The sequence below is a fragment of the Pimephales promelas genome, chromosome 19, assembly GCF_988280905.1.
Source record: "Pimephales promelas chromosome 19, fPimPro1.hap1.1, whole genome shotgun sequence".
NCBI classification, from domain to species: domain Eukaryota; kingdom Metazoa; phylum Chordata; class Actinopteri; order Cypriniformes; family Leuciscidae; genus Pimephales; species Pimephales promelas.
The window spans coordinates 4116167-4188255 of NC_142787.1; the positions used below are offsets into that span (position 1 = coordinate 4116167).

Here is a 72089-nt window from a genome sequence, read left to right on the forward strand (position 1 = left end):
GTTTTTTTTTTGGGGGCGAAAAATTAAGTTTCTCCAATCTTCCCAAATTCTGATAGAGGGCCATGAGACTTAGACCTGAGTGCAAAAATGGAGGCTCTAGCCCCTTCCAGAGCTGAGATATCGAAACTCAAAAATTCGGCCCGAAAAAAAAACGACAGTGGTACCCCTTACGTTTTTTTTTGGGGGGCGAAAAATTAAGTTTCTCCAATCTTCCCAAATTCTGATAGAGGGCCATGAGACTTAGACCTGAGTGCAAAAATGGAGGCTCTAGCCCCTTCCAGAGCTGAGATATCGAAACTCAAAAATTCGGCCCGAAAAAAAAACGACAGTGGTACCCCTTACGTTTTTTTTTTGGGGCGAAAAATTAAGTTTCTCCAATCTTCCCAAATTCTGATAGAGGGCCATGAGACTTAGACCTGAGTGCACAAATGGAGGCTCTAGCCCCTTCCAGAGCTGAGATATCGAAACTCAAAAATTCGGCCTGAAAAAAAAAACGACAGTGGTACCCCTTACGTTTTTTTTTTTTGGCAAAAAATTAAGTTTCTCCAATCTTCCCAAATTCTGATAGAGGGCCATGAGACTTAGACCTGAGTGCAAAAATGGAGGCTCTAGCCCCTTCCAGAGCTGAGATATCAAAACTCAAAAATTCGGCCCGAAAAAAAACGACAGTGGTACCCCTTACGTTTTTTTTTTGGGCGAAAAATTAAGTTTCTCCAATCTTCCCAAATTCTGATAGAGGGCCATGAGACTTAGACCTGAGTGCAAAAATGGAGGCTCTAGCCCCTTCCAGAGCTGAGATATCGAAACTCAAAAATTCGGCCTGAAAAAAAAACGACAGTGGTACCCCTTAGGTTTTTTTTTTTGGGCGAAAAATTAAGTTTCTCCAATCTTCCCAAATTCTGATAGAGGGCCATGAGACTTAGACCTGAGTGCAAAAATGGAGGCTCTAGCCCCTTCCAGAGCTGAGATATCGAAACTCAAAAATTCGGCCTGAAAAAAAAACGACAGTGGTACCCCTTAGGTTTTTTTTTTTGGGCGAAAAATTAAGTTTCTCCAATCTTCCCAAATTCTGATAGAGGGCCATGAGACTTAGACCTAAGTGCAAAAATGGAGGCTCTAGACCCTTCCAGAGCTGAGATATCGAAACTCAAAAATTCGGCCCGAAAAAAAAAAACGACAGTGGTACCCCTTACGTTTTTTTTTGGGGGGCGAAAAATTAAGTTTCTCCAATCTTCCCAAATTCTGATAGAGGGCCATGAGACTTAGACCTGAGTGCAAAAATGGAGGCTCTAGCCCCTTCCAGAGCTGAGATATCGAAACTCAAAAAATCGGCCCGAAAAAAAAACGACAGTGGTACCCCTTACGTTTTTTTTTTGGGGCGAAAAATTAAGTTTCTCCAATCTTCCCAAATTCTGATAGAGGGCCATGAGACTTAGACCTGAGTGCACAAATGGAGGCTCTAGCCCCTTCCAGAGCTGAGATATCGAAACTCAAAAATTCGGCCTGAAAAAAAACGACAGTGGTACCCCTTACGGTTTTTTTTTGGCAAAAAATTAAGTTTCTCCAATCTTCCCAAATTCTGATAGAGGGCCATGAGACTTAGACCTGAGTGCAAAAATGGAGGCTCTAGCCCCTTCCAGAGCTGAGATATCAAAACTCAAAAATTCGGCCCGAAAAAAAACGACAGTGGTACCCCTTACGTTTTTTTTTTGGGCGAAAAATTAAGTTTCTCCAATCTTCCCAAATTCTGATAGAGGGCCATGAGACTTAGACCTGAGTGCAAAAATGGAGGCTCTAGCCCCTTCCAGAGCTGAGATATCGAAACTCAAAAATTCGGCCTGAAAAAAAAACGACAGTGGTACCCCTTAGGTTTTTTTTTTTGGGCGAAAAATTAAGTTTCTCCAATCTTCCCAAATTCTGATAGAGGGCCATGAGACTTAGACCTGAGTGCAAAAATGGAGGCTCTAGCCCCTTCCAGAGCTGAGATATCGAAACTCAAAAATTCGGCCTGAAAAAAAAACGACAGTGGTACCCCTTAGGTTTTTTTTTTTGGGCGAAAAATTAAGTTTCTCCAATCTTCCCAAATTCTGATAGAGGGCCATGAGACTTAGACCTAAGTGCAAAAATGGAGGCTCTAGACCCTTCCAGAGCTGAGATATCGAAACTCAAAAATTCGGCCCGAAAAAAAAAAACGACAGTGGTACCCCTTACGTTTTTTTTTTGGGGGCGAAAAATTAAGTTTCTCCAATCTTCCCAAATTCTGATAGAGGGCCATGAGACTTAGACCTGAGTGCAAAAATGGAGGCTCTAGCCCCTTCCAGAGCTGAGATATCGAAACTCAAAAATTCGGCCCGAAAAAAAAACGACAGTGGTACCCCTTACGTTTTTTTTTTTGGGGCGAAAAATTAAGTTTCTCCAATCTTCCCAAAACTCTGGATTCTGATAGAGGGCCATGAGACTTAGACCTGAGTGCAAAAATGGAGGCTCTAGCCCCTTCCAGAGCTGATATATCGAAACTCAAAAATTCGGCCCGAAAAAAAAACGACAGTGGTACCCCTTACGTTTTTTTTTGGGGGGCGAAAAATTAAGTTTCTCCAATCTTCCCAAAACTCTGGATTCTGATAGAGGGCCATGAGCCTTAGACCTGAGTGCAAAAATGGAGGCTCTAGCCCCTTCCAGAGCTGAGATATCGAAACTCAAAAATTCGGCCCGAAAAAAAAACGACAGTGGTACCCCTTAAGTTTTTTTTTTTTGGGGTGAAAAATTAAGTTTCTCCAATCTTCCCAAATTCTGATAAAGGGCCATGAGACTTAGACCTGAGTGCAAAAATGGAGGCTCTAGCCCCTTCCAGAGCTGAGATATCGAAACTCAAAAATTCGGCCCGAAAAAAAAAACGACAGTTGTACCCCTTACTTTTTTTTTGGGGGGGGCGAAAAATTAAGTTTCTCCAATCTTCCCAAAACTCTGGATTCTGATAGAGGGCCATGAGACTTAGACCTGAGTGCAAAAATGGAGGCTCTAGCCCCTTCCAGAGCTGAGATATCGAAACTCAAAAATTCGGCCCGAAAAAAAAACGACAGTGGTACCCCTTACGTTTTTTTTTTGGGCGAAAAATTAAGTTTCTCCAATCTTCCCAAATTCTGGTATTGGGCCATGAGACTTAGACCTGAGTGCAAAAATGGAGGCTCTAGCCCCTTCCAGAGCTGAGATATCGAAACTCAAAAATTCGGCCCGAAAAAAAAAACGACAGTGGTACCCCTTACGTTTTTTTTTTGGGCGAAAAATTAAGTTTCTCCAATCTTCCCAAATTCTGATAGAGGGCCATGAGACTTAGACCTGAGTGCAAACATGGAGGCTCTAGCCCCTTCCAGAGCTGAGATATCGAAACTCAAAAATTCGGCCCGAAAAAAAAACGACAGTGGTACCCCTTAAGTTTTTTTTTTTGGGGTGAAAAATTAAGTTTCTCCAATCTTCCCAAATTCTGATAAAGGGCCATGAGACTTAGACCTGAGTGCAAAAATGGAGGCTCTAGCCCCTTCCAGAGCTGAGATATCGAAACTCAAAAATTCGGCTCGAAAAAAAAAACGACAGTGGTACCCCTTTACGTTTTTTTTGGGGCGAAAAATTAAGTTTCTCCAATCTTCCCAAATTCTGATAGAGGGCCATGAGACTTAGACCTGAGTGCAAAAATGGAGGCTCTAGCCCCTTCCAGAGCTGAGATATCGAAACTCAAAAATTCAGCCCGAAAAAAAAACTACAGTGGTACCCCTTACATTTTTTTTTTGGGCGAAAACTTAAGTTTCTCCAATCTTCCCAAATTCTGATAGAGGGCCATGAGACTTAGACCTGAGTGCAAAAATGGAGGCTCTAGTCCCTTCCAGAGCTGAGATATCGAAACTCAAAAATTCGGCCCGAAAAAAAAACGACAGTGGTATCCCTTACGTTTTTTTTGGGGGCGAAAAATTAAGTTTCTCCAATCTTCCCAAATTCTGATAGAGGGCCATGAGACTTAGACCTGAGTGCAAAAATGGAGGCTCTAGCCCCTTCCAGAGCTGAGATATCGAAACTCAAAAATTCGGCCCGAAAAAAAACGACAGTGGTACCCCTTACGTTTTTTTTTTGGGCGAAAAATTAAGTTTCTCCAATCTTCCTAAATTCTGATAGAGGGCCATGAGACTTAGAACTGAGTGCACAAATGGAGGCTCTAGCCCCTTCCAGAGCTGAGATATCGAAACTCAAAAATTCGGCCTGAAAAAAAACGACAGTGGTACCCCTTACGTTTTTTTTTTTTGGGCGAAAAATTAAGTTTCTCCAATCTTCCCAAATTCTGATAGAGGGCCATGAGACTTAGACCTGAGTGCAAAAATGGAGGCTCTAGCCTCTTCCAGAGCTGAGATATCGAAACTCAAAAATTCGGCCCGAAAAAAACGACAGTGGTACCCCTTACGTTTTTTTTTTGGGCGAAAAATTAAGTTTCTCCAATCTTCCCAAATTCTGATAGAGGGCCATGAGACTTAGACCTGAGTGCAAAAATGGAGGCTCTAGCCCCTTCCAGAGCTGAGATATCGAAACTCAAAAATTCGGCCTGAAAAAAAACGACAGTGGTACCCCTTAGGTTTTTTTTTTGGGCGAAAAATTAAGTTTCTCCAATCTTCCCAAATTCTGATAGAGGGCCATGAGACTTAGACCTGAGTGCAAAAATGGAGGCTCTAGCCCCTTCCAGAGCTGAGATATCAAAACTCAAAAATTCGGCCCGAAAAAAAAACGACAGTGGTACCCCTTACGTTTTTTTTTTGGGCGAAAAATTAAGTTTCTCCAATCTTCCCAAATTCTGATAGAGGGCCATGAGACTTAGACCTGAGTGCAAAAATGGAGGCTCTAGCCCCTTCCAGAGCTGAGATATCGAAACTCAAAAATTCGGCCTGAAAAAAAAACGACAGTGGTACCCCTTAGGTTTTTTTTTTTGGGCGAAAAATTAAGTTTCTCCAATCTTCCCAAATTCTGATAGAGGGCCATGAGACTTAGACCTAAGTGCAAAAATGGAGGCTCTAGACCCTTCCAGAGCTGAGATATCGAAACTCAAAAATTCGGCCCGAAAAAAAAAAACGACAGTGGTACCCCTTACGTTTTTTTTTTGGGGGCGAAAAATTAAGTTTCTCCAATCTTCCCAAATTCTGATAGAGGGCCATGAGACTTAGACCTGAGTGCAAAAATGGAGGCTCTAGCCCCTTCCAGAGCTGAGATATCGAAACTCAAAAATTCGGCCCGAAAAAAAAAACGACAGTGGTACCCCTTACGTTTTTTTTTTGGGGGCGAAAAATTAAGTTTCTCCAATCTTCCCAAAACTCTGGATTCTGATAGAGGGCCATGAGACTTAGACCTGAGTGCAAAAATGGAGGCTCTAGCCCCTTCCAGAGCTGAGATATCGAAACTCAAAAATTCGGCCCGAAAAAAAAACGACAGTGGTACCCCTTACGTTTTTTTTTGGGGGGCGAAAAATTAAGTTTCTCCAATCTTCCCAAAACTCTGGATTCTGATAGAGGGCCATGAGCCTTAGACCTGAGTGCAAAAATGGAGGCTCTAGCCCCTTCCAGAGCTGAGATATCGAAACTCAAAAATTCGGCCCGAAAAAAAAAACGACAGTGGTACCCCTTAAGTTTTTTTTTTTGGGGTGAAAAATTAAGTTTCTCCAATCTTCCCAAATTCTGATAAAGGGCCATGAGACTTAGACCTGAGTGCAAAAATGGAGGCTCTAGCCCCTTCCAGAGCTGAGATATCGAAACTCAAAAATTCGGCCCGAAAAAAAAAAACGACAGTTGTACCCCTTACTTTTTTTTTTTGGGGGGGCGAAAAATTAAGTTTCTCCAATCTTCCCAAAACTCTGGATTCTGATAGAGGGCCATGAGACTTAGACCTGAGTGCAAAAATGGAGGCTCTAGCCCCTTCCAGAGCTGAGATATCGAAACTCAAAAATTCGGCCCGAAAAAAAAACGACAGTGGTACCCCTTACGTTTTTTTTTTTGGGCGAAAAATTAAGTTTCTCCAATCTTCCCAAATTCTGGTATTGGGCCATGAGACTTAGACCTGAGTGCAAAAATGGAGGCTCTAGCCCCTTCCAGAGCTGAGATATCGAAACTCAAAAATTCGGCCCGAAAAAAAAAACGACAGTGGTACCCCTTACGTTTTTTTTTTTTGGGCGAAAAATTAAGTTTCTCCAATCTTCCCAAATTCTGATAGAGGGCCATGAGACTTAGACCTGAGTGCAAAAATGGAGGCTCTAGCCCCTTCCAGAGCTGAGATATCGAAACTCAAAAATTCGGCCCGAAAAAAAAACGACAGTGGTACCCCTTAAGTTTTTTTTTTTGGGGTGAAAAATTAAGTTTCTCCAATCTTCCCAAATTCTGATAAAGGGCCATGAGACTTAGACCTGAGTGCAAAAATGGAGGCTCTAGCCCCTTCCAGAGCTGAGATATCGAAACTCAAAAATTCGGCCCGAAAAAAAAAACGACAGTGGTACCCCTTACGTTTTTTTTTTTGGGGTGAAAAATTAAGTTTCTCCAATCTTCCCAAATTCTGATAAAGGGCCATGAGACTTAGACCTGAGTGCAAAAATGGAGGCTCTAGCCCCTTCCAGAGCTGAGATATCGAAACTCAAAAATTCGGCCCGAAAAAAAAACGACAGTGGTACCCCTTAAGTTTTTTTTTTTGGGGTGAAAAATTAAGTTTCTCCAATCTTCCCAAATTCTGATAAAGGGCCATGAGACTTAGACCTACGTGCAAAAATGGAGGCTCTAGACCCTTCCAGAGCTGAGATATCGAAACTCAAAAATTCGGCCCGAAAAAAAAACGACAGTGGTACCCCTTAAGTTTTTTTTTTTGGGGTGAAAAATTAAGTTTCTCCAATCTTCCCAAATTCTGATAAAGGGCCATGAGACTTAGACCTGAGTGCAAAAATGGAGGCTCTAGCCCCTTCCAGAGCTGAGATATCGAAACTCAAAAATTCGGCCCGAAAAAAAAACGACAGTGGTACCCCTTAAGTTTTTTTTTTTGGGGTGAAAAATTAAGTTTCTCCAATCTTCCCAAATTCTGATAAAGGGCCATGAGACTTAGACCTGAGTGCAAAAATGGAGGCTCTAGCCCCTTCCAGAGCTGAGATATCGAAACTCAAAAATTCGGCCCGAAAAAAAAAAACGACAGTGGTACCCCTTACGTTTTTTTTTTGGGCGAAAAATTAAGTTTCTCCAATCTTCCCAAATTCTGATAGAGGGCCATGAGACTTAGACCTGAGTGCAAAAATGGAGGCTCTAGCCCCTTCCAGAGCTGAGATATCGAAACTCAAAAATTCGGCCCGAAAAAAAACGACAGTGGTACCCCTTACGTTTTTTTTTTTGGGCGAAAAATTAAGTTTCTCCAATCTTCCCAAATTCTGATAGAGGGCCATGAGACTTAGACCTGAGTGCAAAAATGGAGGCTCTAGCCCCTTCCAGAGCTGAGATATCGAAACTCAAAAATTCGGCCTGAAAAAAAAACGACAGTGGTACCCCTTAGGTTTTTTTTTTTGGGCGAAAAATTAAGTTTCTCCAATCTTCCCAAATTCTGATAGAGGGCCATGAGACTTAGACCTAAGTGCAAAAATGGAGGCTCTAGACCCTTCCAGAGCTGAGATATCGAAACTCAAAAATTCGGCCCGAAAAAAAAAACGACAGTGGTACCCCTTACGGTTTTTTTTTGGGGGCGAAAAATTAAGTTTCTCCAATCTTCCCAAATTCTGATAGAGGGCCATGAGACTTAGACCTGAGTGCAAAAATGGAGGCTCTAGCCCCTTCCAGAGCTGAGATATCGAAACTCAAAAATTCGGCCCGAAAAAAAAACGACAGTGGTACCCCTTACGTTTTTTTTTGGGGGGCGAAAAATTAAGTTTCTCCAATCTTCCCAAAACTCTGGATTCTGATAGAGGGCCATGAGACTTAGACCTGAGTGCAAAAATGGAGGCTCTAGCCCCTTCCAGAGCTGAGATATCGAAACTCAAAAATTCGGCCCGAAAAAAAAACGACAGTGGTACCCCTTACGTTTTTTTTGGGGGCGAAAAATTAGGTTTCTCCAATCTTCCCAAATTCTGATAGAGGGCCATGAGACTTAGAACTGAGTGCACAAATGGAGGATCTAGCCCCTTCCAGAGCTGAGATATCGAAACTCAAAAATTCGGCCTGAAAAAAAACGACAGTGGTACCCCTTACGTTTTTTTTTTTTGGCAAAAAATTAAGTTTCTCCAATCTTCCCAAATTCTGATAGAGGGCCATGAGACTTAGACCTGAGTGCAAAAATGGAGGCTCTAGCCTCTTCCAGAGCTGAGATATCGAAACTCAAAAATTCGGCCCGAAAAAAACGACAGTGGTACCCCTTACGTTTTTTTTTTGGGCGAAAAATTAAGTTTCTCCAATCTTCCCAAATTCTGATAGAGGGCCATGAGACTTAGACCTGAGTGCAAAAATGGAGGCTCTAGCCCCTTCCAGAGCTGAGATATCGAAACTCAAAAATTCGGCCTGAAAAAAAAATGACAGTGGTACCCCTTAGGTTTTTTTTTTGGGCGAAAAATTAAGTTTCTCCAATCTTCCCAAATTCTGATAGAGGGCCATGAGACTTAGACCTGAGTGCAAAAATGGAGGCTCTAGCCCCTTCCAGAGCTGAGATATCGAAACTCAAAAATTCGGCCCGAAAAAAAACGACAGTGGTACCCCTTACGTTTTTTTTTGGGGCGAAAAATTAAGTTTCTCCAATCTTCCCAAATTCTGATAGAGGGCCATGAGACTTAGACCTGAGTGCAAAAATGGAGGCTCTAGCCCCTTCCAGAGCTGAGATATCGAAACTCAAAAATTCGGCCCGAAAAAAAAACGACAGTGGTACCCCTTAAGTTTTTTTTTTTGGGGTGAAAAATTAAGTTTCTCCAATCTTCCCAAATTCTGATAGAGGGCCATGAGACTTAGACCTGAGTGCAAAAATGGAGGCTCTAGCCCCTTCCAGAGCTGAGATATCGAAACTCAAAAATTCGGCCCGAAAAAAAAACTACAGTGGTACCCCTTACGTTTTTTTTTTGGGCGAAAAATTAAGTTTCTCCAATCTTCCCAAATTCTGATAGAGGGCCATGAGACTTAGACCTGAGTGCAAAAATGGAGGCTCTAGTCCCTTCCAGAGCTGAGATATCGAAACTCAAAAATTCGGCCCGAAAAAAAAACGACAGTGGTATCCCTTACGTTTTTTTGGGGGGCGAAAAATTAAGTTTCTCCAATCTTCCCAAATTCTGATAGAGGGCCATGAGACTTAGACCTGAGTGCAAAAATGGAGGCTCTAGCCCCTTCCAGAGCTGAGATATCGAAACTCAAAAATTCGGCCCGAAAAAAAACGACAGTGGTACCCCTTACGTTTTTTTTTTGGGCGAAAAATTAAGTTTCTCCAATCTTCCCAAATTCTGATAGAGGGCCATGAGACTTAGACCTGAGTGCAAAAATGGAGGCTCTAGCCCCTTCCAGAGCTGAGATATCGAAACTCAAAAATTCGGCTTGAAAAAAAAAACGACAGTGGTACCCCTTAGGTTTTTTTTTTGGGCGAAAAATTAAGTTTCTCCAATCTTCCCAAATTCTGATAGAGGGCCATGAGACTTAGACCTAAGTGCAAAAATGGAGGCTCTAGACCCTTCCAGAGCTGAGATATCGAAACTCAAAAATTCGGCCCGAAAAAAAAAATGACAGTGGTACCCCTTACGTTTTTTTTGGGGGGGCGAAAAATTAAGTTTCTCCAATCTTCCCAAATTCTGATAGAGGGCCATGAGACTTAGACCTGAGTGCAAAAATGGAGGCTCTAGCCCCTTCCAGAGCTGAGATATCGAAACTCAAAAATTTGGCCTGAAAAAAAAACGACAATGGTACCCCTTACGTTTTTTTTTTGGGGGCGAAAAATTAAGTTTCTCCAATCTTCCCAAAACTCTGGATTCTGATAGAGGGCCATGAGACTTAGACCTGAGTGCAAAAATGGAGGCTCTAGCCCCTTCCAGAGCTGAGATATCGAAACTCAAAAATTCGGCCCGAAAAAAAAACGACAGTGGTACCCCTTAAGTTTTTTTTTTTGGGGTGAAAAATTAAGTTTCTCCAATCTTCCCAAATTCTGATAGAGGGCCATGAGACTTAGACCTGAGTGCAAAAATGGAGGCTCTAGCCCCTTCCAGAGCTGAGATATCGAAACTCAAAAATTCGGCCCGAAAAAAAAAACGACAGTGGTACCCCTTACGTTTTTTTTTGGGGGGGCGAAAAATTAAGTTTCTCCAATCTTCCCAAAACTCTGGATTCTGATAGAGGGCCATGAGACTTAGACCTGAGTGCAAAAATGGAGGCTCTAGCCCCTTCCAGAGCTGAGATATCGAAACTCAAAAATTCGGCCCGAAAAAAAAACGACAGTGGTACCCCTTACGTTTTTTTTTTGGGCGAAAAATTAAGTTTCTCCAATCTTCCCAAATTCTGGTATGGGGCCATGAGACTTAGACCTGAGTGCAAAAATGGAGGCTCTAGCCCCTTCCAGAGCTGAGATATCGAAACTCAAAAATTCGGCCCGAAAAAAAAAACGACAGTGGTACCCCTTACGTTTTTTTTTTGGGCAAAAAATTAAGTTTCTCCAATCTTCCCAAATTCTGATAGAGGGCCATGAGACTTAGACCTGAGTGCAAAAATGGAGGCTCTAGCCCCTTCCAGAGCTGAGATATAGAAACTCAAAAATTCGGCCCGAAAAAAAAAACGACAGTGGTACCCCTTAAGTTTTTTTTTTGGGGGGTGAAAAATTAAGTTTCTCCAATCTTCCCAAATTCTGATAAAGGGCCATGAGACTTAGACCTGAGTGCAAAAATGGAGGCTCTAGCCCCTTCCAGAGCTGAGATATCGAAACTCAAAAATTTGGCTCGAAAAAAAAAACGACAGTGGTACCCCTTACGTTTTTTTTGGGGCGAAAAATTAAGTTTCTCCAATCTTCCCAAATTCTGATAGAGGGCCATGAGACTTAGACCTGAGTGCAAAAATGGAGGCTCTAGCCCCTTCCAGAGCTGAGATATCGAAACTCAAAAATTCGGCCCGAAAAAAAAAAACGACAGTGGTACCCCTTACGTTTTTTTTTTGGGCGAAAAATTAAGTTTCTCCAATCTTCCCAAATTCTGATAGAGGGCCATGAGACTTAGACCTGAGTGCAAAAATGGAGGCTCTAGCCCCTTCCAGAGCTGAGATATCGAAACTCAAAAATTCGGCCCGAAAAAAAACGACAGTGGTACCCCTTACTTTTTTTTTTTGGGCGAAAAATTAAGTTTCTCCAATCTTCCCAAATTCTGATAGAGGGCCATGAGACTTAGACCTGAGTGCAAAAATGGAGGCTCTAGCCCCTTCCAGAGCTGAGATATCGAAACTCAAAAATTCGGCCTGAAAAAAAAACTACAGTGGTACCCCTTAGGTTTTTTTTTGGGCGAAAAATTAAGTTTCTCCAATCTTCCCAAATTCTGATAGAGGGCCATGAGACTTAGACCTGAGTGCAAAAATGGAGGCTCTAGCCCCTTCCAGAGCTGAGATATCGAAACTCAAAAATTCGGCCCGAAAAAAAAAACGACAGTGGTACCCCTTACGTTTTTTTTTTGGGCAAAAAATTAAGTTTCTCCAATCTTCCCAAATTCTGATAGAGGGCCATGAGACTTAGACCTGAGTGCAAAAATGGAGGCTCTAGCCCCTTCCAGAGCTGAGATATAGAAACTCAAAAATTCGGCCCGAAAAAAAAAACGACAGTGGTACCCCTTAAGTTTTTTTTTTTGGGGGTGAAAAATTAAGTTTCTCCAATCTTCCCAAATTCTGATAAAGGGCCATGAGACTTAGACCTGAGTGCAAAAATGGAGGCTCTAGCCCCTTCCAGAGCTGAGATATCGAAACTCAAAAATTTGGCTCGAAAAAAAAAACGACAGTGGTACCCCTTACGTTTTTTTTGGGGCGAAAAATTAAGTTTCTCCAATCTTCCCAAATTCTGATAGAGGGCCATGAGACTTAGACCTGAGTGCAAAAATGGAGGCTCTAGCCCCTTCCAGAGCTGAGATATCGAAACTCAAAAATTCGGCCCGAAAAAAAAAAACGACAGTGGTACCCCTTACGTTTTTTTTTTGGGCGAAAAATTAAGTTTCTCCAATCTTCCCAAATTCTGATAGAGGGCCATGAGACTTAGACCTGAGTGCAAAAATGGAGGCTCTAGCCCCTTCCAGAGCTGAGATATCGAAACTCAAAAATTCGGCCCGAAAAAAAACGACAGTGGTACCCCTTACGTTTTTTTTTTTGGGCGAAAAATTAAGTTTCTCCAATCTTCCCAAATTCTGATAGAGGGCCATGAGACTTAGACCTGAGTGCAAAAATGGAGGCTCTAGCCCCTTCCAGAGCTGAGATATCGAAACTCAAAAATTCGGCCTGAAAAAAAAACTACAGTGGTACCCCTTAGGTTTTTTTTTGGGCGAAAAATTAAGTTTCTCCAATCTTCCCAAATTCTGATAGAGGGCCATGAGACTTAGACCTAAGTGCAAAAATGGAGGCTCTAGACCCTTCCAGAGCTGAGATATCGAAACTCAAAAATTCGGCCCGAAAAAAAAAACTACAGTGGTAACCCTTACGTTTTTTTTGGGGGGGCGAAAAATTAAGTTTCTCCTATCTTCCCAAATTCTGATAGAGGGCCATGAGACTTAGACCTGAGTGCAAAAATGGAGGCTCTAGCCCCTTCCAGAGCTGAGATATCGAAACTCAAAAATTCGGCCCGAAAAAAAAACGACAGTGGTACCCCTTACGTTTTTTTTGGGGGGGCGAAAAATTAAGTTTCTCCAATCTTCCCAAAACTCTGGATTCTGATAGAGGGCCATGAGACTTAGACCTGAGTGCAAAAATGGAGGCTCTAGCCCCTTCCAGAGCTGAGATATCGAAACTCAAAAATTCGGCCCGAAAAAAAACGACAGTGGTACCCCTTACGTTTTTTTTTTTGGGCGAAAAATTAAGTTTCTCCAATCTTCCCAAATTCTGATAGAGGGCCATGAGACTTAGACCTGAGTGCAAAAATGGAGGCTCTAGCCCCTTCCAGAGCTGAGATATCGAAACTCAAAAATTCGGCCTGAAAAAAAAAACGACAGTGGTACCCCTTAGGTTTTTTTTTTGGGCGAAAAATTAAGTTTCTCCAATCTTCCCAAATTCTGATAGAGGGCCATGAGACTTAGACCTAAGTGCAAAAATGGAGGCTCTAGCCCCTTCCAGAGCTGAGATATCGAAACTCAAAAATTCGGCCCGAAAAAAAAAACGACAGTGGTAACCCTTACGTTTTTTTTTGGGGGGCGAAAAATTAAGTTTCTCCAATCTTCCCAAATTCTGATAGAGGGCCATGAGACTTAGACCTGAGTGCAAAAATGGAGGCTCTAGCCCCTTCCAGAGCTGAGATATCGAAACTCAAAAATTCGGCCCGAAGAAAAAACGACAGTGGTACCCCTTACGTTTTTTTTTGGGGGGCGAAAAATTAAGTTTCTCCAATCTTCCCAAAACTCTGGATTCTGATAGAGGGCCATGAGACTTAGACCTGAGTGCAAAAATGGAGGCTCTAGCCCCTTCCAGAGCTGAGATATCGAAACTCAAAAATTCGGCCCGAAAAAAAAACGACAGTGGTACCCCTTACGTTTTTTTTTGGGGTGAAAAATTAAGTTTCTCCAATCTTCCCAAATTCTGATAGAGGGCCATGAGACTTAGACCTGAGTGCACAAATGGAGGCTCTAGCCCCTTCCAGAGCTGAGATATCGAAACTCAAAAATTCGGCCTGAAAAAAAACGACAGTGGTACCCCTTACGTTTTTTTTTTTTGGCAAAAAATTAAGTTTCTCCAATCTTTCCAAATTCTGATAGAGGGCCATGAGACTTAGACCTGAGTGCAAAAATGGAGGCTCTAGCCCCTTCCAGAGCTGAGATATCGAAACTCAAAAATTCGGCCCGAAAAAAAACGACAGTGGTACCCCTTACGTTTTTTTTTTGGGCGAAAAATTAAGTTTCTCCAATCTTCCCAAATTCTGATAGAGGGCCATGAGACTTAGACCTGAGTGCAAAAATGGAGGCTCTAGCCCCTTCCAGAGCTGAGATATCGAAACTCAAAAATTCGGCCTGAAAAAAAAACGACAGTGGTACCCCTTAGGTTTTTTTTTTGGGCGAAAAATTAAGTTTCTCCAATCTTCCCAAATTCTGATAGAGGGCCATGAGACTTAGACCTAAGTGCAAAAATGGAGGCTCTAGACCCTTCCAGAGCTGAGATATCGAAACTCAAAAATTCGGCCCGAAAAAAAAAACGACAGTGGTACCCCTTACGTTTTTTTTGGGGGGGCGAAAAATTAAGTTTCTCCAATCTTCCCAAATTCTGATAGAGGGCCATGAGACTTAGACCTGAGTGCAAAAATGGAGGCTCTAGCCCCTTCCAGAGCTGAGATATCGAAACTCAAAAATTCGGCCCGAAAAAAAAAACGACAGTGGTACCCCTTACGTTTTTTTTTTTGGGGCGAAAAATTAAGTTTCTCCAATCTTCCCAAAACTCTGGATTCTGATAGAGGGCCATGAGACTTAGACCTGAGTGCAAAAATGGAGGCTCTAGCCCCTTCCAGAGCTGAGATATCGAAACTCAAAAATTCGGCCCGAAAAAAAAAAGACAGTGGTACCCCTTACGTTTTTTTTTGGGGCGAAAAATTAAGTTTCTCCAATCTTCCCAAATTCTGGTATTGGGCCATGAGACTTAGACCTGAGTGCAAAAATGGAGGCTCTAGCCCCTTCCAGAGCTGAGATATCGAAACTCAAAAATTCGGCCCGAAAAAAAACGACAGTGGTACCCCTTACGTTTTTTTTTTGGGCGAAAAATTAAGTTTCTCCAATCTTCCCAAATTCTGATAGAGGGCCATGAGACTTAGACCTGAGTGCAAAAATGGAGGCTCTAGCCCCTTCCAGAGCTGAGATATCGAAACTCAAAAATTCGGCCTGAAAAAAAAACGACAGTGGTACCCCTTAGGTTTTTTTTTTGGGCGAAAAATTAAGTTTCTCCAATCTTCCCAAATTCTGATAGAGGGCCATGAGACTTAGACCTAAGTGCAAAAATGGAGGCTCTAGACCCTTCCAGAGCTGAGATATCGAAACTCAAAAATTCGGCCCGAAAAAAAAAACGACAGTGGTACCCCTTACGTTTTTTTGGGGGGGGCGAAAAATTAAGTTTCTCCAATCTTCCCAAATTCTGATAGAGGGCCATGAGACTTAGACCTGAGTGCAAAAATTGAGGCTCTAGCCCCTTCCAGAGCTGAGATATCGAAACTCAAAAATTCGGCCCGAAAAAAAAAACGACAGTGGTACCCCTTACGTTTTTTTTTTTGGGGCGAAAAATTAAGTTTCTCCAATCTTCCCAAAACTCTGGATTCTGATAGAGGGCCATGAGACTTAGACCTGAGTGCAAAAATGGAGGCTCTAGCCCCTTCCAGAGCTGAGATATCGAAACTCAAAAATTCGGCCCGAAAAAAAAAACGACAGTGGTACCCCTTACGTTTTTTTTTGGGGCGAAAAATTAAGTTTCTCCAATCTTCCCAAATTCTGGTATTGGGCCATGAGACTTAGACCTGAGTGCAAAAATGGAGGCTCTAGCCCCTTCCAGAGCTGAGATATCGAAACTCAAAAATTCGGCCCGAAAAAAAAAACGACAGTGGTACCCCTTACGTTTTTTTTTGGGCGAAAAATTAAGTTTCTCCAATCTTCCCAAATTCTGATAGAGGGCCATGAGACTTAGACCTGAGTGCAAAAATGGAGGCTCTAGCCCCTTCCAGAGCTGAGATATCGAAACTCAAAAATTCGGCCCGAAAAAAAAACGACAGTGGTACCCCTTAAAGGTGCCCTCTGGGATTTAAAATCAAATCATACAACATGTTCCATACCAGATGGGGGCAGTATACCTCCAGAAATACCTCCACGGCCACGCGCTCTCTCATGTCTTCAAACAATATGGGCGAGTGCTGTGTTGCTCTGTCTCCCTCGTGCATATTAATCAAATCAATTGACACGATAGTAAAAGGTTGGAAGACCGCAGTTTCACGTGGAGCATTTGGAGATTTTCAGAGATTAGAGACTAAATGAACAACATCTCAATACTAAATTATAAGGGCCGTCTCATAGACAAGTCGGTGCATTTCGACGATATGGGAAAATTAAAGCCCAGGCTATTATTTCTAGTTTTATGATATTCGATTTGTTCATATTACATTTTTTATCATTAGTTTGAATTAATTTGACAGACAGCATTCCCTGATGTGGACCACGCTAGCGTCTTTCAGAGCTGCCAACTCTCACAACACTTTTCACACACTCTCACGCCACACATCAATTTTGTCATGCACAGAAAAGGACACGGAGACCGATCTCAGCTCTCAGATTCTGTTCATTTTATTATGCAATTCAAACAATAAATACAGTATTGGCGCTTTACACGACAGATCCCTAGCACACGTGAACCGATCATCTCTACTAGCTAATGGTAAAAGAACACGAACACTGTTAAAAGATAAAGTATGCTACAACTTACCAAAATGTATTCCTCATGCATAATATCGACCAATTATTGTTTTTTAACTCTTCCCTGAACTGAAATGTAGTAGTGGGCTGTATTTTCCACACGACTGACGTCAGGTTCAAGTAAACACAAGCTGGCGCGAGCGCGACTCACTCGTGTACTGCAGTTTGGCTGGTGCTAACGTTGCCCGCCCGCATACCGCCTCCCATGGTCGAAACTGGTATTACGACACCTGCCGGGCCGGGGCTAGTAATTTAGCATGCTAATTCAGATTAATATCTCGGCAGCACTATAACGTGTCAGTTTTTTAATGACATCATCAACCTTATTTCTTCTCAATCTTTTGATGCGTGTAGCTCATTTTTGGGATATTTTAACCTCAATTTTTACAGATGGCACCTTTAAGTTTTTTTTTTTGGGGTGAAAAATTAAGTTTCTCCAATCTTCCCAAATTCTGATAAAGGGCCATGAGACTTAGACCTGAGTGCAAAAATGGAGGCTCTAGCCCCTTCCAGAGCTGAGATATCGAAACTCAAAAATTCGGCCCGAAAAAAAAAACGACAGTGGTACCCCTTACGTTTTTTTTGGGGCGAAAAATTAAGTTTCTCCAATCTTCCCAAATTCTGATAGAGGGCCATGAGACTTAGACCTGAGTGCAAAAATGGAGGCTCTAGCCCCTTCCAGAGCTGAGATATCGAAACTCAAAAATTCGGCCCGAAAAAAAAAAAACGACAGTGGTACCCCTTACGTTTTTTTTTTGGGCGAAAAATTAAGTTTCTCCAATCTTCCCAAATTCTGATAGAGGGCCATGAGACTTAGACCTGAGTGCAAAAATGGAGGCTCTATCCCCTTCCAGAGCTGAGATATCGAAACTCTATTTTAAATGTATAACATTACAAATGCAGCGAACACACTAATGTCTCCTAATCTGTAAGCACTAAGGTGCTAACGGCACTGAAGTTACAGGAGTTTCTTCCCGTTGCTAAGCAACGGTAGGTTGAGTATTTAAAAGGTTATGGTTAACATGGTTAACGTGGTTTAACGTCGATGTAATTCGTTGCGAACCTTTTGCTTAAACGAGGAGCTGTACTGGGGGACGACAGAAAAATAGACGTTTTACTCATTTGGCTACCTCATTAAAACGTGACATTTTGACGTTTTTTTCGGCGTGGATCAAGGCAAATGAATCCTTTTCATCTTGAAAATAATACTTTTTTTGCATATTAATTAATAGAACATTTCTCAGTGATCGTCAATAAAACAAAATTCCATTTTTTCTCGGTTTAATGAAAACCAATAGGTCGTTATGGCAGAGCGTGTAGAATAGGTCAAACGTGTAAGTTTCACGTTTGAGGGGGTTAAACCGTGACATCTACACGTTTTCCAAAGTGGACCAACGTGATTATTTCACGTCTTGTCGTGATACCGGGTTGCATATCCGGTAGAAATATAAAAATTTTGCTGCGCATCGATGTAAGTTTATCATTTAAACGCGTTTTTAAACATTGTGGTTTGGATACAAATTATTTCAAACTGCTCAGGCACAGTGAGCAGCGGGAGAGAATTCATTTTGTAAATGCTGGTTTTGAGACCATATGGTGAACTTGAGACGGTTTTGCACTGCGCACTTGAATCCGACTCTGAGGTCTCAAAGTGACAGACGCTGCTAATAAAGATGCTGTCGCCATGTGTGTCAATACTGTTAATCAAACATCAGAAAGAAAGTAATTTAACGTTACTGTATTTGACTGAATTACTTTTGCAAAATTAACAAGAATGAATGTTGAATTTACAGTGAAAACCATGTAGGCTATTGTATATTTGATTACTTTATATAATATAATATTATTCAGTGCTTAAAGTTTTTCATAAGTCGATTTATTGTGCCTTTGTTCTATTTTAATTTGTGACTCTTGTCATCAGTAAGCTTGAGATTATTTTCTTAAGCTACTATTATTTTTTGGTGATATTGAAATTGGTCACAATAATTATAAAATTTTAGTCGCAATACATTTTGATATGATAAAAAAAAATCGTGTTAAAAGTAACATAACTTAACTGTGAAGTATATCATAGATGGATAAAATGACTCGTATAATAACATTTAACTCATGTAGTTGGTGACCTAAAGTGGTGGGGGGGCCCTGGAACCGCCTATTCAAAATGAGGGGTTTAGAGATACACCCAAGATAATATGTCGTGTTGGTGATCAAGACTAAAATGATTTTAAAGGAATAAAATGATTGACAACTGGCAACCTCAGTTCGCGGCTGTCCAATAGAGGGCGCCGCTCAAACAAACCTTCAGCTCTGCTGCCATTCTGGATCACAGAAGAGGGAAGTTCAACACTTAGTCACTTACTTCAGGTAAACATCACATTGCTAAAGTAATTTTTGCTTGTTAGTATGGCTAAATGTGGTTGAGTGTGATCAAAGGTCAGCAGCAAAGACGTTGGTTAATAAAGTGAGATTAAATATATAAATATATATAAATATAAATTTATAAAAAATATATAAATTAAATATATAAATTTTGACATTTTTTGGTCAAACCGTTGTTGTCTGTCAGTCATACACTGGAGGTTAAGGGGGTCCACCTCAAAGAGCATGCACAGAGAAGTCAAAATGAATCATGATTTAATGACTCGTAAATGTAAGTACACATTGATGGCCTAAGACACGAAACGAGCGTTTTTTGTGAGAAAATGAACAGTATTTATATAGTTTTACCTCTTGTTAACAGCCGTCGAACTGATCTGATTCAGATGTCCAACTGAACCGAACTGAACCGTCTCCAGAGTCCAGACGTTACGCCGGAAGTGATCTCTCGCGTGGCTACGGCACGCATTGTTTACGCGGAGATTTCGGAAGTTTTACCTTTCACTAAACATATTTAGATATACGGGAAATCGCAATGGAAGACGATTTCGATACATCTAAATATGTTTAGTGAAAGGTAACACTCCCGAAATCTCCGTGTAAACAATGCTTGTTATGTCATGTTACCTCTGAAACTGTTAGATCATGTGACACTGACAGTGGAGTAATGATGCAAATAATTCAGCTTTGATCACGGGTATAAATTACACTTTACATTATATTAAAATAGAAAAGTTGTTTTTAAATATTAATTAAATAATATATAACAGCTGTTTTTTGTTGTTTTTTACTTTATTTTTTTTATCAAATAAATGCAGCCTTGGTGAGCATATAAGATACTCCTTCAGAAGCATTCAAACTCAGAATTATTCCAAACTTGACTAGTAGTGTCTTTACTCGTCTCGGAAGAAAGGCTCCATCTCATGGTCTTTCCATCTTCACAGTTGCAAAAAATGAGATTTCCAAAAAAAAAAAATGCAGTCACTTTCATCCCTTTAGGTTCTAATTGTGACTGTTACATTAAAAACCCAGAGGCCTGATGTATGAACATTGATGCGTGTATGCAACTTTTCACATACATAGCTTATCGGGATTTATATAAAAAATAAAAATATAAAATAGGTGCAGATTCGGTTTTATAAAGCGAATTTTGTGCAGGTTCTGGCATGTCCATGGTTTAATAAATCTGAAAACTTTAGTGTGTATGCACACTTTTAGGATGATGAAATCTACAAAGGTTTTGTTTCAGAAAAAAATTGCTGCAGATTTTATTGCTAAACCGCTAATGTATATTTTTAATTTGTCTTTGGTCCAGAATGTTATGCCATCAATCTGGAAATCTGCCCTTTAACAAATCAAGATCCTACCTTGCTAAACAACTAAAGGCCTATCTCCAACTTGTCTTTGCAGTCAAAGGTCTTAGAATGACTAGTAAGTGAACAACTGAAAGAATTTCTGAGTGTTAATAATATCCTATCAGAGTTTCACTCAGGTTTCCAAAAGAAACATAGTACCATCTCTGCTTCATTGAAGATGGTGAATGACATCATTGAGGCACTGGACAGCAAAAAGATGTGTGCAGCTCTTTTCATCGATCTTTCTAAAGCTTTTGAGACGGTGATCCATTGTATTTTAAAACAGAGACTGCTCTGCATTGGTCTTTCTGAGAAGGCAGTAAAATTCTCTCTTAGGTAGGACACTTTTGACGGTAGTTCTTCAGGTTTCTTACAAGTTGTATCAGGGGTTCCTCAAGGGTCGGTGCTGGATCCACTTTTATTTACCATTTATGTAAATGATCTTGGCTCAAATGTCCATAATGCTCTGTTTCATTTTTATGCTGATGACACAATTATTTACAGTTGTGGAGAAACCCTTCACAAGACCTTTCAATACCTGCAAGGATGCCTTTGACATTGTACAATCTTGACTTTTTGACTCGAAGCTTGTGTTGAATGCAAATAAAACAAAGGCGGTTTTGTTCTCAAATAAAAGGAACTCCACAGCTATCACTCCAAACCTTGTAACCCTGCAGGGAAATCTAAAAGAGCGTGTGGCACTTGGGGCTTTACTTGATGAACATTTGAATTTTAAGGCTCAAATCCAAAATTTAGCCTTGAAACTTAGGTTTAAACTTGGGTTTTATTTTAGGAATAGGGCCTACTTTTCTCCTGTAACAAGGAAGAAATTGGTCAAGGTTACTTTTCTGTCTCTAATGGATTATGGCGATTTTTTTTATTTTTTATGTATGCACGCCGAATAAATATTTGCACCCACTGGATTCAGTTTATCATGGCGCACTTAGATTCATTACAGGGTGCAAACCCTTAACACATTGTTGCGCTCTGTATGATCTGGTCCAGTGGCCCTCCCTTGCTCAGCGCAGGCTAACCCGGTGGCGATTGTTTATATATAAATCCATTCTTGGGACATTGCCCCCTTATTTATGTAGGCTTATGTACTCAAGGCAAGCACTCGCTCCCTGCAGTCTAATGATCATTTCCACATGATTTTGCCTATAGGGCTCGAACAGAGTTAGGGAAGCAAGCATTTCTGCCCCATCAGAGTAGAACCTATTACAGAATGACTTAACTTCATAACCTTTGGTCACTTTAAGAGGTTAGTAAAGTATCGGGAAGCAGGCCCATGGGCACGTGTCTATTGTATTGTAATTTGTTACATTGTATTTTGAACTGTTGTAAGCTCATTGTATTTTATTATTTTAAGCATGGCTCAATAGTGAAATACAGTAGCTTGTTATTCTTATGTGAAGCTTTGCTGTGATGCTGCAGTGTATTTAAGTGTGTGTAAAACAAATGTCTCTAGGTGTCCTCGGTTTCTGATGGTAAAAAGTTACCCAAGTGCCAGATGGTCATTTTGTTTTATTGCTTTATCTTCATAACTCATTATATCAGTATTGAAGGCACTGACGGCCGGAGAGTGATTATGAGGTTAATTTATTGTGGAAAAACATTTTTTTTTTCTATGAATACATTTTGATTACTTTGATACAGATCCCAAATTATTTTTTAAATAGCTAAACAACATAACAGTAAAATAAAATAAATAGCTCAAGCATGTATATAAAATGACTTAGCAGCACTCTATAGTGGCTGCAATAAAAACACTTCCACAAGATCCACTTCATGCATAACTTTGGGAAAATTAATTTAAATTATAAAAAGAAATATCTACAAGATACACATTGAAACAGAGGGGAGTGAGTGTACACTGTAAAAATGAATATGCTTTATTTAATAAAAAAAATTGTGGCAACATATTACAAGCAATATTATTTATTAAATTGTACAAATTAGAATTAATTAGAATATTAATTTGATTAACTATTACTCAATTCGAATTTGTTCAGTTTAATTAATAATATTGCTTGTAATCTGTTGCCACAATTTTATTGATTAGATAAAGCATATTCATTTTTACAGTGCATGCATTGACCAAGTTGCCTTGTGAAAATATGGAGATACATTCGAACAAGTTTTATGCAATACATTAAACAGTATATCAGTACAGGTGCGCGTTACAGAGATGAGGTAGGTCCAAAATCCATGTTCTGCATATATCACATTTTAAAAAATGTTTGCGAAGGTGACTAACACCGTGTCCTAACTACACGCGACGCTCGATAAAAGGTATCTTATCCATGTTAATCAGAGTTTTTGTCCTAACCAGACGCGACGGCGATACGCAAAGTTTCTAATTTAGAAACGGTTCCTATTTCTGCTACGTCGAGGTTGACAGATCCGCCCACACAGAGATCTCACTGGATGGAAGTTCTGCGTGTCATGAATATTTAATCATCAAACATGGACAACGAGGAACTGATTGTCGAAGTTCAAAGGCATTAGGTCACTGTGCCACAAGCGATAACGGATAATTTACCTCAGATTTTGAAAGCATATAATATAGCATTCCATATGAATTCTATGCAAACATACAACTGTACTTCATAACAAAATTAGTCAATGAGTATATTTTGTTAATGTTTTGATTTTTAATAATGTTATTTCTTGATTTGATTATGTCCTTACCCATTTCCAATGCGAGTGTGGGTCAGCAGTGCGCTTTCACAGAGAGACTCCGCCCATACGCTGTTCTGAATGGCTGTGATTTTTGATTGATGTGTGGCATAGTCGCGTCGCGTTTAGTGTGGACAGTCAGACACACTTGCTGTCGCTGGAATTTTATCGCGTCGCGTGTAGTTAGGACACAGTGTAATCTAGCCGAGAAGGCATAGGTTCTTATCACATATGAAAAATGCCCATTCTGAATTCCAAGCAAGAAAAATATGACACCCACGGCATATAAGAGCTCGTATCTCAGCTTATAAGAACTTGTATCTCGGCCTATAAGAGCTCATATCTAGGTGTATAAGAGCTCGGCGTATAAGAGCTCGGCGTATAAGATCTAGTATCTCGGCGAATAAGAGCTTGTATCTCGGCGTATACGAGCTCGCCGTATAAGAGCTCGTATCTCAGCGTATAAGAGTTTGTATCTCGGTGTATAAGAGCTCGGCGTATAAGAGCTCGTATCTCTGCGTATACGAGCTCTATAAGAGCTTGTATACATCTCGGCGTATAAGAGCTTGTATCTCGGCGTATAAGAGCTCATATCTTGGCGAAAAAGAGCTTGTATCCCGGCGTATAAGAGCTCATATCTTGGCGAAAAAGAGCTTGTATCTCGGCGTATAAGAGCTCGTATCTCGGCGTATACACGAGCTCTTATAGAGCTTGTATCTCTATAAGACTAGTAGTGAAAAATAAAAAAAAATAAGAGCTCATATCTCAGAGTATAAGAGCTTTTCGTATCTCGGCGTATAAGAGCTCGTATCTCGGCATATACACGAGCTCTTATAGAGCTTGTATCTCGGCGTATAAGAGCTCGTATCTCGGCGTATAAGAGCTCGTATTTCGGCGTATATGGGCTCGCATCTCAGCGTATATACAAGCTCTTATATAAGAGCTTGTATCCCTGCGAATAACACCTCATATCTCACCGTATAAGAGCTCATATCTCGGCGAATAAGAGCTTGTTGTATCTCGGTGTATAAGAGCTCGTCGTATCTCGGCGTATAAGAGCTTGTGGTATCTTGGTGTATAAGAGCTCGTCGTATCTCGGCGTATAAGAGCTTGTGGTATCTTGGTGTATAAGAGCTCGTCGTATCTCGGCGTAAGAGCTTGTGGTATCTCAGCGTATAAGAGCTCGTATCTCGGCGTATAAGAGCTCGTATCTCAGCGTTTAAGAGCTTGGCGTATCTCGTCATATAATATCTCGGCATATATACGAGCTCTTATAGAGCTTGTATCTTGGCGTATAAGAGCTCATATCTCAGATTATAAGAGCTTGTCGTATCTCGGCATATAAGAGCTTGTCGTATCTCGGCATATAAGAGCTTGTCGTATCTCGGCGTATAAGAGCTCATATTTCTGCTTATAAGAGCTCGTATCTGCTGCTGTGCCTGGGTTCAAACGCTCACACATCCATGTCACCCCAAAAGAAAACTAATAAATAAAAAGGATGATCTGGAAAAGACTATATTATTTCAAGTATTTAAAGCATGGCAGGATTTGCTAAACTGCATTAATGCTAATTTGAATGAAGATTTTCAGCAATTATATCCTCAAAGTAAAAAATATTATTTCCTTTGAAAAAACAACACCCCCCCCACCCCAACTAATGCCACATTTTAATCTTAATTTTAATTCAAATACACTACCGTTCAAAAGTTTGGGGTCTGTAATATTTTGTTTCACGTTCATGAAAGGATGCTGCAAAAACCACTGTTTAAAACCACCGTTTTCTCTTTTTGTAAATTTACACATGTAGTCTATTCCTGTGATCAAAGCTGAATTTTCAGCATCATTACTCCAGTCTTCAGTGTCACATGATACTCAAGAAACATAACTAATTGTTAGTTTTCTTATTCCTCCCCAATGGGAGTCTATGGCAGCCCTATGAACCGCAATTAAGAAAATCATGAACATTGGTACACTTGTAGTGATGGTAATGAATTGTAATCTGTCCGAATTTGGGGTATCTATGACAAATTATATAGCGCCACCATCAGTTAAAAGAAATCACATTTGAAATGGTTAAATTGTTGAGCGCTTCGTCATCTAGAACAATGAAACGTAGTTCACCAGATTTCTCTCATCATGCGGATCACATTCAACATCATGCATTAAGACATCGTCCATTACAGGAATGGCCGTTTTGAAAAGAACAGCATTAGTTTTGTTGCTACTCCTCAAAATCTTTCTTACAAAAATTGTCTCAGAGGCTGTATCTCAGCCAAACTTTGATCTATCGAAAGGAAATGTTGAAGGGTTCATCGGAACAACGATCAGAGGGTCAATGCCAAATTTGGGAACAGTGACACCAGTGCAGGTCATGATGAGATCTGGAAAATGGGTGTTTTTGCACATAACCTTTGAACAGTTTGTCGTTATTGTGAGCTTGATATCTGTGAGGATTCCTTGTGTCATGTCGAATCAGTGGATACCTGTCTTGCCAGGATCGGATGCCATTAAGAAATGTTTTATAAATTGCAATATCTTTTACACAAATTTGACATATTGACACAAAATTTGGTAGGGTTAATTGACAGCATGTCCTGAATGTACCTGATAAGTTTGAATACAGCGCCACCTAGTGTTCCAGAGATATACGTTTTTTAAAAACATTCATAATAATAAATATTTCCTGAGCAGCAAATCCGCATATTAGAGTGATTTCTGAAGGATCATGTGACACTGAAGACTGGAGTAATGATGTTGAAAATAGTTTTTACTGTAATTATGATTAAATAAATGCAGCCTTAGTGAGAAGAATTTTTTTATTTTTTTTAAACATAAAAAAAAAAAAAATGTTTGTTTCCAAACTTTTGACAGCTACTGTAAATGTGCCCTTTCGGAATAAAAGTAGCCTATTTAAAAAACAAACAAAAACTTTTGACCAGTAATGTAATAAATAATTTTTCATTATTTTAAATTGTATATTTTTAAATGAATCCATCACATGACCCAATGAGCCCATCATATGACATGCGGAGTAAAAAATAAGTTTAACAAGTTAACATTAACATTTAGTTACTAAGACTTACTAATACGTTAGCATGTTTACTAATTCATTCCCTTGTTTTATAAATTAAATTAAAACAAATTAGTGCAACGTGGCCACAATTTACCAGAACGAGAGAACAAATTCTTAATTTGTGGCCACAATATGTTGCTGGGCTCCAAAATACATACATATATGAAGAGTTCAGATGCAAAAGCCTCTAAATGCCATTTGAAATTTTCTTCTTTAATGATGATTTTATTCAAACTTGTATATTCAAGTTCAGTAATTTCACTTAAATAACAATTAATAGGTAATTATCATCGCCATTTAAGTGAAATTACTGAACTTAAATATACAAGTTTGATAAAAATCATCATTAAAGAAGAAAATTTCAAATGGCATTTAGAGGCTTTTGCATCTGAACTCTTCATATATATATAATTGCTTTTAATTTTTATTTTGGGGTGACATGTGACCCAGACATGTTTCTGTGAGCTTCACCCAAACGGCCAGGCTTCAAAACAAAAAAATAATGAGCTTATGGAATGATGTCATCACTAAAACACAAGGCCCGGTTTCTGCAATAATGCTCTTCAGGGCTGCAGGCAGAGCATTCTGGAGAGTCTGAGGAATGCACTTAGTCCACAATCTACAAAGAGTGAAACACCTCTGAAATATCTGAGACTCTATCAAATACTGTCCCAGTCCGTGTTCTCACAGAAATACCCTGTCATTGCTGGCTGGAGACTGCAGCTGATCTGTCCTTGAGTGAGGCAGTGAACAAGCCTTTCTCTGCACTGCAGGTCAATAGTTTGGGCATTTCTTAAAGCTGCTCTAAGCGATGTCGGCTGACGTCACTTCCTGTTGACGTTCGAAGTATTGTCAAACAAAACGGAGGCTAGCTCGACCCCCCCCCCCCCCTCCTCATCCGCATACTAACCCCCAAACCCCGCCCCCAAATCCTTCTTGACGGTTATTGGCTGGAACAGTTAGTTATGTTTCGTGGTGCGGGTTGGCCCTGGTTTGTTTTTGTTGCCGTTAGTGGTGTTTACTGAAGCGGGACATCGCTTAGCACACCTCTCTTAAAAGTCCCTCACCAACGCTGCATGCATTTGATTAAAAATACAGAAAAAACAGTAACATTATGAAATATTATTTACCCAAGTATTCAAATTTAAAAGAATTGTTTTCTATTTTAATAAATATACAAATGTAATTTATTCCTGTGATGCAAAGCTGAATTTTCAGCATCATTACTCCAGTCTTCAGTGTCACATGATCCTATAGAAATCATTCTAATATGATGATTTGCTGCTTAAGAAACATTTATTATTATAAATCAATGTTTTTGTTGCCTAATATTTTTTTTTTGAAGAAAGCTTGGTACGCCTACCAATCAAGCAAGATATTTTCTTTATAAACATTTTAATTCACAAAAGATGCATTAAATTGATCAAAAGTTACAGTAGAGACATGTATAATTTTACTATTTTGAAATAAACTACACTCTTTTGAACTTGCTATTCATTGAAGAATACTGAAAAAATTGTAGTATGGTTTCAAAACCATTTAACCAAAACCAAATCAGCATATTAGAATGATTTCTGAAGGATCACGTGACATTAAAGACTGGATTAATGATGCTGAAAATGTTGTATTTTAAAATATATTCAAATAGAAGACAGTTTCACAATATTACTGTTTTTACTTCTTTCAAAAAACAGAGAGAAAACAATAACAGTCCTAATTATTCCAAACGCTTGACCTGTAGTGTGGGCTAAAGGCACGAGGTCTTCCCTTCACCTCCTCTTGGTGGCGTTCAGAGCCCTCTTGAGCTCTTTCTCCACCTTAGAGGTGTTGTCTTGAGGATCTGAAGACTGATGTTCATCTTCATCTCCTCCTGTGAGCGTCCACACCGGTTCCCCGTCAGGCTCGGGGAGGAGCAGGCTGGCGGGAGGGAGGGAGTTGCTGTTGGCTCCTGGTGGGGTGGTGATGTCTGGGACAGGGGCGAGAGTGGGACTGGCCTGGTTCTCCACCTTCCCGAGGGCACAGAGACTCAGACTCCCGCACAGAGCTCCCCAGTTCTGCTCGCACTGAGTTCGTATTCGTCGGACGATGGCGACACGCACCTCCTCGCCGCATCCCAGCAGGACGTTCACCAACTCCACGTGGGGCCTTGCGGTGGAGGAGAGAAGACAGTTAGGACAGAAAATACATTGTTACCCACGTCTGAAATTGAAGTAGGGGTGTGCGAGATATTTTAAAATTGTTGTAGAAAAGTCCCCCTGTGGTGAAAATCAAGTGTTTAATGTTTTTTTTTAAGTCTATGTGGTGTTTGTAATATGCTTTAAGACAAACCAAGTCGACAGCATTGCTGAGTATTTTCACCTTAAAACTGCAGTGAACTAGCCTGGATGCCAGCCCGAACTCCGCCCACAACATTTTTTGGTTGGGAAGTTCGGTCTGGACTCGATCCATTGAGGAGTAATTATGATCAGTCAAAAAATGTTCGGGCCAATCAAATTGCCAGGTCGGGCTTTATACGATGATGGACAAAGAGCGCTTGTCAAAGATGACTGCAGCTGGAGAATTGAGATGACGAACAGGAAACTGCAATCAAGGCATTTGTCGATCGGAAAGATATTTTTGCCGTCCTTCCTACATGATTCGGCAAAAGTGTAACTTATCAGCTGCTCCAATGATCACTAAGAAGATGGGACGTAATGAAAAGCCTGTGGTCGTTGTGGTTTCTCCTTTGGTCGCACTCATGGAGGACCAAGTAAAAGAAGCAACACTCGTTATTTTACTTCTAAAATAAGTAAGTTCTGTAGCTATGCAAAGGAGTTGACTCACTGCGTTGCTCTGATTGGTTGTAGGTCTACCGACTATCCAATTGAGTGCAGAGTTTTTTTTTTTTCCTGGTTCAGTTAAGACACGCCTCATAATCAAAGCCCAAAGGAGCAGTTTCAGACTCACATTCTGAATAGAATATGAGTATGACGAAGTCAGGCTAGCAGTGAACCAAAGACAGTCTCAAAAACACGGTTTGAAATCGCTGTTTGTGTCGTCACAAACTACTTTGTAAGCAATCAGATCAACGTGTGATCGTCAACCAGTAGATCTCTGAGCTGAGTGAGTGAGTGGAGGCAGGGCTCATTTGCGTATATTCAAAGAAAATAAACGAAGCAAGGCCGTAGAGTTAAATTCAAGCTATTTTAGGCATGAAGAATTTTTTCAAGGAAGAAAAACTTTGAAATATGCAATTTTGGTGATCAAAGATGAGTTAAAGAGATACAAGCACAGGGAAACTTTAAACAATTAGCTGTCATTATCAAGTATGTCACTCAGTCTGCAAAAGTGTGTAAGCATGCTGTTTTTTTCCCCAAATTTCAGCACAATGGTAAATGTGACCAGACTGATCTTAACATGGCATCATGACTTTTGCGTAAACATACATGCCACTTTCGAGTCAAGTGGCGTGTTATCTCTACGCATTTTGAGCTATCCGCGTGTATCCGCGTGTATGCGTGTATGTCTATGCCATTAATGTCGGAGTGATCCCGCGTGTTTGTACACGCCGTCAAATGTCCGAGCGAAACGAAGCAAAACGTAGATCTACATCTGGGGAGTGATATTTTTTTTCCTAGGATGGTAAGGGAACAGTCATAAATGCCATTTACCCCAGAGACGGTTAGGTTTAGGGACGGGGTTGAGGTAAGTCATATATTTATACAGTAATAACGTTAAAGGTGGAATACCTAAGATTTTTGCATTAAAATATCCCAAAATCACAAGGCCAGTGTTATATATTTAGTTAAGATGATAACTCACAATATTCCATATGTTTCAAACAATGTTTAAATCGCGAGAAAATTGAGATTTTAACCAAGGAAACGGGGCGTATGAGCAGGGGTGAGCTGGGAGTCGCCAGTCAATCGCGTCATATCCGCTTACCTCGGTTTCCGCTCGTACTATGTGTAGTCCTGGACAAATGCGGTAGTTGTAGTTGTGCGTTAGCGTCTATCAAGCAACAAACGTCAGCTTGTTTTGCGCATTTGTTATGGAATGGAGCACAATTATTCTTTTCATTTATTCTCGGAATGTGAACTGTTGGCTGTAAAGGGGGTCGCACACCGGACGAGAAGCGCCGCGCCACGTTTAGGACAACTCCACAGTATCGAACACCGGACGCGCACTTTCTCATCAGTGTATGGCCAGCAATATTGTTATGTTTAATGACAGGAAATGAAGATAATGTCTGTTCTATGTTATGATTGTACTGTACAATTAAATACAATCGTTGCTGAGTCTGCATTCTGAAAACTTTACCTCAGAGCATCCGTTCACTGAATGAATTGAGACTCTCACCTGAAAAATCTAATAATAACATCAGCAATTGTCATTCAAGCAGCTGATTTCTGTAAATGACTGCAAAAAATGCATATTGCAGCATAGGGCGAAGTCGGGATCCATTAGCAACGATTTGAGACAAAACTAATTAAAATTTTATATAAAACTATGTAAATGGCGCTCTGTGGCGCAGCGGGATTTTGAACACGGTCCTGAGACGTTGGTATGTGAGGTATGTGTACACTTATATATAATAATGTGTTCGAATTTTAAAGATGTGGCGCGACGCAGCGCTGCAGCTTCTCGTCCGGTGTGCGACCCCCTTAACGTTAATTTTGTGAAACTGTAGCTGTGGTTGAATACTTACACGACATGAAAAGATGCGTCAAATGTACATTTACATAGATTTTTTATTTTTATAAAGTTACCAAGGAGGACCAGCCACGTCAACTCCTTGCAAGAGACCTGCCCCTTCAAACCCTCTCCACCATAGCTTCGCCCAGTGACTCGTACAGTAACATCTGTGATAACTAATTTACTTTTAAACCTGACTTTTCTTGCGGTTATTTCAGTTTAATGAAAAACAAGCATGTCATTAAACGCTTATATAAATCGAACTTTACCTCATCCATGACAACTAATTTTCGATTCCCGTCTGACTGATTTATCCACGGTGGAGTTGAAAACAACAGTTCCCATCATTCCGCGTTCCTCCACGGCGTCATCGTGTCATCGCCGTTGTTGTTGTTTTGAATGTAGCGCCCTCTAGCGGTATCTGAATCTTAGGTATTGTAGCTTTAAGTCAACGGCGTTCATAAACATGCTGAAAAGCGATTATGCGTGTTGATAGCGCGCCAAAAATGGAAATACTGATCTCATGAAATGGCGTATGTATGACACGCTATTGGTTGATCATGTGTGAGTGACAGGTTTCCCCGCCCTCATCCTCAGAGAAGAGAAGAGATATCACTGCAAGAGGGAAGGGAAGTTATTTTGATACATCATTTATAGTAAACACTGCAATAAGAATTGTGACTTCATGACTTAAAGGTATAATTTCAATTTTTTTATATTAAAAATATGTATTTTTTAAAATCTCAATAATACAATTGTAATTTCATGCTTGTAAATGCTTCTTTAAATGCAGCTTCTGTTCGACTTCTGCATTGCAAAATGGATTTACTTGCTACTGACTTCTTCTGACAATGGAGTTTAAAAAATGTGACCGATGACGAGGTTCAGGCTTTCTTAAGCTTAAACTCCTAGCCGGAACTGAAAAGTAGTCAGCAGTCCTACGTCACCGCACTATTTGCCTAATCTTCACGGCACTTTAGACTGTGGTGGAAATGCAGAAAGCAATAAGTCTCTGGGAGAAATGCTTCCGGGTAATTACGGCGGAAATGCGGCTAATATTGCACAACTCTTGAATATTGAAGAACTCACCCTTTAGGAAACAGGTCCTTGAAATGGATCATCTCCACCATGACGTTGACGTTCTCCGTCACTGCTGAGCAGAGGTTGTGTTTGACGTAACACTCGCGCTGCAGCTGGAACACCATCTCTTTGACGGCCAGACACTTGCGGCTGACGCAGCTGAACCTGTGGCGCAGTCCGTGGGCCATACACTTCAGCGCGTCTTTGATGAACGATTTCCCCTGCGGTGATGCAGAAGTCCTTCATCAACCCGGAGCACGTGCAGTTAATGGCAAAATGCTGACCAAGAAGATTTCAGCTTGAGTATGTCTAATGATATGAACGTAGTGGGCAAACCGCCAGCTCTTAGTAACAAGGTGCTGTAGGTCTCAGTGCAAACAAAGTAGGCTAGATACCACTCCAACAGTTACAGTGTACAAATTACAGTGTACATACCACATATTGGGATTTGAGTGAATAAGTCAGGATCATACCTGGGAGTCAAATTTGCCTGCGTTGTGGAGGAATGTCATGCAGATGTCATGTAGTCCTCGGATCTCGCATGAGTTGTTGTTAAAGCACTCGAACATGCCGCAGCCCACATCACCTGCGTTTACCAGACACTGCTGAATCTCCGCTGGAGAACGTTTGAAGGACAGAGAACATTACAGTTTTTAGAGCAGTTACACATTACTCTTGCCATAGTAGCTCATTACATTTACATAAAAAATAAAAAATGCCTAACAATGTTTAAGTTTTAAGGGATGTATGCGGGCCATTTCACCGAATGGATGCCATTTCTGTCCCCATGTACAAATATGCATGAGAATTAACTCTAAAATACATTTTATTATTTTATTCTAAAAGTCCTGCACATTAACCTACCTGCAAATGTAGGATTAGTTACCTGTCCTCATTTTACCATGAAATATAAACTTTCATTTTTCCCCCTTTTGCATTGTTGTGTCATATCCCATCAGAGTTTTAGACATTTTTTTTTCTTTTCTTTTTTTTTTTGAAGTTTAGTATTTTAGATAAGATACACATTTTAGTTGTGTCTCCAGGTTTTTACTCATCCCTGTTACCACACATTCCACCATTTGAAAAACTGGGAAAATTCCACAAGACACGTTTTCAACAGGATATTGCATCATATGTATTTTCTGAAGGCCATTAGAAGATCTTTAAGTATACAGAAGACCTAATATTTGATGATATTGTAACTACGACTGGGAAGGTCAATCTTAACATTCTCTCCTGTTACCTGAATTATTTCTTAGATGTTTGTTCATTTTAAAAATACTAATTTATGGTAGTCCACTGGAATTTGCTCAGTGTCCTCATACTTACAAATGTAATTTACATAACTTGATTGCAGCTGTAATTACATGCTAGTATTTTTTAAAATATAAGTACAATGTAAAAACTTACGTACACAATAAGTCCATTGTATCAAATTATTAATTTCAGTGTAAGTACACTTAATATAAAGTGGGACCGGTTGTAAAAATCAGACGGATTACGTCTGGATTTTTGGTTACTGGATTAAAAAGCTTATTGCTATCTAAGGAATCAGCATGTATAATTATTTCAACAGTCTGGAAGACCCCCCAACAATTGAAGAAAGAAGAAATGGAAGACGGCACTGTGGCGGCAGTATCAAGTTAAGCAGGGCACTCCAGCGGCAGTATCAAATTGGGCGGGCACTGGTTGGATTGAGTTTCTTGGGAGCTATCTTGAGAAGATTGTAACCAGATTAAAAAGAAGCGAGACTTAGATGGTCTTTTGTTTGAGGCTGAGGTTGGAACAAATGTAAGAATGAACGGCGTCTGAGGACCAGCGACCCAGTAATTTAATTGGATAATCAGGCAGATCTTTTTGGGCTGCGGTGGTAACTGCTCCAATACCTAGTAATTGAAAGATTGTTTTCGTCAATGAAAAGGGGGTTGAGCAGGGAGGAAATCTGAACCTTCCAGGGTGCACGAATGACGCAAAGAGATTGATATGGCTGGATGGGAGTCGGTAGACTGAAAATATGGATGGGAACATTAATCAGTTTTGCTACGTTTTATGAGAAAACGGATGGTGTCATTATCCAATACCTGGAGGTCGGAGAAGGTTGGGTGGGTTGAATTTGGAAGTGGTCATGATTTCAGAAGTTTTGAGGAACCTGAAAAAAGACAGGGTTAACATCCAGAGTTCTTGCTGTATCGGGGGGCAAATGACCAGAATGGAGGAAAGTCAGCCATTTAGCGTAGAGATCAATGGTGAAAGGTTGCCTTGAATCAGGGAGAGTGGGTTGTTTTTTGGATTCCTTTGGTTAGAAATGTAATCTGGGGGTTTGTTATGGAGGGACATGGCCATAGATTAATTAGAGTAAATTAATTAGAGAAAAATAGAGTTTGATGGTACTGGATTGGATGGACTTAACTTGGTTGAGATATGTGACAAATTAAGACATTGAAATGAGGGAAAAGTTGGAAAAAGGCTGGTTGTAGGAGAAATGAAATTATTTAAAAGCTCCCGATGCTGTCCAGTTGGATTGTAGTGTTCTAGGTGACATGGCGCGTAGTCCAGAGATAGGGAGTGGAAGTGTTTGAGTGGGTGAGTTATAGGAATATCAAGTCTGAATAGGGAGGAACTAGGGCAGGGGCTGGGGCTGGGTCCACCTCTGGGGCTAATGCTCTGAATTTCTTTAGAGAAACGAGACGCGAGTGCGTCAACAGTTTGGTTTTGGCGGCCTGGAATATGAACAACTTAGAAGATTACAGAATTGTTTACAGGTGGATAACCAGGTGCGGCGTCCTAAGAGGGGCAGGATTTCAGTGGAATTTGAACAGCCTTCGTTTATACAGTGAACAGTTGGCAGATATAATTAAAAAAGAGCCGAGTATGTGGCGGACTGATTTGACATAGAGAGCTAAGGAGGTCATGTTGAAGCGAACCATTGACTCTTGTAATATCCTCACGTAAAATCATCACGTAGGCAAACCATATATAAGCACAGTCAAACTCACCTAAGGATGTTCTACAGTCTTCAGAATCCCTCCACCACCCTGTCTCCTCTCACTCACCAGGTCACTTCCTAAACCTGGGGGGTGGGGGTACTCTGCGTTTGGGCCAATTACCAAGATCAGAGACCTCTCCCCAGACAGCACGCCTAATACGTTTACCAATTAAATGTATCCGAATGATTTGTAAGTGTGTGAAGTGGGAGATGAAAGGATGCCATTGGCATACTATATGCATGGCGTAGTTTAAATGGCCAAGCTGGGATGGCAAATCACGTTTGGTGCACTGAGGTGCTTCGAGCTGATTGGTGGAGATTTGAATTTAACGGTTAATTCCAAGGAACTCTAGGGATGTGGTAGGGCCCGATGTTTTCTCTGGGGACAGTGGAACTCCTAATTCAGAAAAACTTTCTGAATGGTAGAAAGAGGAATGGCTGGAGGATAATGAACCAAGTAAGGGACTGGATAGTTGTTTTGTAAGATTCCAGTCTTCTGACATTGCAGTGAAAATTAAAGTTTACGGCAAAGTAGAATTTCCCCTTCCAGCAAATGCCAAAAAGGTGCCAAAAATCTGGGTATATGGGCAATGACTTTGAATGCAGATGAAGTAATGTCTACTTTTGCTAACCAGGCTCCGAAACCAGCATTTTTAACCCTCATGTGTTGTTCAAAACCCTATAACACTTGTGGTGTTCGCGGTCAAAAATGACCGGCCCATAAAAAATAGCTTATAAATCACTTATTATAGCATATTTTCACCCAATCTTGGATTCAATCTTTTTGTCAACTTGTTCTCTTTCAATTAGGACTGGTTTTATATTTCTGTTTGCATCTGATTAATCATGAGCCTCGTTTGTCTGAGAGTAGGCATCTCATTTTTTGAGTAAAAAAATTAATAATTTATGAGTAAATTTGGAAATATGAAATTTTTTTTTGAAAAAAATGGCTACTGTTCATCACACTAGTCTACTCTAATGTTTTACCAGGAATTTTGTTTTGAAACTTTTGTTTTGTAAAAAATATGGAACATAGTCACACTTTTGGTGTTCCCGGTCAAAAATGACCGGCCTATAAAAAAATAGCTTATAAATCACTCATTATACCATATTTTCACCCAATCTTGGATTCAATCTTTTTGTCAACTTGTTCTCTTTCAATTAGGACTGGTTTTATATTTCTGTTTGCATCTGATTAATCATGGGTCTCATTTATCTGAGAGTAGGCATGGTCAAAAATTGTCACAATGGGCGACCATTGAAAGTGAATGGGAGAGACTGAAAATAACAGAACAATTTAGTTTTCAGGAGCATGTTCATTATTTTCATGTACACATATGAGCATGTGTGCTTGCAAACATCGAGCCCTTGGACCTGTGCATGTATCGATACATTTATACACACGCTAATTCATTTTGTGGGATGAGGCTATAGAACTGATGAATTGAGGCGTGCCTGGATAAGTGCCCGGATTGCTTGGAGGGATGGGATTGAAAACGGGGCATGAGGAAGGCTCATGTGTGGCAGAATTACACAAAATGCAAGACACACTTCGGCAGCGCAGGAAAACCTTATGGTAAAGCTCCCCAGTGAAGACATTGATTCCACTGGGTGACTCAGGCCACACATTAGGCTGTAATAGGTGAAATAATGAGTACCGCCGTAGGTGTTAGACCTACGTCTAGTGCACTATAGCAAAATTCAGCTATAGTATTCGATTGGATTCGGGATTTCAATTTTTAGGGTTGATGATTATGGGACCACAGTCAAGGGTGCGATGGGGTTCACTAATTAAAACAGGGGTCGGCATGGGCACCCTGACTGGTCTGCGGCTCACAGGCAACAATTCTTCTATTAGAAACAGCATCAACTTCTTGAGCAATTTGAGCTACAGTCAATCGGACCACATGAGCCAGCCTTCGCTGTCCACGTGTATCAATTAGCCATGGTCGCCCTTCCTTGGACAACTTTTGATATTGACCACTGCAGACTGGGAGCACCCCATAAGAGCTGCAGTTCTGGAGATGCTCTGCCCCAGTTGTCTAGCTAACACAATTTAGCCCTTGTCAAACTCGCTTAAATCCTTACGCTTGCCCATTTGCAAAGGCAGCCACACGTTTTGGTTTATTTCACAGCTGAGTGGATTTGATTGATACTGAAAGGCAGGAGGGAGAGAAATATCAGAATTATGGAGAGAGGAAGCAATTAGTGTCTCACTTGTGGGTGGGGTAAAGATGAGAGTCTCTATCGGAGTGGCCACGGAACTATGTACTATACAATAGTTCCGTGTACACGGAACTGTTGTCAGTAAAAATGTGGGATTGGGTGTGCCAAGCTAAAAGAACTAACTACGAAAAGTGGTAAGAAGCTATTTTTTATACATTGGTATTAATTAGAAGATTAGATGGGAAATTACATTTAATAACTTCACTTCATACTGTTGTGTATACTTTGAAAGGGAAGGTGTTTGAAACTATACATACATTTTTGTATACAAAATATCCTTATATAAAGGGATACTCCACTTTTTTTGGAAATAGGCTCATTTTACAACTCCCCCAGAGTTAAACAGTTGAGTTTTACCTTTTCGAATCCATTCAGCCGATTTTACTGATATTTAGAAGACTATCAGTAACCAGACAGTTTATATGGGTCTGGTTACTGATATTCTTCTAAATATCAGAAAATCGGCTGAATGGATTCGAAAATGGTAAAACTCAACTGTTTAACTCTGAGGGAGTGGTAAAATGAGCCTATTTCCAAATAAAGTGGAGTATCCCTTTAAAACCTTATAAACTACAATCACTGGTTTCCAGGAACGGCCATATCGTTCATGAGATAATCGAGTTCTGGCGAAAAGGTGACCTCTGACCCAACCCGACAGACTTTTTACTTTTTTTAATAAATAACCATAAATTGGGTTGATAATTATGGGATCACAGTCAAGGATGCGATGGGGTTCACTAATTAAAACAGGGGTCAGCATGGGCACCCTGACTGGTCTGCGGCTGGGCAGACCCCATACACAACAAACTGTGATGCACAGTGTATTCGGACACTTCTTCTATTAGAACCAGCATTAACTTCTAGAGCAATTTGAGCTATACAGACCTCTCCTGAGATAATTTTTTTTCTGTTTTTTTTTTCACCATAAATTATAAGGTAATTCATAGTTTTTACTTGACAGTTGATACTAGTATAATTTGACAGTATACCAGTAAAATTGCATATAATGTTTATTTTTCACTGTATATGATAAGGTTTTTACTGTAGCATTTTACAGTATTTTCCTGTCATTTATTTTAAGTGTAAATGATGATAAAAATGTTATATAGGCTAGTTTTTTTTAATATATATATATTATATTATATATAATTAACTACGCCACAATGGATAACAAGGACATTTTCTGAAAGATTGTGATTGAGAACACTGAAATAAATTAAATAATCATACTGTTCCATGTCTGTTATGTTTGCCGCATTTGTTTGTGGCACTGTCCTTGTGTGGACTTTGGTAAGGTTCGAAATGCAGTGTTCTAAATTTATGTTCACCATATGCAAATTGTCATTGAAGCTTTATGGCAGTAAATATTTGTTATAACAATTGAAAACATTTCACAGCGTTGCAGTAAAACATAGAAACCATGCCACAATTGCAATTAAATATAAATAATGATGTAGCCTACCCAAAATACATATTTTTTAAAAAAAGTTATAGGCTACCTACCTGTTTTTACTACCACAACAAAAAGCCAGATCAAAAGTTTAAGGGTCTTTTTTATAATATACAGAGATTTTAATTAAACGTTACAGGAACACCCATGCCGATTTAAAACATTTTGAATGTTATTCATCTACTTTTTAGTCAACATCAGTGGAAAACATGTCAAGTAAGAAAAAACAGAAGTAGGACTATGCTGCTGCTAGGTATTCCGGTTACTCAGATTGTCAGCACTAAAGTGTCATATTTGTTCTATATTCCTAAAGATATAGCGAGGTGACGTGCTAATAACGTCATGCACAACGTTTCAAAATTACCTATTTATTACACTGAAAAAACAAACCTTATGCCATCCATAGCCATAGGATAAAAACGTATAGGCTATATAAACTTTTTAATCCAGTTGTTCTTTTTTAATCCGGTATGACATAATCTCTGGAGATAAATTGTTTGATACGACAAAACTTTGATAGTAAGAGTTCAAACAACCACACGCAAACATGAGCTGTCGTAGATTTTCTGTGCATGCACTGCGCAAAAGCGTACCTGTGTTCTGCAGAGAGAGTCTTCTCTTCTGGATGTTCACTGATCTCTCTTGAGAGGTGTCATGAGCACTGCTGGAATCAGTCGCGTGTGTTTGCCGCACCGCCAAGAGCAATATAAACACTGCTATAGTCAGTGGCACACGCATGTCTCGTGAGGGTGATGAGAACGCTGTCTAAAACTGCGAAGATCTTCGGATCACTGTGGCATTACCATGGAGAACGAAGCCCATGCGGTGGAGGGAGCAGAGCCGACGCGAAGTGAGGATCGGGGGTGTGTGGATGCTGACTATATTTCCTCCAACTCGTGTCAGTTTGGATGAAGGAGGTGAACAGGTGCTGACCAATCACAGACACCGGCGAGACGTCCATTCGAAGTTCCCACACACATTGGGGAAACCGGGGCTAGTTGTCAGAAGCTGTTATAGTTGTATTTTACTTGTTACAAGGTTTGAGTCAACCCGGATTATATTTGTGAATTATAAAATTGTATTAATGTGATATAAGCCTAGTTTGATATAGTTTTTCTTGTATGTTAAGTCACGGCAGTTTGTCACACAGTTCATATAGGCCTATGTTGTAATTTTATACTATACTATACTATACTATACTATACTATACTATACTATACTATACTATACTATACTATAATTGATTAACTGCAATTTCTGCTGACCAAACCATTGCTTTTTGTGGCTTTTATTGTTTTGATTATTTGTTGTTGTAATTGGTTGTGTTTCCCTTTTTTAGTGTTTACATTTTCGTGAAAGGCTATAAGGTCTATAACATGGGTTTTCAAACTGGGGTCGAGGGGGTCCCGTGAAAATTTTCAGCTGTTCAAATAATAATAAGAATTTGACAAAATTCTAAATACTGGTCTGTAATTATTTGATTAATTGACAATTGTTACTTTTTTATGGTTCTCTTCAGATTTATGCATCTTACATTGGTTGGTAGAAAAAATGTTACAGATATGTTACTATACTTTGTTACTGTATTGTAACGAGTCCTGAGTTGATGATCCGCTTTTTAATATGCTCTCATTCAGAGGTCTTTAAACATTATTGTTATATTATTATTATTATTACTTCAGTATATTGTTAGTTTTAAAAAGGGGTCCCATGCAAAGGGAACACCATATTTAGGTGTCATGGCATCAAAAACCCAATGGTCTATAATACATTTTCTAAGCAAGGAATCAATAGCCTCTGTCTCCACTAATGTCAGGGTTACCGTTAGAATGAATTTAGTTTTGGCTCCGTTTTCATTGTTCTCATTCACTGTTTTCCTTAGTTCTTGTTGCTAGTTTGTATGGTTTCTGGTTGAGTTGCGCACCTGTTTCTCGTTACGTTAATTATCCCTTTGTGTATTTAAGCCTTCAATTCTTTCTGTTCATTGTAGGGTGTCATCTTTTGTTTGCTACTGGAAAGGCTTGTTATTCTCTTTAAGTTCTCCTGAGCGTTTCTAGTTAAGTAAAGACTGTTACTTTGTATCTTCAGTGTTGTGAACCACAGAACCTTAAAAAAGCATGATTAAAACAGCTATGGATATACCTGCAGTGCGCCTGCTCTTGCTTGAACAGGGGGGTCGCTCCCTCGAGTGTCACACAAGGGATTTTCTTGATCTGGCATTTCTTGATCTGGCATATCTCGGCCGCTCGTGGTTATGCGTCTTCCTCAAGAGTCAATGGCTCACCTGCGAGTGGAAGGTCCTCAAAGGAGCTTTGCCGAATATGTGGAGTGGATGCTGGTGACTCGCAATTCACCATCTACCCTGTCAACATGACATCATGACTTTTGCGTAAACATACACGCCACTTTTGAGTCAGGTGGCGTGTTATCTCTACGCGTTTTGAGCTATCCGCGTGTATGCGTATATGTCTACGCCATTAACGTCCGCGTCATTCCGCGTGTCTGTACACGCAGTCAAATCTCCAGTCATAAATGCCATTAACCCCAGTGACGGTTAAGTTTAGGGATGGGGTTGAGGTAAGTCATATCTTTTTTTTTTACCTTGGATGGTAAGGGAACAGTCATAAATGCCATTAACCCCAGTGACGGTTAGGTTTAGGGACGGGGTTGAGGTAAGTCATATATTTATATAACGTTAAGTCAACGGCGTTCATAAACACGCTGAAAGGCAATTATGCGTCTTGATAGCATGCCAAAAATGGAAATACGAATTGGCGTGTCATATACACACTACTTCATGAGATCAGCCTGGTCAAGCAGACTTTTGCGTTTTTACCCTTTACACGGGAACGCGGCGATGGAGCGTTTTTAAGATTTCCACTCTGGAGGGTGGTTTCACTTTTTTGCGTTTTTAAGCCTTAAAAACGCCGTCACCGTGTAAACGAAAGGCACATCCGATAAAACATTTTTACGTTTTCACCGATGTCGATTAGATCGATGTTAGATCGATGTCCTCCCAGTTTCGAGCTCTGACGTCACATAGCCCGCGAAACCACACAAAACAACAATGGCAGCCCCTACAGAGGCAGTGTTTCTGCAGGCGGTACACGGTGAGAATACACTTCAGGACAACATAACGTTAACTAGTTTTCAGTCCATTGAGTGCAAGGATAAAGTAATACCAAATACATTTCCAAATAAAGTAAAATAAAAGGTATAACAGCTTATCTTGCCTTATGCGGCATTTGCCTCCTCAGTTTTCCTCAAATAAACAAGGAGTAAGCACCTTTGGCGACAAATTATTACAAATGCGCATAAGACCCGTAAGGTCCGCCATGCTGGTTTGTTTACATCTAGCTACCACAATTCCTTGTGCTCAGGTTGGTGTGACTGACCTGGGGTGCATCATTAAAGCATCGTTAGCCAACTATGGTCGCAAGTTGGTCGCAATATCCTTTGAACTCTATTGGTAATGACGTTGCGACCATAGTTGGCTAACGATGCTTTCGGGAAACGCACCCCTGGAATGCTACAAAATCGTGAGTTGTGGTTTGAAGTTGTGATTTACGTGCTCAGAAACCTGCCTTGAATGCAGGAATAAGCCTTAGTTATTTTTGTTCATTGTTCAGTTTTATCTTTTGTTTTCGTGTGGAAAGCCGTGTTATTCTCTTGTAGTTCTCCTGTGTGTTTGTCTAGTTAAATAAAGACTGTTACTTTGTATCTCCTACGTTGTGCATTTTGGAAAGTCACACCATCGCCTGATAACTATTGTAAATGTATAATTTAATTCTAAAATCTATAGTTCCTGTCTTGACTTCTGATTGGTCAATACAATACAATGTTCCAGCAATGCTAAAAAGCCATGATATAGTAACAACCACACCTGTTCAACATATTCCTGTGCAGATTATCCTCTCCTGTTATGTAAGATTTAACAACATTTCAAGAAAATGTTTATTAATGTTTCATTCTGTATTCTCCTAATGAATGACTGCACTTAGTTTGGCATACTCAGGCAATATGACCAATTCTTAATGGTGCTTGAATGATAAGTTTTATTCAGACAGAGCTGTGGACACTTAACCAATGTAGAGTTATAAACGTTTATATACTTCCAAGCCCAAAGTTTATCTTGACTTACTCTGGAGGGGGTCATAACCCCATAAGCCCAAACCCCTCGTAATGTGTACCCTAGTCATATGATCACACAGTAATGCAGCCTCCAGCTATCAGGTGGCGAGTACACATGTTAAATCTATTAGATGGACCTAATGGGATTTTCACACCCAGCCTCAATTAGTCAGATATACTATAACCCAAGAGTGGACCAGGACCAGGCCTCGACCTCTCTCATCCTTCACTGTCGTCGCTCCCCCTTTTATGCTCCCGTAGCTCAAAATGTGTCTCTATAGCCCCTATTGTTTTTATCACACAATTTATTTGTGAAAATGCGTATTTACGTGCATACGGTAAACCCTTTGTGTAGGATTAGTGGTGTGGGCTTTGTGTGTATTACACCCCATAAAGTGTGTATCATATGCATGTAAAAACTCAATAGCAATCAAGTCTACTTGCATCAATATTTAAATTATTTTACCATTTAAGATGTATTTATTTTACTTAATTATTTTTTAATAGTTTAATAGTCCATTCCCGAGATATAAAAAAATATATGACCATTATTGTGGACAAAAAAAGTTAATGTCTTGTGGAAATACAGCACTGAATACAGAGCCCGGTCTCATCCCAAAGCGCCATATAGGACGCTTTTGCAAAAGCGTAAATATCCAATGAAAATCAATTTACCATCCCATCCTACTTTCTGCTGAAACCATATCAGAGAATCAGCATAATTTGTCCCAATATTAGAGGAGAAAACATTTGTTCTGCAAAGTATTCAATTCAATTTAAGGAGCGTTTTCTGCTTCAAAGCAGCTTCACAGAAAATCTGTTTCAGTGTTACAATGCAGTATGTCCACATTGCAGTAATATAGCCTATAAGAGCTATAAGAAATGAGGTTAGTAAATGCCATGTATTCGGTTAAGCAGACACTGCGAACAGGCAGCGATTACGGCTTGTGATCGCATGAGATTATTGCTCATTGCAACAGTGCACATTTTCTCAAAGAGAAAACTTCAGAGAGAGAAGTTGTGAATCGAATGCAGTTTTGTTGCCGTGAATCAAGCTTATTTACACTATCAATGGAAGTGACCGCACTGTTTTGCTTGAGGTGTATAACGGATGATCTGTTTACCATGATCTATTTATTCATTCTGCTGGAGCAGTGGAGGAACACGAGGTGAGAGGCAGATGAATGCTTTCGCTGGGGCCTCTTGCCAAACCAAACATATCCCCTTGGCATCCTTACATTAGTGTCAGTGGCTTACATCCATAATGCAGCAGCTTCAGAAATGAGACCCCAGCTGAGGAGGAATGGCAGGCTTATTATGGGCTAAATTTGATGTGCTCCATGCAGACTGAAATTATAATAATTGCAACCACATATGATTTACTTAATATCGGTTATTTTAATGACAATATTTAGCACTGTGGTTGACTGTTGCATCATCCCTGGGTGACATGAACACCATGAATGGCCTTTAATTATCTGAAAATAAATATACATTTTTATAAGAACTGTAAAACAAGATTGCATGTTCACCATGAAATCAACATGCATGTAACCTCAAAATCTTTAATTAAAAAAATTTCCCCTTCCTCTTGCAACGCCCTCTCTTCTCTGTGGATGATGTGTTTACTGGCGTGAGGGCGGGGCAACCTGTCACTCAAATGAGCTCCACCAATAGCAGACCACAACCATCCAGTCAATTCCCCATGGACAACCTTAAAGGGATAGTTCACCCAAAAATGAAAATTAGCCCATGATTAATTTTCCATGATACTCACCCTGAGGTCTTCCTAGGTTTATGTGACATACTTATTCATCAGAGTTATATTAAAAAATGTCCTGGCTCTTCCAAGCTTTATAATTTGAGTGAATGGCTGGTGAAAATTTGAAGACCAAAAAAGTGCATCCACCCATTATACAAATACTCCTCAATGCTTCAGGGGGTTAATAAAGCTCTCATGAAGTGATGCTTCTCATAAAGCGATTTGTGTAAGAAAAATTCCCATATTTTAAACCAGCTGACGGCTGTACGCATCGATTTACGGTGAAAGAGTGTATTTTGTGTAGCCTACGTAACGTAAGGCCAGCTAGTAGTTGCTATGCGAGTAAACCTCACTTCTTTAGCCTCCTTGCTAGAGCGCCTGACTCTCACGCCGGAGACCCAGGTTCGAGGCCCGCTCGGAGCGGGTCGAGTGGGACCCGGGTGGAGGGGTTACATTGGTGCCGTGACCCGGATGAGAGTGAGGTTTAGGGGGGTGAGTGTAACGGAGGCCAGCTAGTAGTTGCTGTGCGAGTAAACCTCACTTCCCGATCTCAATAGGCGCTCTAGCGACAGACGCTAGAGGCTGCAGTCTTTAGCCTCCTTGCTAGCGCGCCCGACTCTCACGCCGGAGACCCGGGTTCGAGGCCCGCTCGGAGCGGGGCGAGTAGGACCCGGGTGGAGGGGTTACACCTAGTTAGTTAGTAACATAGTACAGATAGGGTAGCTTCAAGTTAGCATAATTTATCTGTGTTTAGTACAGTGGTCAGGATGCACCACACAGCTCGCGCTGAAAAGCGACGCAGTGCCATGGACTGCACCACCGCAGCAGCATCTTGATGTGAGTGATCATGTATATTTTAATCACAATTTATGGTTAGGCTAAAGTTAATCCACTGGGGTCGACCAACGTGCTGGACATTTTGCTGATTTTTTTCACATAGTGGCAAAATATCAATATGAATATATGCCAACAGAGAGCGCGCGCTATTGACATCAACTCGACAGAACTTGCATCAGATGCCAATCGCGATGCTGGAGTTAAGACCGCACAGACAATTCACACTCCTCCACTTCAGGTGGACATGGAAAAGGCAATCCCCAAGAAGAGAAGGAGGATTAGGGTGAGGGAATACCGTCGTTTTTCGACAAAGAAACGATTAATAACCAGGAAGGCTTTTGAACGGTGAAGAGAACTTAAAGAATTGAAAATTTTTAAATCAGACGCCGATGTTGCACTGTTTCTACTGGACAGGTGAGTAGCTTCTAGTGCTGACTTTTTTTGTATGTGAACGGTGTGTGAAAATATAATTCTTTAAAAAATATGAGTGAAGCTCGACTAAACTTGGATAGCTCTAGCGAATTGTAGGGATTTAGTGTGAGAGCTAACTTGGTTTGTTTGGGATCTCGCTTCAAACACAAACAGAAGTGACGTCACCCACAATTGCTAATACAACCTTTAAAGTGCCAGATGCATACACGTTTAATAAACGAGTGGATCTCTGAGCTGGTGTGAGTGAGTGGAGGCGGGGCTCATTTGCATATTCATAGAACCGCATATACTAAATTAGGCAAGGGTGTTCTATTCATTTAAGGCGTGGAGAACTTTTTTGGGTGATCAGCGACAAGTTTTAAGGAATAAAATGATTGACTACAGAGGGACTTTAACACCACTGTATCATGTTTCTTGTTCTAACACGATTGCATCCTGTTAAACTGACTTGAAACGATTACTCTTTGGCTTAAAGGGATACTTCGGCTCTAGACAGATGAATGTGTATTTAAAATGGGTCAGTTATGTAGAAGAAATGTGAAATTATTTCTAGACTGAGAAATGCCAGAAAATGTAATTTTGGCTTGTGTGGATGAAATACAACAACTCCCAGAATGCACTTGCTTCGCTGCAATTGGAGGCCACGCCTACAGAGCGCAGTAGTTAAACAACAAGTCTAGGCTACTAGTGAGTCTCCGTGATGAGTCTGCCCGAAAATATGTTTCGAGATCGCCCGAAATGTCCAGGATTGGGCTTTTGCGTTTTACAGTCGCCATTCGTGATTACCGATGAGCAACATCTGTGAGACGCACCGGTCGCGCATCTCTCACGGTGGCAACTTTCTTAGCAACGTTAAAACGCACATCAACTGATCACTTGTTTAGCATTCATATAAACACTACATTCAGATTCACCAGTCGGAATGAATTCAGTTAGATTGAAACAAAAGCTGTGCATGTAAACAATGAATGGCGACTACAGAAAGCAAAAGCTGAATCTCGGACATCGACGGCCGGACATGTCCGGGGAAAAGAGGATGGTAACCCCTAAAGTTACTACTCAGCTTTCTCCACAGAACAAGAGCCTGCTAGCTTAGCTTCCGAAAAAGATGACTGACACTATGTGTTCATTCTGTGTGTGAGATCCACCCTCTATGGGCGGGTTGATGACATGCGGGACAGACCCTACTACTGACTGTAGTCTTTAGCCTCTGGACAAAAAAATCCTCCGATGAGGCAAAATGATGACTTTTGCGTCATCGAACGATTTTTTTCCAGACAAAAAATTCATAAATCTCTCGTCTCAGAAAGCACGGTGATTTAAAAATACTACAGGTTTTCTACTAATACAAAGCTTAATGCTAAATCCTGAAGTATCCCTTTACCCCATTTTTCATGTTAAAAGAACATGTTTCAATTAAGAAGCTCGATGAACATATAGAATTTCCATATATATAGTGAATTTCCATTTCACATCATAATTTGCATGGGGCTGGATAGGGAGAGTAAATGTTGATGTAAACATTTCGTCCATAGTCCATAATCAAATACTTTCTTATTATATAGTATTCAGAAAAACTGGAGAAAAGTCCTTGGAGGACTGACAGCTTCCTCCGAGATCCTGAAGTGTGCATTCGATGGACACTTTATTATCCCATGTCCGAATTTCATTCATATACGTACATTTGTAACAGTCACAAAGTACATTCAAATGTAGTACCTACTCAGCAACAAACCAGATTGTTATGCTGGTGTTTTTTGGGGTTTGCCAATATGGTGAAATGTCGAGTGTGTGCTTGGGTTGAGGACCAGCAAACAATAATTCCAGATGCATCTACAATGGGAATACCATGGATGTAACCAGCATTATCTTCTGGTTGGCAACCTAACATGGAGGATGAACTCAATTTAAATAACTCTATTCAATCAGGTTCATCATTCATGAAGTATTTGAGTAGCGATGACATGTTTCCATGATTTAATCAAGTTTAGCCAAAGATTTATTTTTTTGAGAGTAAATTGAATAAAAAGTAACATTTTTGGTCTCTTATTCACCCAAAGGTATCTTATGGCTCTTGAAAACTTTGACTCAGCCTCATTCATTGTAATTGCATGGAAAAGAGCATGCTTTGATTCAAAACATTTTCTTAGATAAAGGTCGGCTTTGGAATGACATGAGGGTCCACAACTTTCATGTTTGGGAGAACTATCCCATTCTAGGCTCTTGACCACAGCGTAGGCCAAGGTCGGTATCCAAATGGAGTATCCCGTTCTACGCTCCCGTCAGGTGACATTTTGGGGGAAGTCATGTTTATGCATTTAGTTTGTGCTGCTGAGTGTCTGATCTCTTGCCCACACACTGTTTTGAGAAGATTTACACAACTTGTTGGCGTTAACCTCGGTTAACCCCACTGTTGATCGCTAAATGACCCCTGTCCCACAAACACATTCTTACAAATACATGTACCCATGAACCTGTGTACTCTACTATGTTATGACCAGAGCAGCTGTGGCAAACATGCAGCACGAACATCACGGCTTTGAAGACACACTGTAAAAAATAAAAGTAAATTTACAGGTAACGGCCTGTATTTTTTTAACAGAATTTTTGTCAATATACAGTGAATGCCTGGTATTTTACAGATATTTGCTGTAATGTAAAGGTCCACTATTAAATGTACAGGTCATTGCTTGTATTTTGGGTTTACATCAGTTTTATCTGTAAATTGCCTGTATTTTTACAGGGTTGTGTGTAATTTTACATAAAATATGAAGTAATATTTTACAGATTCTTTCTGTGAAATTAGAAAACAACCAAAAGAAGGTATAACTGCAGAAATCAGCAGTCATTTTACATGTTTTCCTTGAAGATCATTAAATGTGTGGGTGTTAAAGTGAGTTTTAAGCTTAATAGAATACATACAGTGTACATACACACAAGCAAACTACTGTAATTTAGCATGATTGTTGAAAATACATTTAGGCTTTTAAAAGGCTTACACTGAAAGAGAATTAGTTCAACTGGATATAATTATTACAATTTTGAAATTCTTCTGTGTGGAAAATACCATATTCAAGAAAAAATGTGATTTTTTTTTTTCTTATAACAGGTGTTGGGAACACACACTACCATGTGTACGTTCACTTACAGAAGTATTCTGTTGGTCACGCGATTCAAACGTCATTTTGTTGCCATGACTACAGCTTGTATATTGTACAAACATTACGATAAGTTGTGATGATTGTTATGGCCAAGAACATAAACATAATGGAGTATGTTCCAGGAAGAAGTGGGTCAAGGCTGTGAGTGGGCATTTGTGTATTTAGCATATGTTTTTTTTTTTCTTCAGTGTACTGTACATCGCGTACACACACACACGCACGCATGTTTGGGTTTGTACAGAATGTGCATTAGCACAAGAGGTCAATAAAACAAAAATGGGCTTAAATGCACTCGAGTTAGCTGAAAAGGCATTCATTTAAAAAAAAAAATATAATAAGTTTTGGTGTGTACATAGTACAAGCAGACAAAAAGATCTATTTATTAGTGTTTTAGGATGGAAACAGGGTGGAGAGAATAAAACTCGCATTTAATTGTACACTATTATAATGTGAATCAGGAAAACATGGGGTTTTATAAATCTGAAAACATTTGAAGTTAAAAACAAAAACCATTATGTTACTTTTTAACCACAAATCCTTGTCTGGAACTTGCACTAGGCGAAAAATCCTGGAGTGTTTTCCCTCAAAAACCTTCTTTTTGACTGAAAAAAGAAAGACATATTGTTTGACGTATAATTATGAGGAAATTTAAATTCTGATGTGAACTACTCCTTTAATTGGAGAGTTTCACATCACCTGTGTAAGCAACTGGAGAAGTACATGTAATGCTCTATTTTAAATAATATATAATTGTATGAACTTTAAAGTAAGCCACACATAGTATTCATCGTACAAAATTATACAACATTTAATTCCCGTTCTAAAAATGTGAGTGGCACTGCAGAAGTCAAACACCACTGGGACTTTTCACTGTTTGTATCCCTCCGCTTGTTTCTGTATTAAGCCTTGTTCACACTACATGACTTTAAAACGTCAGGCTGAACTGTGCGGTTCACACTACATGACTTGCTCTCTGTGAAATCAGGAGTGTTCAAGTCGTTTTTAGCTGATGACACCACACGACACAACGTGATTGATCCACGACAACGCACTACATAGAGATACAACCACGATCGGATGATAAGAGCAAATCATTTGTGACTAATGAGAGCTGTTTCAGTACTATGGTACGGTCTAAATCCTGAAAATAATCAAATAAATAAGGAGTTGACAAACCACGTTTTTTCACGAAAAAGCACGCAATGAAACGAACCAGAAATGACGCGGAACAGCACGCGCGCCAATACCCAGCGAAGAAGAGAAGAACACAACACGCGGATATGGACGTCAGACAGAAACAGAGCCATGATTTGCTCTGAGAAAAAAATGCAAAAAAAGAAAATATACGATTTATCCGGTGACCTCAACCCATGCCTTGCTCTGATTGGCTGTAGCTCATGACATCACTGAGGTTGAGTTGCGCAACGGCTCTGGATATCTAGCATGCTCGAGCGAGCTCGGCGACGTGTCTGTGAGCGTCTTCGCTGCGTTGTAGGCTCTTTCAAACTAACAGATTGGCAAGCGTGCATCGCCCGCTAATCCCCCGCGATTTGCACGCGATAACACCCTGACTGGTCGGCGAGCTCAACGATATGCAAATCGGGCTTAGAATTATGTAGTGTGAACTTGGCTTTACTGAGGTTTACAACGTTTACAACCTTTACAACGTCGGACACTTAAAAGTAAATTATATTAGTCTTTTACTTAAAGGGTTAGTTCACCCAAAAATGAAAATTCTGTCAGTATTTACTCACCCTCATGTTGTTCCAACCCCGTAAGACCTTCGTTCATCTTCGGAACACAAATTAAGATATTTAAGATATTAAGATCGCTCCTGCATACAGTCCATAGGCTTCTTGAGGGACTGGCTCTTGCTGTCCTCGAAAAGTCATTAAAGACATCGTTAAAATAGTCCAAGTGACTACAGGGGCTCAATCTTAAATTTATCAAACGACGAGAACACTTTTGTGCGCAAAAAAACAACAAAAATAATGACTTTATTTCAACTATTCACTTCCTTCTCCATGAGCCTGTAAGTCAGTTAACGTAGTGTGATTGCGTAGAGCTACGTCACACGTAGGCTCACTATTGGCCGACGCTGGTCATGTGTGTGTGATGCGTGTGACGTACAATAACAGAAGCTTACGCTATTAAACTAGTAACCTGACTCGCGCAGAGGGAGAAATGAACGAATAGTTGAAATAAAGTCGTTATTTTTGTTGTTTTTTTGCGCACAAAAGTGTTCTCGTCGTTTGATAAACTTAAGATTGAGCCCCTGTAGTCACTTGGACTATTTTAACGATGTCTTTAATGACTTTTCGGGGACAGCAAGAGCCAGTCCCTCAAGAAGCCTACGGACTGTATGCAGGAGCGATCTTAATATCTTAAATATCTTAATTTGTGTTCCGAAGATGAACGAAGGTCTTACGGGGTTGGAACAACATGAGGGTGAGTAAATACTGACAGAATTTTCATTTTTGGGTGAACTAACCCTTTAACTGTGTAATCAAACAGTGTTGCTAATGTTACGCAAAGCATGTTCCCGTTCGACATAACAATCATCAGAAACAATTTGAACAACACAATGTCAGTGGAAAAAGGCATATAGTGCATCATGCTGTATTGCTAAAACCACCCATTTTTTATATCAACAGAAAAATATACTATATATAACCTGGCTTCTCTTGAGACTCCACTAATAGTTTGCTGTTAATAATTTGCTAAAGCCCATGTTTGTACCTTAACTGGGTTCTGGAGGCAGTTTATAACTTTCGGGAAGCTGAGTTTACGCTGCATTATTGACATCTGCAGTCGGCTAACGTTTACGTAACGTTAGCTCTGTTAGCTCGGTAATTATTTGTTTTTATTACATGGCTTGGTTGAATTTTAATGCAGAATGCGGTTTGTTATTTCCATGGTTATTTCTTAATAACAGACCGCTGCTAATTATAACATGTTGCCATGGATTCTGAACGTAGAGACGGAACAGACTATTTATGTTTTTTTTTTTAATATGTGCTTATCCCATTAACAAGATAGTTGACAATGTCCAAGTATGAGGATGAGAAAGCAGCGCAGGATCAGCACTCCAACTTACTGCAGTCAGCTGAGCTCATGGATGACAATTTCATCAAATAACGGTACCTGCCATATTTATCGAGTTTATTGCGGTACAAAATTTTCTCAGTTTTCTTGTGCTTCTGCAGTTTTGCGAGTTAATTACTTGTTATCTCTACTCTTGTAATCTCTTCAATGCTCACAGTCAGTAGCGATACCTCTAAAAGGGCGCCGCGGTGACGTCACACACAACACACCCACGTGTCTGACAAAGATCGATAGCGAGGCGGTTGTTATAGCGAAGACAAACCCTTCAGATTCAGGCTGATTCAAGACCCCTCCGCTTCGCGACGGCTCACAATCATCCGCCTCGCTATACATTATCCCGAACTTATTTTGTCTGTTCAGCGTCCTCTAACAAGGACAGGTGGGGGTGGGGCTCATAATGTTCACAATTGTTTTTGATTAGTTGTTGGTTTAATGATGGATGAGGTAATGGCTGTTATGTTATTTTCTTTTCAATGACATTCCTTGTTACATGTTCATTGCTGGATTTATAGAAAAACATCAATCAGTATTGGATATCTATAATTAATATAATGGATGTAATTAAAGAATCCTTACACTATAACATAAAATATGAAGTGTAACCATAAGTGTAACGCAAAAAAAAAATACGATTTTTACACCTATTTTGAATTCTAAAAAAAATACAAATACTTTCCCCCCCTCAACAAACACACACACAACAATAAAAACTCAACATCAACAGCAACTTACTAGATATCTTCAGTAGGTTGAATCATTCACAGCTGTACAGAATTTGTTGTTTTTTAAACGGATTCCTTGCTCTCTTGTACCACTGATGACATCACTGACAGAGTTTGTTGTTTTTTTAAATAAATCACATGCTCTCTTATTCCACTGATGACATCACGGATGACATCACAGTAGCATTCCAAGCTGTACTGTCATATGATGCACCTCAGAGGCTCATAACAGCAGTAGTTGAGAAAGGATTATCAGTGTTGCCTGGGTACTAGCGAACAAATACCAGTTTTTTAGGTCAGCAGATAACTGTACAGTTCAGATGGCTCAAGGTGACGGCAACATCGCTGAAGATGTCGTTCAGGATTTCGAATTGTTGGTAGATTATGTGATTCATGCTGCAATTGTAGATGGTAATATCCAGATGGATCTTCCAGATATACGCATTCCACTTCGTTTAAATCCTATCAGGACAAGTATTGATATTGGGTTGGTTCGAAGGTCTCTAAATGTACTTGGTCAGTATTCCCTGACACCTGGTCCTGAATACAATCCATTGCTCTCCATGCTGGCCTGGAATGCAGATCACTGGTCTGTCACTTTGCACGCATCAGGTGACTCTACGGAAATTGCATTTTATCCAGTGTATATTAATAGCCAACCGGCAGAACGTGTGGAGACACCAACGAGTGAGTCCAGCACCGATGATGAACAGCCTGGACCATCTCAACAGATCAACAACAGCTCTGAGATTGGATCTGGAGAATCACATATGGATGGGTCCAGCACAGATGACGAACAGCCTGGACCTTCTCACCAGCTCAACAATCGTGAGATCAGATCTGGAGGCTCCACAACACCTTCTGACCAAAGCTCAGGCAGTCAGGTTGAGATGAGACAGGGTGTTAAAAGAAGAAGAAACACTTCTGGCAGTTCAAAGAGTAGAGAACGGAAAAGGAAGAGATCAGACCACCACTCTGACTCTGACTCTGATTCTTCAAGTTTTTCACTCTTCTTAGGCATTTCTTCTCCAGGATCACTTGGAGAAACATCCAGAGATGATGAACAGCCTGGACCTTCTCATCGGGCCAACAACAGATCTGAGATCAGAACCACAGGATCCAGAACACCTTCTGTCCAAAGCTCAGGCAGTCAAGTTGAGATGACACAGGGTGTTAAAAGAAAAAGAAAGACATCTGACAGGTCAGAAAGCAGAGAATGGAAAAAGAAGAAATCACATTTTGATTCAGATAATGATCAACCTGGACCTTTTCACAGAGACAACAGTGAGGCCAGAGCTGGAGGATCATCTATGGATGGGTCCAGCAGAGATGAAGAACAGCCTGGACCTTCTCACCTGGTCAACAGCAGATCTGAGATCAGATCCGGAGGCTCCACAACACCTGCTGACCAAAGCTCAGGCAGTCAGGTTGAGATGAGACAGGGTGTTAAAAGAAAAAGAAAGACGTCTGGCAGTTCAAAGAGTAGAGAACGGAAAAGGAAGAGATCAGACCACCACTCTGACTCTGATTCTTGTTAGCACACCCACATCACATGCCGGAGACGTCGGTTCGAATCCCACTCGAAACAGGTGGAGTAGGACTGGTTACATTTGGTGAACCGGATGGGAGTGGGGTTTAGGAGGATTGGCAAGCTATTAAGGTATTTATTTTTTTTAAGTAAGGAAATTTAAGTAGTACACATACATTATGTTTTGTAATGTATCTAATATATTGTCCTTTTCAATATTTCTAGCCACTCTTTGCATCCTGTGATGGAACAGCATCTGGAGCTGAATAGATATATGCACGCATAAGTTCCGCATTTGCTCTTCAGTTTCCGGTTGGGGAGATTTAAAGCGGAGGAGAACCGAGGAAAACGGGATTATGGCAGAGTCTTCAAAATTTACTGTCCTCCCGTCTTTGGATCGAAACTTTAATACATTTAGATGTAATTTTATATATAGTTATATTTATTTAACATAATAAACAAAGAAGCATTTAACAAAACGAAGGGTGTCTGTTTTGTCTGTTTTTGTGACTTACGTTTCTTTAGTATAGCCATAGAGTATAAAAAGCACACCCACCTCATATGCCGGAGACGTCGGTTCGAATCCCATAGTAGTGGACGCTGTCATGTTCATACGCAGAGGTGTGTTTTTGGTGAAGTCATATGTGCATGCGCACTAGTCAAGTCAAGTCATCTTCATCATTTATCAGGGCCGGCTCTGTAAACCTGGGGGCCCTAAGCAGGATCATTTTGGGGCCCTGCCTTCCAGTAAACAATGGAGTGTTGCCAATCGCAAACCGGTAACATACTAATCCCAAACTAACAAATCTTCAATAAAGTTGTTGCATATACTACAGGTGTTGCTGGAGTCTCGATCTTTGAACTTCGTTTCCTTTATCCACACTTTAAAAAGAGGAAGAGGTTAGACCAGTAATTTCTTTGCTTCCTTCTCTAAAGTGATTTAAACGTTCTTTTTTTCTTTTTTCTGCACCTGATGGATAGACTCATCATAGATGGATAAATAGTTTCATTTTTGTGGTCAAATTTCCAAGTACAGGGAAGACAACGTTCAGACACGATTGTTTGACTTAACGCAGTGGTTCTCAATTTTTTTCGTTCATTCCCCACTTTGGACAAGAGGGAATTTACAAGCCCCACCTGCTCCCATCGCCCCAACACAATGCTAATGAAATACGCAACCAGCTTAAAACGTTCCAATTTATTGAAGTAATAAGTAGTCTCTAAATACAAACTAACTATGTTAAAAAATAAATAAATAAAAGTGCAGCTGTGTCAAAATGTTAAAAAAAGAAAAGTAGAGAAATCCATTTGGCAAGACAGGTCTATTTAAAAAAATGAAAATAGACATAACATAGCCGACACATTGATCTGATTGGTTACAAGGTTTGTGACATCATAAATGCCAGCAATTGTAAACCACTTTTTTGATACTGTCTTTGATTCACTGTAATATATATATATATATATATATATACATTTGCACATGGTTTGTCTTAAAGCATATTAAAAACACCTCATAAACATAAAAAAAACATAAAAGCTTTTTTGTCCGCTTCAACTTATTTAGCTGTGTTGACTAACAGTCCATCACATGTAAGACTATATTTGAGTCTAAGTTTTCTATTACATTTAAATTAGTTAATATATTATATATTATTTAAATCTAAGTTAATATTTGCAACTTCACCTATAAAAATATCTAATGTACGCATGTACAATTTAAAAATGACATTAAAGTCGATTTTCAAAGTTCATTCAACAGTACACTTTAACATTTCAATGACAAATATAAATAATTATGAATTTAGATGAACTTAAGTCCTACTTACAGTAAGTGGGTTGAAAAAAGCATTCAAATAATTTTATTTAATATAAATATAAATACAATACATTGTAATTTAGTTGAAAATACCATGCAATTAATTTTTTTTAAGTTTGCTAAAGTGTACTACTTTTACACAAGGGACTCCAAAGAAATATTCACAATGAAACTCCTGCAAAAGGGCGTGAAAATTAATATCGTGTAGTATGAACTTGGCTTTAGTTGTAAGCATTTTTCAATGTCTTGTTCTGTAGGCTACATCGTTTCGCTAGTAGGAGACGACAAGCGAGTCATTTGAATTATTCACTTTATTCACTGTTTTGTTCAAAACACCGATTCATTCATGAACAAAACTAATGAGTTTATGAGTTAGTCATTGAATCATTTATTCAACCAATTCAATCAAAACACGGATGACTCAACGGCTGATTGAGCTTTAACTTTGTTTTGAACCATCTCCTATACACTCAGCTAAAGGATTATTGGGAACACCATACTAATACTGTGTTTGACCCCCTTTCGCCTTCAGAACTGCCTTAATTCTATGTGGCATTGATTCAACAAGGTGCTGAAAGCATTCTTTAGAAATGTTGGCCCATATTTGGCGCTTTTCCACTGCATAGTACGGTACGGTTCGGCTCAGTACGCTTCGACTCGGCGCGGAACAGTTCGGATCGCTTTTCGTTTCCACTGCAGTAGTACCCCTTCAAAGTGTGTGGGACTGATCGTTATTTCCGCGCGCCTCTACTGCCATGACATCATCTTAAAAGCGCCACATTTTCAAACCCACAACACATGAACAATGGAGACTATCGAGGGGATGGTGTTCCTGATTCTCGGTATGTGGTTGTTTTTAACTGCTAGACGGAAAAATGTGTTTAAAATGAGGCTGATGGCAGCAAAACAAAAATACTGCTAAAAAAAGTGTCTCGTGTCGCAAATCCAATGACGCTAGTAGTGACGCTGGTAGTGACGATTCTGTCTGACCAATCAGTGATCTGCAGTGTTTCACGTCACATTTTAGTACCGGTACGGTACGCTTGGAACCTCAACAGACCAGGTACCATTTAAAGCGACCTGAAGCGAACCGTACCATGCAGTGGAAAAGCACCAAAAGTGAGACGTACCGAACCGAACCGTACCGTACTATGCAGTGGAAAAGCGCCTATTGATAGGATAGCATCTTGCAGTTGATGGAGATTTGTGGGATGCACATCTAGGGCACGAAGCTCCCGTTCCACTCCACCACATCCCGAAGATGCTCTATTGGGTTGAGATCTGGTGACTGTGGGGGTCATTTTAGTACAGTGAATATATAATATATTTTAGTTTAGTATTTATATATGTACAGTATATATATATATATATATATATATATATATACACACTGAAGTTATCCAGTAAGTTGTTGTTGTTGATGTTGTGTGTATACAGTACACAAACACACACACAACAATAAAAACTCAACATCAACAGCAACTTACTAGATATCTTCAGTAGGTTGGATCATTCACAGCTGTACAGAATTTGTTGTTTTTTAAACGGATTCCTTGCTGTCTTGTACCACTGATGACATCACTGACAGAGTTTGTTGTTTTTTTAAATAAATCACATGCTCTCTTATTCCACTGATGACATCACGGATGACATCACAGTAGCATTCCAAGCTGTACTGTCATATGATGCACCTCAGAGGCTCATAACAGCAGTAGTTGAGAAAGGATTATCAGTGTTGCCTGGGTACTAGCGAACAAATACCAGTTTTTTAGGTCAGCAGATAACTGTACAGTTCAGATGGCTCAAGGTGACGGCAACATCGCTGAAGATGTCGTTCAAGATTTCGAATTGTTGGTAGATTATGTGATTCATGCTGCAATTGTAGATGGTAATATCCAGATGGATCTTCCAGATATACGCATTCCACTTCGTTTAACTCCTACCAGGACAAGTATTGATATTGGGTTGGTTCGAAGGTCTCTAAATGTACTTGGTCAGTATTCCCTGACACCTGGTCCTGAATACAATCCATTGCTCTCCATGCTGGCCTGGAATGCAGATCACTGGTCTGTCACTTTGCACGCATCAGGTGACTCTATGGAAATTGCATTTTATCCAGTGTATATTAATAGCCAACCGGCAGAACGTGTGGAGACACCAACGAGTGAGTCCAGCACCGATGATGAACAGCCTGGACCATCTCAACAGATCAACAACAGCTCTGAGATTGGATCTGGAGAATCACATATGGATGGGTCCAGCACAGATGACGAGCAGCCTGGACCTTCTCACCAGCTCAACAACCGTGAGATCAGATCTGGAGGCTCCACAACACCTTCTGACCAAAGCTCAGGCAGTCAGGTTGAGATGAGACAGGGTGTTAAAAGAAGAAGAAACACTTCTGGCAGTTCAAAGAGTAGAGAACGGAAAAGGAAGAGATCAGACCACCACTCTGACTCTGACTCTGATTCTTCAAGTTTTTCACTCTTCTCAGGCATTTCTTCTCCACGATCACTTGGAGAAACATCCAGAGATGATGAACAGCCTGGACCTTCTCATCGGGCCAACAACAGATCTGAGATCAGAACCACAGGATCCAGAACACCTGCTGGCCAAAGCTCAGGCAGTCAAGTTGAGATGAGACAGGGTGTTAAAAGAAAAAGAAAGACATCTGACAGGTCAAAAAGCAGAGAATGGAAAAAGAAGAAATCACATTTTGATTCAGATAATGATCAACCTGGACCTTTTCACAGAGACAACAGTGAGGCCAGAGCTGGAGGATCATCTATGGATGGGTCCAGCAGAGATGAAGAACAGCCTGGACCTTCTCACCTGGTCAACAGCAGATCTGAGATCAGATCCGGAGGCTCCACAACACCTGCTGACCAAAGCTCAGGCAGTCAGATTGAGATGAGACAGGGTGTTAAAAGAAAAAGAAAGACGTCTGGCAGTTCAAAGAGTAGAGAACGGAAAAGGAAGAGATCAGACCACCACTCTGACTCTGATTCTTGTTAGCACACCCACATCACATGCCGGAGACGTCGGTTCGAATCCCACTCGAAACAGGTGGAGTAGGACTGGTTACATTTGGTGAACCGGATGGGAGTGGGGTTAGGAGGATTGGCAAGCTATTAAGGTATTTATTTTTTTTAAGTAAGGAAATTTAAGTAGTACACATACATTATGTTTTGTAATGTATCTAATATATTGTCCTTTTCAATATTTCTAGCCACTCTTTGCATCCTGTGATGGAACAGCATCTGGAGCTGAATAGATATATGCACGCATAAGTTCCGCATTTGCTCTTCAGTTTCCGGTTGGGGAGATTTAAAGCGGAGGAGAACCGAGGAAAACGGGATTATGGCAGAGTCTTCAAAATTTACTGTCCTCCCGTCTTTGGATCGAAACTTTAATACATTTAGATGTAATTTTATATATAGTTATATTTATTTCACATAATAAACAAAGAAGCATTTAACAAAACGAAGGGTGTCTGTTTTGTCTGTTTTTGTGACTTACGTTTCTTTAGTATAGCCATAGAGTATAAAAAGCACACCCACCTCATATGCCGGAGACGTCGGTTCGAATCCCATAGTAGTGGACGCTGTCATGTTCATACGCGGAGGTGTGTTTTTGGTGCTTCCATCGCCCCAACACAATGCTAATGAAATACGCAACCAGCTTAAAATGTTCCAATTTATTGAAGTAACAAGTAGTCTCTAAATACAAACTATGTTAAAAAAAAAATAAAGAAAATAAAAGTGCAGCTGTGTCAAAATGTTAAAAAAAGAAAAGAAGAGAAATCCATTTGGCAAGACAGGTCTATTTAAAAAAATGAAAATAGACAGAACATAGCCGACACGTTGATCTGATTGGTTACAAGGTTTGTGACATCATAAACGCTAGCAATTGTAAACCAATTTTTTGATACTGTCTTTGATTCACTGTAATATATATATATATATATATATATATATATATAAATTTGCACATGGTATGTCTTAAAGCATATTAAAAACACCACATAAACAAAAAAAACTTGATTTTTTGTACCGCTTTAACTTATTTAGCTGTGTTGACTAACAGTCACATGTAAATAGCCTATATTTAAGTCTAAGTTTTCTGATATTACATTTAAATTAGTTAATATATTATATATTATTTATACTGAGCCCTCCTTCAGGAACAACCAGCTTGCGAATCCACATATGAATTCATTTAGGTTTTTGAATTTTAAATGATTCGTCATTATAATGATGAGAACACAAGGTTCGGGCGTTGCAAATATGAACTCTGACCACTGATTCTTCACAGGCTCGTCCCTGGACAATGGAAACAAGTGGCTGAACTGTCTTTGCAACGTAGAGCACAGCGTCTTCTCAACATGATGCGATTAATGACATCTGCAGTCGGCTGCTCTCATGTTCGCTCTGTTTACGTAACGTTAGCTCTGTTAGCTCGGTAATTATTTGTTTTTATTACATGGCTTGGTTGAATTTTAATGCAGAATGCGGTTTGTTACTTCCATGGTTATTTCTTAATAACAGACCGCTGCTAATTATAACATGTTGCCATGGATTCTGAACGAGACGGAACGGACTATTTATGTGTTTTTTTTTATATGCACTTATCCCATTAACAAGATAGTTGACAATGTCCAAGTATGAGGATGAGAAAGCAGCGCAGGATCAGCACTCCAACTTACTGCAGTCAGCTGAGCTCATGGATGACAATTTCATCAAATAACAACTCAACATCAACAGCAACTTGCTGGATATCTTCAGTAGGTTGGATCATTCACAGCTGTACAGAATTTGTTGTTTTTTTAAATGGATCCCTTGTTCTCTTGTACCACTGATGACATCACGGACAGAATTTGTTGTTTTTTTAAATGGATCTCATGCTCTCTTATTCCACTGATGACATCACGGATGACATCACAGTAGCATTCCAAGCTGTACTGTCATATGATGCACCTCAGAGGCTCATAACAGCAGTAGTTGAGAAAGGATTATCAGTGTTGCCTGGGTACTAGCGAACAAATACCAGTTTTTTAGGTCAGCAGATAACTGTACAGTTCAGATGGCTCAAGGTGACGGCAACATCGCTGAAGATGTCGTTCAGGATGAAGATTTCGAATTGTTGCTAGGTTATGTGATTCAAGCTACATTTGAAGATGGTGACGTCGAGAGGGCTCTTCCATACGCATTCCACTTTGTTTAACTCCTATCAGGGCAAGTATTAATATTGGGTTGGTTCGAATGTCTCTAAATGAACTTGCTCTGAATTTCCTGACAGCTGGTCCTGAATACAATCCATTGTAGGGCCCTATGAAATCCGTTTTATTTTTTTCTCAAATTCTGTTTTATTTTTTCCCAAATTCCGTTTTTTCCGTTTTAATGTTTGGGAATTAAGTTTTTTTACCATTGACTGTTATTTTAGTTGTAAAAATAGTATGCTTTTAAAGTTAATGATTAAAATGTATTAAAAAATAATAATAATAAAAAAAACATTAGGAATGACCTTAAATTTATTGAGGTAATACAGACATTTACTCAGGAGCTTTTTTTTAGGACAAATACTGCATGATGCAACATAACACTGCACTCTTCAAGTAACAACAAAATATGGTTATGAGCTTTAAACTGTAATATAAATTATATTCGTTTATATAAGTTTAAATAAAGTCACACTCTGTCTCTCACGGAGTTCGCTTCGCTTTTGTCCAGTCCAGCGCCTCATATACAGACGCGGTGTGCACATTATGTGTGTGAGAGAGAGACGGCCAGATTTGCTTCCCCTGGTCTGCATGTTCACCAGATATGCATTCATCTCCCACACAAAAACAGAATTTCAAACCATATATCTAAAAATCCACGAAATTCCGCGTTAACACTAGATTCCGCGTTAATTGGCCAATTTCGTCCGTGATTTCGTAATCGCGGAAATCATAGGGCCCTAGCATTGCTCTCCATGCTGGCCTGGAATGCAGATCACTGGTCTGTCGATTTGCACGCATCAGGTGACTCTATGGATATTTCATTTTATCCAGTGTATATTAATACCCAACCGGCAGAACGTATGGAGACATCAACACGTGAGTCCAGCACCAATGATGAACAGCCTGGACCATCTCAACTAGGGTTGGGAATCGTGAGAAATTTTCCGGTTCCGGTTCCGATTCTGGTTCCGGTTCCCATTCAATTAAAAATATTAGTTAGAGAAAAATCCACCATCCCTTTTGTGTTTATTTCTTATAGTACTTGAAAAATGGTAATGTAAACAAATTCAACATATTATTAATCAATCTTTGCAAAAAATAAAAAAAATAAAAAGGAAATTAAAAAATCCTGCATTCTCTAGAATAATTTAGGACCTCTCCTTTATTGTATCTCCAACAGTGATGCCCTCTCAGAAGGGTTAGAATATGCTTTAACACATATGTGTGTGTAGAACAGATTATTTTTAAAAACGTTTGAATTATTGATTCATAAAGACTTTAATTATTGCATTGTCACTGGATAAATCGGCCCTAAATAGCAGTTAAAGGAGAACTCCGGCGAACAATGAACCTTTGGTCTAATAAAACATCGGTACATAGTCAACCGTTCTCTGAGATTTGTTTTCAGGATAATCGAATGTAAAGAGTTTTATCTCTAAAAACTGTTAAGCGTATAATGCTAGTAATGGGGGCATTGACTAAGTAAAAAGAAATCGCTATTTTATACCACTAACAAGGCTCATAATAGCCCCACACAAACGCAGTAACATAATGAGGCTCCATACATGCAAAACGAAGCATTGAGAACTTTGTAAGTGTACAGACCGTTTAATAAGAAGATACTTTATGAAGACAGTTCACTTCGTGTATACAGGCAGGAGCCATCTTAAAAAATAGTCTCGATAAGTCGATCCCCGAACGCCGCTCATACAGTTCAGAAGTTCGCTGAACTTCATACAGTTCAGATCGCTCAGCACGACGTTCGTGGTTTGACTTATCGAGACTATTTTTTAAGATGGCTCCTGTCTGTATACACGAAGTGAACTGTCTTCATAAAGTATCTTCTTATTAAACGGTCTGTACACTTACAAAGTTCTCAATGCTTCGTTTTGCATGTATGGAGCCTCATTATGTTACTGCGTTAGTGTGGGGCTATTATGAGCCTTGTTAGTGGTATAAAATAGCGATTTCTTTTTACTTAGTCAATGCCCCCATTACTAGCATTATACGCTTAACAGTTTTTAGAGATAAAACTCTTTACATTCGATTATCCTGAAAACAAATCTCAGAGAACGGTTGACTATGTACCGATGTTTTATTAGACCAAAGGTTCATTGTTCGCCGGAGTTCTCCTTTAATAAACAGAACTGCAGTGCATGCGTCTTGCGGAAGAACATAGTTGCCGGAGCTACTTCTCTCTGTTTATGTCCATGACGAGTCACGCAGGCATTGGGCTACTCCGCAGCGGCTGCGATCCGCCATACAGTCTAAACAAGTCGGACTATTAACGCTTATTACAGGCTTTACGTAGTGATTCAAGACAAGACAAAAACACGGTTTGAAAAAAAGCATTCATGATGCACTCGCTCATTGTATACATTTTGTAAATTCTGAACACAAAAAGTTACGGACTGCGTTTTGATTACTTCCGTCAATGTTTACTCAAACTATAATCTCACTACTTCTGTAACGTTAATCATTTGAATGTGTGTAATATAAATATTGATACTGTGTGATTATAAAGCAGTTTCATATCGACAACTGCTCTCTCTCTCAGCGCAAACAGATTTGAATGTACGTGACTCGGCACGCGCGCGTGTGTTTGTACTATAAATGCAGTGCGTGTGAGCAACATTATGAAGCTGCAGACTCGGAGCCTGCATCTACAGTCCCCCACCCAGAGTCCCGCATTCTCAGACCCCTCGTTTTTCGAACACAGCGCCTCCTGCTGTTCGAAAGATCGTATAACACCCACACACACAGTACAGCACACGCTTATCCGAATGCAATTAAAAACAATAGGATGCAATATTACTGTCTCCAAATAAATTATCCAATAAATATTTGCGTTCCCTGCTTAATGCATGTGCCAAAAAAACTAATTGTTACTGATGGAAAGGATACAATTACAGATTGAACTATCTTCTGAAAAATAGTATGGGATATTATATTGCTACAATGTTTTTTCTATTTTTTTTTCTATTCAAATTCAAATTTTTCTTTTAGTTCAACCTATAATGGTCTAATTAACATTACCATGCTAACATTACAAAATCTGTTTTTTGATATTTTTAATGTGAAGCAAAACAAATCAGAATAGACAAAACACCAATAATAAACATTTCTGACCTTTATTTAATGATCACCTAAACATCATCTTGCTGTAAAAAAAAAAAAAGAAAGAAAAAATGTTTTCGTGACTTTACTTTTCATCTTCAATTGCATTAAAAAACTCATTTATAAGTCGCTTTGCATAATCATAAAATGATATGTTGCTGGGTTCGGCAGGGGCGACTCCATCGATGTATGGTGTACCCTGTAATAGCCTACAACAGTAAAGGCCCGATAGCACATGTCTTATGATGTTTCAAAAAGAAAGAAAAAAGATGTTAGCAAATGTTAGTTACCATGTTGCACTGCTCTGTTGAAGTGTCCCTTGAGATGTTTTTGAACTTTGGACAACTTTGTGGGTTTGAAATATTTGGGCGCACAAAATGGGCAGTGAAAATAACTGCAGCATTAATGACATATCTACAAAAAGTCCAAAGTTAAAGGCTAACGTTAGCTATCAAAATATTTTCGGGGGGAAGAGGGCGAAAAAACATACATTAACGGCTCAAATCTTGTTACAAACTATCTTTACAAATATTAAATGGACTATTCATATGTTACGATGAGCTAAATTAGTTTAATTAAAAAATAAATCAAACGATTAGGCTATTACGATTCGCTAAATAAAATTGAAAATAGCTTGCTCACGTTTCGGCTTAAGTTCTTTACATGTTCTTCACATGTTTATCCGATACAGTTTGATAGGAGGCGCTGTCTCGAAAAACGAGGGGTCTGAGAATGCGGGACTCTGGGTGGGGGACAGTAGATGCAGGTCTCCGAGTCTGCAGCTTCATACTACTCCGTGTGAGAGCAAATCGCAACTTCAGTGGTGAAGTTTTTGTCATTTAGGAATAAGACGGCGTAGGTGTTTGAATCGAAATCTTTTAAAGATTAATCATGCAGCTCTACTCTCTCTATCTCTCTGTCTGCGCCTTGAGGTGAGACGCTAAAGGATAATCTACTCCCAGGACTTCGCCCTCATTTCGCACCAGAACCGTTTTAGGAACCGAAACTTCGAAATTTTGCATGGTTCCGGTATTTTTTCCAAAACACTACCGGTTCCGGAAAATAACCGGTTCTCGGTTCCCAACCCTAATCTCAACAGATCAACAACAGCTCTGAGATTAGATAAATCTAGTAAATCTCCTGGCTCTGACAGTCTAGAGAGTCTATTTTTTGCGAATAGCTGCTAAATTTATTGCTAAACCAGTCTCAATTATTTTTAATCTCACTCTAGTCTGCAATGAGATTCCAGCAATCTGGAAATCGGCCTACAGTATGTACACCCCCTATTAAAGGGAGGTGATACCGCCCATTTGGACAACTAGAGACCGATTTCTAAATTGCCAATTTTACCTAAAGTTTTGGAAACTCTGGTTGGTGCTCCGTTAAAGCACTATTTGGTTTCCAACCACATTTTGTCTGACCTACAGTCTGGGTTTCGAGGGCAGCACAGTACTACTACTACTGCAACAATGAAGCTCATTAATGACTTTATTGAAGCACTGGATTGTAAGAACACCTGTTTAGCTGTTTTTATAGATTTATCAAAAGCATTTGATACAGTGGATCATTGCATTTTATTATAAAAGCTACACAACATTGTTTTTTCTGACCATACTGTAGATTGGTTTACTAATTACTTGGCTGATAGAACTCACCCAGATAGCAGACTGACATTGAATCAACGTGGAAATATGACATCGAAACAACGTTGATCTGACATTGTTTTGCTCATCGAATTAACGTTGAACCAACGTCAGACGCGTCATTCTTTCAAAACTAACGGAAAATCAACTTGAAATCAACGCGTTGTTTCAACGTTATGAAAGCAAACCAATTTTCGATTTTCATTTAGCTTTGAAGAATGCCGCGTCCGACGTTGGTTCAACGTTAATTCGATGAGCAAAATCAACGTTGTTTCAATGTCATGAGAGACGTCGTTTCCACGTTGATTGAATGTCAGTTTGCTGTCTGGGCAGTGCGTTCATTTTGACAATCTTAAATCAGCAACACTGAATGTAATTAATGGTGTCCCGCAAGGATCAGTCTTGGGTCCAATTTTATTTACTATATTAATAACTAGGGTCAAGACATCCCACAAACTCATTTTCATTTTTATGCAGATGAAACCGTTATTTATTGTAAGGCTGCAACTTTACGTCAAGCTTTTTCAAATTTACAATGTGCGCTCCACCTTGTTCAGGCACAGCTTTGTCATCTTAAACTTGTTTTAAATGTAAAGAAAACTAAACTTATACTTTTTTTCAAAATCTAAGCAGTCTCCTGAAAGTCTTCCAACTATTTCTACTATTCTTGGGGAACAGATTGAAAAAGTTAACGTGTATAAATATTTGGGTATATTAATTGATGATCAGCTCTCTTTCAAATTGCACATTAATAAATTGGTACAGAAGCCAATTTATTAATGTGCCTAAAAGCATTGAAGCAACTGCCATGTGATTGGTTGATTAGATGGCTGCATTAATGAGAAATTAAACAGGTGTTTCTAATAATCCTTTAGGTGAGTGTATTGTGCCTAAAATGTAAGTTGCTAAATATTAAATTATTCTTTATTGAATTTAAGAGCAATATCATTTGCATTTATGCATTCGGTATTTATGCACACTTTTATCCAAAGGAAGTTAAAACCGGGTACACACTGTGCGATTTGTAATAGTCCTTTACAATTGTTTCTTGTCATCGCTGTAAGCCATGTCACACTGTACGAACTCAGTTGTCATTAAATGTCAGACTGTACAACAAGTCAAGACACGTTAAAACCGGACGCACACAGGAAAACCTGTGAAAAAATCATCAATCAATGACACGTTCAGTGACAGTGAGCTGCATTACACGCAGGATTGAAATGGTGACTACAAAGAAATCTTAATGTTAATTTTGGTCATGGCTTGTCTTGAAAAACGAAGACAATATGACGGTCATCGTAGGAGAATTCACTGCAGGACTGAGAGTCAGAATTTCGTAAAAAAATTGGATCGCAAAAATTGGATCGCAATGGCCATTAATCGGTTGTCGGTGAACATGTCACACTGATGATCAAAGACAGGATCAGAGGAATCTTTTCAGATTTGCAAAATTTGTCTCAGATGGCCAAATCGTAGCAAAGATCGTACAGTGTACACCATCCCTTGCTTGGATGCCAGCCCGAACCCCGCCCACAAAATTTTTTGGAAAGTTCGGTCTGGACTCGATCCATTGAGGAGAAATTATGATCAGTCAAAAAATGATCGGGCCAATCAAATTGCCAGGGCGGGCTTTATACGATGATGGACAAATGATCTGCAGTTACGTAATCATCACATTATCAAAGAGCGCTTAACTGGTTTCCCTCAGAGATGACTGCAGCTGGAGAATTGAGATGTATAGATTCGGCTGTCGTGTCTGTTGTAAAATAAATCGACAGCCCGTTAATTTTAATAGCCGAACAGAAAACTGCAATTAAGGCATTTCTTGATCGAAAATATATTTTTGCCGTCCTTCCTACATGATTCGGCAAAAGTTTAACTTATCAGCTGCTCCAATGGTCGCTAAGAAGATGGGACATAAAAAAAGAGTTTTTTTTTTCCCTGGTTCGGTTAAAACACGCCTCATAATCAAAGCCCTATGGAGCAGTTTCAGACTCACATTTCGACTAGAATATGAGTATGACGAAGTCAGGCTACACCATCCCATCACATTATTGAAATTTTGACTGCAAAATGTCTCTTGTCTATAGTGTACTGATGAAGCCCGTTTCAAACCAAGCAGTGTTGATCATCGCAGGGAATTCGTGTAGGCAACTTGAACATAAGCAAAACAAATTTTACACTTTTCGCCCACGCATGGAACTCATGCCAATTCTTGCTGGAATAACTGGATTTTGCAGAGCAACGGTAAATGTGACCGAACCATTATATTGCATTCAAGTTACATATCTTGCTAATGCTACTATGGGCTAATGCATTGCTCTAAATAAGTGCACACATTCACAACCACATTGTTGGTCTAAAAATTGGAACAGCGTTCTTGCTCTTGCGATACTGCTATTGCCACGCTATCTCACGACAAATTTGTACAAATTCTTAGTGAGGACAAGGTGGCTAATTCATACGAATTCGTACGATTTGTCTAAACCCCAGTGATGGGTAGGTTTATGGGCGGGGTCAGGGGTGGGTTATTCGTACCAGTTCATACAAATTAGTAGCCTGGGAAAACCCAAACAACTTCCGGCAAATTTAGATTTGCTCTGAAAGTTAGTCTGGCAAAGAGCTCATTTAAGCCCATTTCCAATCTGCCAAAATCGCAGCACCAATTAGAAACGTTTGCACAATGATGACAGCACTGGAATTTTGAAACAGATTTTGTAGCCTTTTTCGTTTGAAAACTTATATTTTTTTCTCCGTTTTGGCCTTCCGTCCACACTGAGACGCCGTTTTAAGTAAACAAAAACGTATCTTTTGGAAAACGCTCTCCAAAGTGGATAAATTTGAAAACTGAGTTTTCGCATTGTAGTGTGGACAGTAAAGCCGGAGGTATCTAAAAACAATGACGTAAGTTTAGTCATGTGATCCATGTTGTACCAATAGATATTCATGTTTATCGGTATTGTGCCTGTTATGTGCTATTCACTTTTACACTGTTGCTAAAACATGTTATTTTGCACATTCTTCATAGCACAGCACTGCAAAGATGACAGATAATGTACTCCCATTTGCTTTCCTGTGAGAGCTAACACAGTCTCATATGACGGTTATATGACGTTTGACCAAACGTCAACATCCGCCATTTTAGGGTACCCTTTAACGTCAGTTACATGACGATCCTGGGACTTCATACAACTGACGCTTTACCTTTAACGTCAGTTAGGTGATGGGGTAGGTTTGGGGTAGGGTTAGGATCCGATAACGTCATTAAACCGACGTTAAAGGGTACCCTAAAACGGCGGATGTTGACGTATGGTCAAAAGACGTCCAAAGACGTCAGTTGTATGTTACATATACATCAGTTATATGATGTCTTGGGATGAGATGCCTGGACGCATCAGTGATGGTGAGATATTTTGCTAAATAAAATTATCCTGTTTCTAGCAGTTTAGTTTTCTCTAACAGATTTGTTCGATAACTTTATTTATTTTCCCATATGCATCATCTCAGTGAGTTTTTGTGAAGTTTCACGTATGCGCAGTAAAGTGAATTTAGTTAAGTTTCTCATCCACACTGAAACGTCGAAAAATGCTTGAAAACGCTAGTGTGGACGGAGAGCGTGTTTAAACGAAAACGCCATTTTCAAATGTATCTGGATTAATGTGGACGTAGACTGATTGGTTTTAGTTCTATCCGCGACGTCCGTTGGTGACGCCCCTCTGGAAATGATTTGTCTATGATGCTTTGCCAGACCATAACTCAGTTACAACAGAGAATGGTCTGGTTTTAACCAGGCTAACAAATTGGGAAACTCAAAATATATACAATTTAGCAAAGAATTTGTACGAGTGAGGTCGTATGAATTCGTTCATTCCTCGTAAAATACGTACGAATTGCCGTGAGATCGAGTTGGCTATTTGACCATATAATGCCGTGTTTGAGATTATAGGATCATGATTTCCAGAGAGCTGTGCAATTAGAGTGACACTAAGATGTTACACAATGAAGCATCCCAGGAAACTATTTAGGCCACAGGTGACAACCTTCAGGAACGCTCGACTCCTATGCTGCTCTGTTCCTACAAATAGCTGCATTGGAAATTGCCTTTCCTGTCCAGTGGGACAATTCACTTGGGCTTCCTCAACATCTGGGCAGAAAAAAAGTTTGCATGGGGCCGATATAGTTTGCCTCTGTAATGAATCTCCTCCACCATGGGGTGAGAAAATGTGAAGAGCAATTAAACTCAACAGATGCAGCAGTACTTTTTGAGGAATGGGGATTTCATTGTTGTGGCTTGAGTTTTGGAAGCAAACTCGAGAGAGACCAGCAGCTGTGTTTCGGGAGAGGCTGGGGGTGGATGGGCGGTTGGATTTTCTCCCATCCCCACTCAGTAATTACTCTGGTGATTTATAATGTCCAGAAGACAAATGCAATGTCAGCTGAGACGTTCCCCTAACCGATGCCCTAAACATACAATTTCACACTACATTACCGACCCTCTCCAAGGGCAGCGGAATTTAATTGCCGCATTTCCAAGGCCAAACGTGCTGTGTCACTTGTTTCTTCACACAGTGCAAGTTTTTAACATTGGACAAGTTCTTTCGACACTTTGAGAGCTGATGGGGGGATGAAATCAGAGACCGTAATTCATCTGCACAGTGATCTACACATAATTCTTGGAATAGCACAAGAACTGTTAACATAGCTGGCTCTTAAAAACCTGTCCTTATGACCCTTTCTTTTGTGCACTAAAGTGTAACAAATTGTAACAAGTGGGGTATAGTCATAAAAAAACAATATCTGACGTTCCTCTAAAACCACGGGTTAGCAATTTAAAGACATATTGTACAAAAGTACATTAAGTCATGTTGTTTTAAAGCCATTTGAATTTCTTTTAGGCAACATTTTTAATGAATATCCTGGACAATCTTTATCCTGATATAGAAGAAGTGATAGGTAAAGTGATACCATTAACTATCTATCAGTTAAATGTGGATAAAAGCCTAAATTCAAACGGTTTATCATATAAAGCAATCGAGTCTCTTCAGAAAATTTGGACTAAACTGCTCAATTCAAACTTTTTAAAGCGTCAAATTGGTAGTTGCGTAGCTGTCAATGGAGGGACAGAAATCTCTCAGATTTCATTAAAAAAAACTTTATTTGTGTTTTGAAAGAAAGTTGAACGAAAGTCTATGTTGTCCATGTACAAAAAACATTGAGATTAGCTCAATGTTAAAATTGACCAGAGTTCTCCTTTAAAGCTACACTGTGTAACTCTTTTAGTTTATTCTTAGCTAAAAACACTTTGTTCTTTCAAAAATATATGTCCTCATTAATGTATATTTACTTTGTTCAAGTAATAAAGTATTCTCGTGAGTGTATAATATGCCATTGAAAACACATACGGGTAAGGGGTTCTAATGTCGGTCGCCATGTTGCCCCTCCATCTTGAAAGTACATTAGCCAAAGAGGGACATACCCGTTAATCCAAGCTTCGCCTTTCGCGTTTATGCTTTAGTTAACACTCATGGACGAGGTCGAACTGGAAGCCATGTTAATCTTGGACTACATTGGCCACCGTAGGAGTAAAAATGAAATCGGAATTGAGAGGAACAGAAACTAATATTCATTGGATGGTCATATACCTTTTCACCGCTACATGGGGGTAAAAATCACACAGTGTAGCTTTAGGGTTTGAAACGACATACGGCGAGTAATTAATGACATTCTTTATTTTTATTTTTGTGTGAACTATCTCTTTAATATACATACTCTATACCAAACATAAACAAATGCTGTTTTGCATCAACGATGTGAATAACGAAGTGAATAACACACAATCACATTAAACTTTCGCATTGCTTCATAAGACATGAAATAAAGAACATGGTTTGTGTAACCACTTTAATAGTGCTTTCTTCAGTGTCCAATCACTTTTATTGTATAGAAAAAATGGTCTAGAATATGCTTAAAAAACCATTTATGTTCAATAGAAACATAAGAGTGAATAAATAATGATTTTTCATTCATTCATTTCAGTTTTTGAAAAGCTTTCAAACACAGTAAAACCACACCCCCTACTGGTCTTACTCTTACTCCT

General features: G+C 39.7%; 2 protein-coding genes across 3 annotated transcripts; one reads left to right on the forward strand and one right to left on the reverse strand.

Annotated features, from left to right (window-relative positions):
* Nucleotides 1-27038: 27038 nt before the first annotated feature.
* On the reverse strand, nt 27039-39732 carry stc2b (stanniocalcin 2b). Of its 2 annotated transcripts, none has more exons than XM_089123474.1 (4): nt 39108-39732; nt 32326-32468; nt 31862-32073; nt 27039-28243 (listed from the first exon to the last, which is right to left on the reverse strand). In XM_089123474.1, exons 1-4 carry the CDS (start codon nt 39250-39252, stop codon nt 27868-27870), a joined length of 876 nt encoding a protein of 291 aa, XP_088979600.1. In that variant the 5' UTR covers nt 39253-39732; the 3' UTR covers nt 27039-27867. The 2 variants fall into 2 exon arrangements, with proteins under 2 accessions (XP_088979600.1, XP_088979599.1); XM_089123473.1 differs by lacking the exon at nt 39108-39732 and adding an exon at nt 33934-34503.
* Nucleotides 39733-57648: 17916 nt separating this feature from the next.
* Nucleotides 57649-59026, forward strand: LOC120494866 (uncharacterized). Its single transcript, XM_089123987.1, has one exon. It carries the CDS (start codon nt 57809-57811, stop codon nt 59024-59026), a length of 1218 nt encoding a protein of 405 aa, XP_088980113.1. The 5' UTR covers nt 57649-57808.
* Nucleotides 59027-72089: the final 13063 nt, after the last annotated feature.

Coding starts and splice junctions, on each gene's coding strand:
- stc2b (XM_089123474.1), bottom strand. CDS start 39,252: ATGCGTGTGCCACTGACTATAGCAGTGTTTATATTGCTCTTGGCGGTG. Junction 32,074..32,325: donor CAGGCAAATTTGACTCCCAG/GTATGATCCTGA, acceptor GCATCACCGCAG/GGGAAATCGTTCATCAAAGA. Junction 28,244..31,861: donor AAGGACCTGTTTCCTAAAGG/GTGAGTTCTTCA, acceptor CTCCACCGCAAG/GCCCCACGTGGAGTTGGTGA.
- LOC120494866 (XM_089123987.1), top strand. CDS start 57,809: ATGGCTCAAGGTGACGGCAACATCGCTGAAGATGTCGTTCAAGATTTC.